Source organism: Lactuca saligna, chromosome 4 (genome assembly GCF_052625555.1).
Source record: "Lactuca saligna cultivar CGN05327 chromosome 4, ASM5262555v1, whole genome shotgun sequence".
In the NCBI taxonomy this organism is placed as follows: Eukaryota; Viridiplantae; Streptophyta; class Magnoliopsida; order Asterales; family Asteraceae; genus Lactuca; species Lactuca saligna.
The window spans coordinates 334,681,314-334,753,402 of NC_136420.1; the positions used below are offsets into that span (position 1 = coordinate 334,681,314).

The 72,089-nt window shown below is 39.9% G+C and overlaps 2 protein-coding genes and 2 long non-coding RNA genes across 5 annotated transcripts; 3 read left to right on the plus strand and 1 right to left on the minus strand.

The window, feature by feature from the left end:
* Nucleotides 1-29,303: 29,303 nt before the first annotated feature.
* LOC145044171 (universal stress protein A-like protein) lies at nucleotides 29,304-31,047 on the plus strand. The gene is made up of 4 exons (XM_078993010.1): nucleotides 29,304-29,578; nucleotides 30,311-30,432; nucleotides 30,520-30,638; nucleotides 30,714-31,047. The coding sequence occupies exons 1-4, from the start codon at nucleotides 29,386-29,388 to the stop codon at nucleotides 30,820-30,822; spliced, it is 543 nt and encodes a 180-aa protein (XP_078849136.1). The 5' UTR covers nucleotides 29,304-29,385; the 3' UTR covers nucleotides 30,823-31,047.
* A 1,603-nt stretch (nucleotides 31,048-32,650) lies between these two features.
* LOC145040170 (uncharacterized) lies at nucleotides 32,651-33,725 on the plus strand. Its single transcript, XR_013679870.1, has 3 exons — nucleotides 32,651-32,863; nucleotides 33,122-33,264; nucleotides 33,566-33,725. It is a non-coding gene; the product is annotated as an uncharacterized LOC145040170 (long non-coding RNA).
* A 9,814-nt stretch (nucleotides 33,726-43,539) lies between these two features.
* On the plus strand, nucleotides 43,540-47,637 carry LOC145040174 (uncharacterized). 2 transcript variants are annotated; one of them, XR_013679873.1, is made up of 6 exons: nucleotides 43,540-43,669; nucleotides 43,772-44,159; nucleotides 45,099-45,238; nucleotides 46,635-46,786; nucleotides 46,929-47,060; nucleotides 47,147-47,637. It is a non-coding gene; the product is annotated as an uncharacterized LOC145040174 (long non-coding RNA). The 2 variants fall into 2 exon arrangements; XR_013679872.1 differs by having other exon boundaries at nucleotides 43,772-43,960.
* A 1,089-nt stretch (nucleotides 47,638-48,726) lies between these two features.
* On the minus strand, nucleotides 48,727-51,707 carry LOC145044172 (uncharacterized). Its single transcript, XM_078993011.1, has 2 exons — nucleotides 51,411-51,707; nucleotides 48,727-51,051 (listed from the first exon to the last, which is right to left on the minus strand). The coding sequence occupies exon 2, from the start codon at nucleotides 51,047-51,049 to the stop codon at nucleotides 48,911-48,913; it is 2,139 nt and encodes a 712-aa protein (XP_078849137.1). The 5' UTR covers nucleotides 51,050-51,051; nucleotides 51,411-51,707; the 3' UTR covers nucleotides 48,727-48,910.
* Between the last annotated feature and the right edge of the window lie 20,382 nt (nucleotides 51,708-72,089).

Genomic DNA, 72,089 nt, shown 5'->3' on the forward strand with positions numbered 1-72,089 from the left:
CAATGAATCTCATCCGAACCTAGGAATTCTCAATACACTTAGGACTAATAGTTTAGGTTTTGTAATGGAGAATTAGTGAATCGTCATTCACTTACCTTCAATTTATTTTCATATTAGATTACGACATCCCTTTTCTAGTATGTAAATGTTATTGTTGGATCCTATCCCTAATTTTTCTTATTGGGTGATAATTAGGGATTCTTATTCTAATCTATCTTTGTCCTTTCTATAGATGTTGAACGCAAACAACGCTGCTGCTAGTTCTTTCACGTTGATGAGCCTTTGCCAAAAGGTCACCTTCGATGGAACGAACTTTAGCGAATGGATAAGATACATTCGCACCATTGCTCGCTATGAGGATAAGGAGTATGTCCTCGATGAAAAGCTTGAGAAGATCATCCCCGTAATCGCTACTCCGACCGAAATCACCGCTTTTGAGACTCATGAGCGAGATGCAATGAAGGTACATTGCATCATGATTGCCACCATGAACTCTGAATTCCAAAAGTCCTACGAGGACATGTACCCATACGAGATGCATCAAGACTTATTGGAGAGATACCACCAAAACGCGAGACAAGAGCGTTATGAGATTTTCACTAACATGATTTCTGCTAAGATGGGTCATGGAGAATCTCTTATTGTGCACCTGCAAAATATGTAAAGGTATGTCGATTTCCTTCGCAAGTTAAATGTTGACTTTGGGGAAGACTTGGCGATCAACATGGTGCTTCACTCTTTGCCTCCGATGTACAACCAATTTAGGATGACCTACCACATGAACAAAGAGGAGGTCACCCTAAGCAAACTCCAAGGTCTTTTGAGGGTCGATGAGAGAAACTTCAAAGACAAGCTTGTTGCACCTACTCCCAATCCATCTGCTGCTCCTGTCTTGGCAATTGGTCAAGGAAAGGGAAAGAAGAGGAAGGCTTCATCGAAGAACTATCGCAAGGTTAAAGCCCGAGATGGTGCCTCTTCTAGTGGGACCAAAGTTGATCCCACTAAGCCCTGTCCTAACCCGAAGGAGGCAGAGTGCCACCACTGCCACAAGATAGGACATTGGAAGAGAAGCTGCCCAGAATACCTGCAAGCAATCAAAGAAGGAAAGATCAAGCCATCTTTCGCAGGTATATACACAATTAAATCTAACGATTCTAATCATGCTATTTCTTGGGTTCTTGACACCAGTTGTGGTTATCACATTTGTTCAAATGTGCAGGGACTAAGAAGAAGTAGGGATGTGGAGCAAGGAAGGATCAATCTAATCATGGGGAACAGAAGATCGTCGCCTGTTACCAAGATTGGAGTGTATTCTTTAGTGCTTAGGAATAATTTATGTTTAGATTTGAACAATTGTTGCTATTCGCCAGAAATGGCTAGAAACATCATTTCATTTCATGGTTTATATAGACAAGGATTTAGATTTTCTTTTAATAATGAGAATGGTTCTATTTTGGCTTATCTAAATAGTGTCTTTTACTTTGAAGCTATACCGTGTAATGGAATATATGAAACTGTTATGATTGTTGATAACTTAGGAAATGATGTTTTGAATATTGATTCTTCCACTAGTATGGATAAAGCATCCTTGTGGCATTGCCGTCTTGGACATGTCAACAAGAAACGCATAGCCCAACTCCAAAAGGATGGAGTGTTGGAGTCATTCGACCTTAGGGAAGATGACACATGCGAGTCTTGTTTACTTGGAAAGATGACTAAGTCACCCTTCACGAATACTTGTGAAAGGGGTAAGGGGCTATTGGAACTAATACATACCGATGTATGTGGACCCTTTAGATCAACCACGAAGGATGGGAACCGCTTCTATGTGACTTTTACCGATGATTATAGTAGATATGGGTATATCTATTTAATCAAGCAAAAGTCAGAAACCTTTGAAAAGTTCAAAGAGTTCAAGAATGAAGTGGAGAATCAATTGGGCAGGAAAATCAAGATGCTTCGATCTGATCAAGGAGGAGAGTACCTAAGTCTTGAATTCCATGATTATCTCAAGGAGTGTGGAATAGTTTCGCAATTGAAGCCTCCTAGGACACCGCAGTTGAATGGTGTGGCAGAAAGGCGAAATCGAACCTTATTGGATATGGTTCGCTCTATGATGAGTCGTGCTTCACTACCTATCTTCTTTTGGGGGTATTCCTTAGAGACTGCCGCCCATATCCTTAACCAAGTCCCTACTAAGAAGGTTGCCAAAACACCTCACGAGATGTGGACGGGGAAAGCTCCTTCGTTGGCACATATCAAGGTTTGGGGTTGCGAGGCTTTCGTAAGACGAGATACTCACGACAAGCTTGAACCTCGAAGTGAGCGATGTATTTTCATCGGCTACCCGCATACATCCTTTGGATATCTCTTCTATAGACCGAAGGACAACGTTGTCTTTGTTGCGAGGAGAGGAGTTTTCCGAGAGCGAGAACTCATAAGCCAAGGAGACAGTGGGAGGCAAATCGAACTTGAAGAGATTCAAGAGTCGATAGATGAAGGAACCTCTACCGCTGGCACTCAACCCGAGGAGGAAACTCCGGTTGAACCGATTGACGAGTCCTTACCTCTTAGACGTTCCAATAGAGTTAGAGTTCATCCCCAGTTTTATGGTTTTCATATTACTACCGAAGGGGACACGTATATTAGTGATGGTACAGTAGTAAATCTTGATGAACCTAATAGCTATAAGGAAGCCATGGCAGGCCCGGAGTCTGCGAAATGGAAAGAGGCAATGGATAGCGAGATCCAATCCATGTACGATAACCAAGTTTGGAATTTGGTTGATTATGTGCCCGGATGTAAGACCGTTGGGTGCAAATGGATCTTCAAGAAGAAGACCGATGTGGATGGGAACGTACACACGTATAAAGCGCAATTGGTTGCAAAGGGCTTTACTCAAACTCCAGGAGTTGACTATGATGAGACCTTCTCACCAGTTGCGAAGATTAAATCTATTAGAGTGATGCTAGCAATTGCCGCATTTCATGATTATGAAATTTGGCAAATGGATGTCAAGACTGCCTTCCTTAACGGAAAGTTGGCTGAGGATGTTTACATGGCTCAGCCAGAGGGGTTTGTGGATCCGAAGCATCCAAATAGAGTGTGTAAGCTTGAGAAGTCCATTTATGGACTTAAGCAAGCGTCTCGCAGATGGAATCTTTGCTTCGATGAGAAAGTCAAAGAGTTTGGATTTGTACGAAGCGAAGACGAATCTTGTGTATATGTCAAAGCCAGTGGGAGTATAGTAAGCTTCCTCGTTCTATATGTCGATGACATATTACTCATAGGAAACGACATCCCGACTCTGTAGGAAGTCAAATCCTGGCTCGGGAAGTGTTTCGCTATGAAGGACCTCGGAGAGGCTTCTTACATTTTGGGAATAAGGATAGTAAGAGAAAGAAGTAAGAGACTAATTGGACTTAGTTAGAATACTTACTTAGAGAAGGTACTAAAACGTTTTAGTATGGAAAACTCAAAGAAGGGAGAACTACCGATACAAGGAAATGCCAAGTTGAGTAAGACTCAAAGTCCGAGTACTGAAGCTGAAATAGCAGAAATGAGCCGAGTACCGTACGCTTCCGCAGTTGGCTCAATCATGTACGCTATGACTTGTACTCGCCCTGATGTAGCCTTCGCTTTAAGCATGGTTAGCAGATATCAAGGGAACCCTGGCAAAGCACATTGGATTGCGGTAAAGAACATCCTTAAGTACCTTCGGAGGACGAAAGAATGGTTCTTAGTCCTTGGAGGGAGTGATGACTTGAAGGTGCAAGGGTATAGTGATGCCAGTTTTCAGACCGATAGGGACAACTACCGTTCGCAGTCGGGCTGGGTCTTTACCCTAAATGGAGGAGCAGTAACTTGGAAGAGTTCCAAGCAAGAAACCGTAGCTGATTCAACGTGCGAATCAGAGTACATCGCAGCGAGCGCAGCGTCGAAGGAGGCAATATGGCTAAAGAACTTCATCGGTGATCTTGGAGTTGTACCTGCCATAAAGGAGCCCATGGAGATTTTCTGTGATAACGAAGGTGCGGTTGCCTTGACCAAGGAACCGAGGGATCATGGTAGATCAAGACATATCGACAGAAAATATCACTTCATTAGACATCGTGTAGAAGAAGGACAACACATAGTTAAGAGGATATCATCAGAAGATAACCCATCAGATCCGCTTACGAAGGGACTGAGTAGGGTTAAGCACTTGCAGCATGCTAGGAGTATTGGGCTGAAGGATGATATTAGTATAGATTAGATAGTATTAGAAACGTATAATAGATAAATGTAAGTAACATTTGGCGATTAAATAAATGAGTTTTATTTATGAGTAATGTTACTGTCTTATGTTAATCGTTTAACTATTGTTTCACTTTGCATGTTTTGACTTCCAGAATAATTGAATTTATTAGGAATAATCGAATTGTTCAAATTGTCCACAATCGTTCATATGTTGGAAGTAGATATGAATGAAGATTGTCATGAATTGGTGTGTAGATTGTCTAAATGGTGTTAGACATAGCAAAGGGTTGCTGCAACGTTCATGAGTGCTTATGAACTGGTTTTGAGCATTGGAACAAACCCGCGCTTGTTGGAATCACTTTATGGAATACGATATAAAAGGTGATCGCAAGACGATAATATCATATAGTCTTAAAACCTAGATATATGGTTTATTATTTGTTAATTGATTGTACATTGATAATGCGAAAACGCATCAGTAACTCGGTGTTATAAAACACATTGTTGTGTATAGTTGGTTAATGGATATGTAAATGCATATAAGTCGAAGTTTATCTGTTACTTTTATCAAAAAGGTAAAAGCGATATCTTGGCCGCTCGATGATTTGATTTGACTTATGTGCCGGGCCCGGTCAGAACTGAATTGATGTGTTTGATTAAGTTCTATGTCGAATAAATCGGAGATCGAGAAATCAAATGCTAGACTAACCATTCCATAGGATTGTCAGCATGATATCTAACAGAGGACTGTACGATCCCTTATCTAAAGGACAAGATTGATTAGATCAGAGTTTGACAGCGTCTTTGAGAGCTACGATTGCAAACCGAATCGTACTTGTATAGTTACTAGACTTATCCAAGTGGGAGACTGTTGGAATAGTGTCTAAGGCTGCAACTATATTAGGCAAGTATTTGACCCGGTTGTGCATGGTCCTTTTGGGTTGCCTTCACCATAGCAACTTGATGGATGATTTGTTAAGAGAGAGTAAATATTATAAGGAATAATATATAGTTATTTGATTAATATAAGTCATAGATTAATTGGAATTAATTTGGTGGCTTAAAGAGATTAATTAAATAAGAGGGTATAAACTGTCAATTGTTTGATAGTTAAACTTGAGACTGTAAATCCATACAGATATGGATTGGACGAATTCTAGGAGCTAAAGGATAGCTCAAAATCGTCCATGACGTTATCTAGGAATGGATTTGGATAGCCTTAAGAGAAGATTATCCAATTAGGGTTTAGACTGTAACCCTTAAGGAGTCTGCAAGTATAAATAGACCCTATGGGTAAGGGAAATCGGCATCTCATCTAAAGTAAGAGAACTCTGGCCGATTTCCTCCCCTCTTCTCTCTCCTAAATCATCTTTCTTGCTATTGGTGTTTGTAAGCCATTAGAGGAGTGACATTTGTGACTCTAGAAGCTCCAAGACAACAAGATCAACAAGGAATTCAAAGGTATGGTTCTAGATCTATTTCAATGTTGTTATTTAACCTAATTAGGCATTAGAAGTCTTGGATTCAAAGCATTTTTAATTAGAAAGCCTAGATCCGAGCATTAAGGTTTTGCATGCGCACATAGGAAAGTTCTTATGGCTAAAACCCATCAAAATCAACATTCGACCCCAATTATTGAAATTTCTGAAAGCATCTGAAGGGTAAAAGTTCTGCAAAGATCTGAAACATCAAGAGCATCAACATGGAAAACAAAATTTAAACAAACTAAAAATAGAAATTAAAAAAACCAAAAAAATAGCAAACCAAAATAACTAAAAAAGATATCACAATCACTCGTCTTCGTCGAAATCAAGCTACAATTGTTGATTAAATCCCATGCGTGCAAGAGGTGGTTTGTGAAAGCAAAAACTTTCGGGACCTGTCAGACTATTTCCTTTGTTCTCTTTGAACCATTAACTAAAAAGTAGAACAAGAGTCGACCCAACTAGTCAAGAGTAGCAAGAGTTCGGTCTTCCACTTAACCACCTCGATACCCTTGCTATACTACGCCTCGTGGATTGAGTTGGATAAATCACCCAAAGTAGTAGACTAAACAAGTCAAGAATTCCCTAATCGCTTGCAATCTCGAAACCCATGCAAAAGGTAAAGCCAATCGATGTGTATGATCACAAATTCCTGCAAATAACAACAAGAACCTTCCCGACAAGCGAAATGATATCAACGAAAATAACACTAAAAAAAATAAAATAAAAAACTAACTAAAAATAAATAAGGAATAATCAAATAAACTAAATTAATTGAAAGCCGTTCCCCGGCAACGGCGCCAAAAACTTGATGTGCTCGAAAGTACCCATTAATTTTAATATTTATAACCTAACAAACTTAGACTAGCTATGCACTTATAGGCAGTGTACCTAGTCAGATTACAGTATAGTTTAGGTAAGTCGGGTGTCGATCACAAGGAACGGTGAATTAATTTAATATATTTGATTATAGGTTACAGGTCATACGAAAAGAATAAAAGAAATAGTTTAATAAATCTCAAACTAATAATTAATTAACAACTCTCGATAAACTAACAGGAAAACAAATCTCTTCAGGTACTTTGGTTTAGACAAGTTACACCTTAAAAACATAGACAATTGCATACACAAAGTCATTTATTCATGTTCACCGATTCCTAAAATGATTAGATTCGTGTTCACTATAACTAATCCTTTAGCAAACAAGTTAATTCAAACAGTGATCAGTTGGTTAAACTAACATGCTTCCTAGTGTTCAGTTCGTATCAAGCAAGACTTGTAATAATAGTTAATCAAATTAGACATTCAATTAACCTCTTGTTGATGGTCATCAAACAAGGCTCACACATTAACTTACTTATTCCCATGTTAATCCTAGTTTCACATTCGTTATTCCTAGACTTATAATCTCGATGGTCATCAAAATCATAAGAGACAAGCAATCAAGCATATGTTCATACAACCCAATTCACTTAACAATTAACAACAAATAATTATCATTAATACGTAAGGATCTTTTAACAAGCTTGGCATGATAAATTAAACACAAACAAACTATTTAATATAGCAATTAGTCTAATAGTCAAAGCTTCATTCAATCACAAACACAAAGTAAAAGGTTTTTACACCCAAGTCAGAAACTAAATACAGAATAGTAACACAATGGAATGCTAAACATGGTCACGTTAACAGCCCATATGATTACCGATACGTATCCGCTCTCCAACCCTTCCGATCTCCGCTCCCGTTAGCTTAACGGCCTTCCGGCCACCTCCTAGACCCTCAAAACGGCAACTATGAAGTTTTCTTGTTGCACAAGTCGAAGTGGAATATCATATATTATTAAAATGGTGGAATGATATGGGGTATTTATAGTTGAAGGGATATGAAATTAATATGGAATATTAGAGTTATATTAGAATAAGGAAACTAATGGTGGCTTAGGGATTAAGCAAATAAAAATAAGGTAAGTGATGCTTGGGGAATAAGTAACTTGGAGGGAATTTCCGTCCAGCTTTTATACTTCATCTTCAAGTCCGATTTTGGATAAGATAAGTGTCGAATTAGCCAAAAGTTCCTCTCACATAAGTCGTAGGAAATTTCGTCTAGTTTTCAGAACATTTTGAATCTCGTCAATTGGACTTACAAGTCATCAGATATACCCGAAACACTGAAGAGGGGTCAATCTGCCAGCAATATCCTTTTTGCATCTTTTCAGCTCCATTCTCTTTCTTTTGCATTCCATCTCCCATTTTAACTGTAATTAAATATTTCAAATAATATTAAGTATATTTTAGTTCTAAATAATAATAATAAATGCTAAAATATTAGATATGTTATACATAAATATATATATATATATATATATATATATATATATATATATATATATATATATATATATATATATACACATATCAATCATCTACACAATCACCATGCCTAACATCCTTTTTGTCTGCCAACTCCCATCGCTTTCCATACGTCCCGAACACTCTCGCTCCGCTAGACCCGAAAACCTGCAATTATGCTCACAAGATTCGAAAGTACCCGAAATAGTTATAAAATAACAAAAAGGAAAATATGCATGGAAATTATCTAAATTATGAATGAAATATGATTAAAATAAACTATAAAAGAAGCAAATAAAACAAACTATCACGCATCTAAACCACACCTTACAGGCAATGAACCTGATCGAGTATAGTATAGCTTTGATAAGCAAGGGTGTTGAACACAAGCGGAACGGTGGTGAATTAATTTGAAATATTTGATTATAGGTTACAAAACATACGAAGGAGTAAAGAAATGTTTATTAAATCTCAAACGAATAACTAATAGCAATTTTCGATAAACTGACAGGAATACAAATTTCTTTAGGTACTTTGGTTTAGATAAATTAGTTCTTAAATTAATGGCTAACTACTGATACAATGGATAATTATTCATTATTCACGGATTCTTAATATGACTAGTGTTTTGGTCATGACTACTAATCCTTTGATTTTAACACAATTATTAACTCATTGATCAAGTGAACAAATAATAATGCAAATCAGTATTTGGTTCGTATTAAGCAATATTTGATCTTATTTAACTCTAATAGTCTTAGAAGTTAAATCATGCAGCGAATGGTCATTCTACTCATGCACACACATTAAAGTTCATTAATTTATTTCCTAACACTAGGTTTTGGTCAAAACTCTAGTCACAATCACCAATGGTCATTGGAAAACTATGATTCAAACTAACACAACCAGATGGTCATCTAAACTTTATTAATTCAGCAATAGGAAGCAAAACAACAATCTTTAACACATATGGATCTTCAATCAAACTTGAAAAAATAAATTAAATAAGAATAAATAATCCAAATAGCAATTAAACCAATAATTCAAAGATTCATTCAGTCATAAGCACAAAGTAAAAGGTTTTAGCACCTAAATCAGAAAGTAAACACATAATGGCATCACAATGGAATGCAAACATGGTCACAATAACAAACCACATGATTACCGACATGAATCCGATCTCCAATCCATTAGATCTTTGCTCCTGTCATCTTAACGGCCTTTCGGCCGCCTTCTAGACCCTCAAAATGGCAGTTATGCAGTTTTCTTGTCGCACAAGTCGAAGTGGAATATCATAGATTATGAAAATGGTGGAATGATATGGGGTATTTATAGTTGGTGGAGATGGAATTTATATGGAATATTAGAGTTGGATTGGAATAAGGAAACTAATAGTGGCTTAGGGATTAAGCAAATAAAAATAAGATAAGTGGTGCTTGGGGAATAAGTAACTTGGAGGGAATTTCCGTCCAGCTTTTTTCTTCATCTTCAAGGTCAATTTTGGATAAGATAAGTGTCGAATTAGCCAAAAGTCGCTCTCACATAAGTCGTAGGAAATTTCGTCTAGTTTTTCAGAACACTTTGAATCTCATCAATTGGACTTATGAGTCATCAGATATACCTGAAACACTGAAGAGGGGTCACTCTGCCAGCAATATCCTTTTTGCATCTTTTCAGCTCCATTCTCTTCCTTTTGCATTCCAGCTCCCATTTTTACTGTAATTGAATATTTCAAAGCATATTAAGTATCTTTTAGTTCTAAATAACATAAAAACATAGTATAAAATAATAAGAAAACATCATAAATATATGCATAAAATAGACGTTATCAATATCTATGAAGCAATACGGTGCCCAAGTGATGTTCATTGCATAAATTTTGTTGATATAATCCAACCTTTGACTGAAAAGTGTTTTGATTTGACTAACCATGATTTGTTGGAGTTAGTTTTGACCAGGAATTTTGATAACAACTCAGTCAAAGAGATTGCATAAAATTTCAAGTTAGATGAAGAGTTGCTGGAAATTATGGAGATCATGGAAGAAAAGAAGAAAATGAGGTATGAAAATAGCAATGTGAAATTGCCCATTTCTAACACAAAACTTCTTCCTTCCATTGTGCAGGCACTTAAGCTAGAATTGAAGACTCTACCAAATCATTTGAAGTATGCATACCTTGGAGAAGAGAACACCTTGCCTGTCATTATCTCCAATAAGTTGTCTATTACAGAAGAAGATGAGTTGGTGACCTTGTTGAAAAAGTATAAGAAAGCTATTGGGTTGACAATTGCTGATATAAAAGGGTTGAGCCTTCCTTGTGCATGCACAGAGAAGATTGAATCCACCCATGATGGAGGTGGTAAAGAAAGAAATCATGAATCTTTTGGATGAAGGTATGATCTACCCTATCTTAGACAGTAAATGGGTGAGCCTCGTTCAGGTAGTCCCGAAAAAATCCGGCGTCACAGTTGTCAAGAATTCCAAGGGAGATTTGGTGCCAACCTATGTGCAAAATGGGTGGAGGGTTTGTATTGACTATAGAAAGTTGAATGCCTCAACGAGAAAAGACCATTTTCCCTTGCCATTTATTAACCAAATGTTAGAGAGATTGGTAGGTAAATCTCATTACTGTTGCTTAGATGGTTTCTCGGGTTTTCATCAAATTATTGTTGCCCCGGAAGACCAAGAGAAAACCACCTTCACTTGTCCCTGTAGCACATTTTCTTATAGGCGTATGCCTTTTGGTCTATGCAATGCACACCCGCAACATTTCAGAGATGCATGGTGAGCATTTTTTCTGAATATGTTGAAAATATCATTGAAGTTTTCATGGATGATTTCACGGTCTATGGAAACTCCTTTGATGAATGTTTAAGCAATCTAACAAATTTTTTGCAAAGGTGCATTGAAACAGACCTTGTGCTTAACTATGAAAAATGTCATTTCATGGTGGACAAAGGATTGATTTTAGGTCACATTGTGTCCCAAAAAGGCTTGGAAGTTAACAAAGCCAAGATAGATGTTATCAAGAGTCTTCTTTACCCGATAAATGTTTGGGAAGTACGTTCGTTTCTTGACCATGCAGGTTTCTATCGGCGGTTCATCAAATATTTTTCAAAGATTATAGTGCCAATGTGTCAACTACTCCAAAAAGATGTTGAATTTGCGTTTACTCAGCCATGCAAGGATGCCTTTGATCGTTTGAAGGATTTACTCACCTCTGCTCCAATCATCCAACCACCTAATTGGAAGGTGTTATGAATCTGACTCAGCTCATCAAGAAGGTCTAGTTGATAAGCAACCCTACCAACTCGGGCAGAAATCCTGAATGGACCAATAAATTGGGGCCCCAACTTGCCCCTCTTCCGAAACCTAATGACACCCTTCCATGGTGACACTTTCAGCAAGACGAAATCTCCTACTTGAAACTCAAGGTCTGATCGGCTTCGGTCAGTATAACTCTTCTGATGGTTCTAGGCGACTCACAGCTTGTCGCGTACCTGCTGAATCATATCGGTGGTCTTGAGAACCACCTCGGTACTTCCCATGACTCGATGCCCTACCTTGCCCCAACATATGGGAGTCCTACACCTCCGACCATACAACATCTCAAACGGGGGTCGGTCAATACTATCATGATAACTATTGTTATATAAAAACTCTGCTAATGGGAGGTATGTATCCTAACTCCTTCTGAAATCCAATATTTATCCCCATAGCATATCCTCGAGCGTCTGGATCGTCCTCTCGCTCTGGCCGTCCGTCTGGGGGTGGTAAGTGGTGCTGAAATGTAATTGGGTGCCCAATTCTTCATGGAATTTCCTCTAAAATCTGGAGGTGAATCGAACAAAGGAATCTGCCCGGATACCGGTACCTACACCCAACCACACTTTGTCAAAAGACCCGACCATCCCGAACAAACAAAGGAATTTGCCCACGAATCCGGTCTATCTTCCAGTTTTCTTTCTTCAAACCCTCCACCTGAGCCTCCTTGATCATATCCAACAAGTGTGAAATCACCGTCATCCTCAAACAAACATAGAACTCGCTGCCTTGCGGCTAAAGGCATCGACCACCACGTTGGTTGTCCCTAGGTGATACAAAATCTCGCAATCGTAGTCTTTCAGTATGTGACAACCCAAACTTTTCTACCCTATACAGTCAAACACTTCATTGAAAGTCAAACTCATTTCTGGTATCTTTTAGCACAAGTTGGAGTCTGTTTGAGCGTTCTGAGCCTTGTACACTTATTGGATAAGTGTTGGGGTTTATCTGCTGAAGCTATAGTACAAAGATCGGGAATAAAACACATTGACCATGAGTTCACGGCCACCACACTGGATTTTACGGCCGTAAACTCCATGTGGGACATAAACTCACACTATATGATCAAGTGTTGGCCATTTGTTTCATTCTTTTCCTTCCTTAACTGATTTTCCTTCAAATCCTCTCAACTATCATCCCGATCTTCACCTTAGATCTTCAAAAGTAGTAAGTATTCTTCCTTGAATTGTTGATACAACTCTTAATCTAGCATTCTCTCATGATTTCATCCATGAAAATCATGTTTTCATAGATCTTCAAGTTTCACCAAGAACACCAAAAACACACACTAGTGTTCTTGGCCAAAACCGACCATTTCAAACCCCTATATCGTATGTACTCTTGTTCTAAATTGTTATTTACTAGATTAAACATGTTCATGCCTTAGAAACATCAAGATTTGAGGGTTGGATGAGATTTCACGGCCAAGGATCTCCCAAGGTCGTAAACTCCATTTAATGGTGCAATGTTGCCCTAGTTTCCTTCCTTATGCTTAGAACTTGGATTAGAACCCTCCACCAATGAGCTAGGGACATTAAACTTTGAATTGGTACTCAATACCATGAGTTTACAGCCGTAAACTCATGGAAGAATGGTCCTTTGGCCGTAAACTCATGTTAAGGTCAATTCTTGGACCTTAAACTCATATAGACCCTTGTTTAACCTTGGAACACTTAAGCACTTGAGACTTCATACCTTTAATCCTATAAAAATGACCATTTAGAGAGTTTATGGCCATGAGTAAACTCTCCTAGGCCGTAAACTCCATTGAGTGTGGTCCTTGGGCCATAAACTCAATAGCAATGCCTAACACTCCTTTGTTGCAACCCAATGTCCTCCTAGCACTTGAACCAAAGTGTTTACCACGTTTTAGGGTGTTTATACTTGTCTAATTAGTGTTATAATCCCTAATTATATATATATATATATATATATATATATATATCTATATATCTTTATATGTTCATAGGATCATTGTGTGTGTTCAAGTCTTCACTTGACACCTAACACTTTGCTCGACACTTCCATACGATCCACTCACTACAGGTGAGTTCATACCCCTTAATTAACCTTTTAAATATTTTTAAATGTTTTTATACCAATCACATGTGATTAATAACTAGTATACAAATGGATTTACTACACTTTTAGCTGTTTTACCAAGCATATTACTTAAAAATGGTTTCTTAAAACGTTTTTTCATACTAAACTCTTTATCAAATTGTCTTACATACTATATCCTTCCTTTCAAACTCTGTTATAACTACATTTCAAACAAAGGTTTTCATGTACTTCAAGTTGTGTTTCAAACAAATGATTCATATACTTTAAACTGTTCTTATCAAACAAACTGCTTTCAAATAATTTTTATAAACTGACATCAAGTCATCAATTCTTATTTATTAAACTTTTCAAAGGTTTTACAAAACTTCTTTTAAACTTTTTTATTGTCAAATGCATGCCTATGTATTATGTATACATACATAGACATACAGGTTCTATCATTCAATTTAGTACCTTTGGGTAGCAAAGGCATACTTTCCATTCCTAGTACAAGGAATCACACAAGAGTCAGTTCATTCATGAGTCTATAATATACACGTACATTACTAGTAACTATAATATGTATAGTTAAGAGATACTACTTACCATTCCTAGTACAAGGAATCACACAAGAGTCAGTTCATTCATGAGTCTATACTAATATATTATATACTATATGAAGAGATATTATTACATACTATATGAAGAGATACTATTACATACTAGATGAAGAGATACTATTACATACTATATGAAGAGATACTATTACATACTATATGAAGAGATATTATTACATACGATACGGGACTGACCATTCTACACCTGTTTGTTAGCTACAGTGGGAAAACGCACATCGACGGATGTCTACGATTGTACTATTCGGCGAGTTACCATGCCGTGTCTATCCTAAGACAAAAGGATAGGATTTCAATAATTATATTATTTTACTTATTACCTTTATTTTGTGACACATTCATGTAATCGATGAGGTAGAGTACATTTTAATAATAATAGTTGTACAAGGGAAAAACCTTCATTTTTGCAGAGGTTCAAACATTCAAAACAGTCAAGTCTTGGTAGAAGACTACTTTTTATACTAGTAGGAAATATGCGATTTTCTAGGATTTTTATACTTATACAAACTTTTTCTCAAACAATTACAAGTCTTTCATTACAGTTTTTACAAATCAATGACACTAAAATACTTATGAATTCACCAGCTTTATGCTCATCTATGCTTTCAAGATAACTTGTATTTTTAGGTCACCAGTAGACAAGTACGATGACCAGGTTTTGAGAAGACGGAGCAGTCAAGACTCTTCTTTTATTTTGATTACTTATTTTCATGTCTTTTCTATGAAAGAACACACATGTATTAAAATCTTACTATTAATGCAATGGATGATGTTGTTGCTTGTTTACTACTTTACACTTTTGTGATACTTTACATGACGTCCTCCGCCCTAGAACGTTTCCGCCGTTCTTGGTTTTGGGGTGTGACACAGTATATCCAACCACCTCCTCTGCCGCATGTTGAGGTTCTACTGATCCATCAAATACTTCACAATTTTGTGGTCACTGGTCTGTAAAGATGATGCACCGAACTCCATACAAGTAATGCCTCCAGATTTTAAGGGCAAACACCATTCCCCCCAATTCCAGGTCGTGAGTGGGGTATTTCACCTCGTGAGGCTTCAACTGCCTCGAGACGTACACGATCGCATGCCCCATCTGCATCAAAACATCCCCTAACCCTGTGATAGACGCATCACAATACACAACCAAATCATCCAATCCCTTGGTAGTGCTAAAATTGGGGCCTCACATAGTCTCTATCTCAAAGTCTCAAAAGCCAACTGCTTATCTGGGCCCCACCGAAATGTCACATTCTTCTTGGTTAAGCGAGTCAAAGATACGGCAATCTTGGAGAAATCCTGGATAAATCTTCGGTAATACCCTGCTACGACAAAGAAGCTACGGATCTCAGATGCATTCTTTGGTATTTCCCATTGCATCACTGCCTCAATCTTGGCTGGGTCAACCTGAATACCCTCTTGGATGATGATGTGCCCCAAAAACTGCACCCCACGCAACTCGAAACCACACTTCGAGAACTTGGCATAAAGCTTTTCTGTCCTCGGTGTCTCTAATACCTCCCTCAAATGTTGCTCGTGTTGCTCCTTGGTCTTAGAATAGACCAAGATATCATCGATAAAAACGATCACAGACCGATCCAACATCGGCCTATACACCCTATTTACGAGGTCTATGAATGTTTCTAGGGCATTGTTGAGCCCAAATGGCATCACCACAAACTCATAGTGATCGTACCGAGTCCTGAAAGATGTCTTCGGTATATCCTCATCCTTAATCCTCATTTGATGGTACCCTGACCGAAGATCAATCTTGGAAAACCAAGATCACCCTGAAGCTGATCGAACAAATCATCGATCCTCAGAAGCGGATAATGTTTTTCACCATTAGCTTGTTCAGCTCTCGATAATCGATGCACATCTTGTGTCTCCCATCCCTATTCATTACAAACATGATCGGTGCTCCCTACAAAGAGCTGCTCAGATGGATAAACCCTCGGTCTAGCAGCTCCTGAAGCTACGTAGATAGCTCTTGCATCTCAAGCGGAGCTAGCCAGTACGGTGCCTTGGCTATCAGAGCAACATTCAACACCAAATCAATGCGAAACTCTACCTGTCTCTCTGGAGGCACCCTAGGAAACTCCTCAGGAAATACATCTCAAAAACCCCATACAACCGATATACTGCCCAAATCTTTTGTGGTCTCAACCCTCGTATCCGAGATGTCTGCCAAAAATTTCGAACAACCGTGATGGAGAAGTCTCCTATCCCTCACAGCTGAACAGAGGGTTGGAACATACGAGGCCCTCTCCCCATGAATAACTAGTTCTCCTCCACTTGGGGTTCGAACCCTCACCATTTGCCACTCGCAGTCTATCATGGCTTTATTGGCCCCAAAATAGTTTATCCCAACAATCACCTTCAGCTCTCGCAATAGTATCGGAACCAAGTCAACACAGAACCTCTCCCCAATCAAATTCAGTACACAGTCCTGATATACGCTTGCATCACTCACGGTGAGGTCATATGCAATCTTAACCTCCAGCGGGGAATCCAAAGTCCCCAGAGCATCCCAGAACTTCTTGCTAAGCGCAAGAGATATGAATGACCAAGTAGCTCCCGAATAAAAAAAGAACACGAGCCAACATACCGTTGACCAAAAAGGTCCATATACAAGCGCACATATATACATATAAGCATAACAAATAATATCAACAAGAAAAATAAATTACGTACCAGCCACAACGTCTGGCGCTGCTCAAGCCTCCTCTGTGCTCAACTAAAATGCACGGCTCTTCACCGCAGGAGTATCCTCCTTGGCAGGGCGGCCATCAGTGATCCTCATTATAGCGGGCGCAGGTGCCACCACCACTCCTCCCCTTCCTTGCAACCTCGGACAATCATCCTTTTTATGGCCAGTCTGGTTGTAGTGGAAACAATTCAAGCCCTTCTTAGGGCAGTCCCTGCTCACGTGGCCTGTCTGACCACAGGTATAACATATCAAGCCCCTCATCCGGCAAACTCCACTATGCGATCTCCCACATTTGGCACACTGGTCACGACCCTGCTGGCCCATACCTGAAGAATAAGAGGTCTTAGGCATTTTATCCTGACCAATAGTTGTCTGAGCCTGCTCTGGCTTCCGCTTGGTGCAGAACTCCAACTCTATCTCCCGCTCTCGGGCCTTCTCCACCATCGCATTCAGGGTTTTGCACCCTAAAAAGCTCACAAAATCACATATATCATCCCTGAACATGGAATGATACCTCTTCCTCCTTATATCCTCATCCGCAAGATACTGCGGGATCAATAGTGCTCGTTCCCAAAACTTAGCGGTGATCTCCTCCACAGTCTCAGTGGTCTGCTATAATTCCTGAAACTCCCTTACTAAACATTGCACCTCAATGGATGGTGCAAACTCCAACTCAAAACGTTTGAAAAACTCCTCCCATGACATCTCAGCCACTCCAGCTGATCCCACCTGATGTATCACATCCTCCCACCAGTTCCTGGCTCGGTCCCTCAACATGCATGAAGCAAATTCCACTTTTTCTGCCTCAGGGCAAGAGCTTGTGCATTGGGCATTCTCCATGTCTGCCACCCAACATGACTAACTATGGGGTCCCAGACCCCAAAGAACTCAGGAACTGTGTACGCCTTGAACTCTCGGAAGGAGGGAGTTTGGGCCCCAACCTGGCCCTCAACAATCTCTGCTCGGAAATACCTGAGCCGCTCCTCCATGATCTCCATCATCTCCTCCTTGATGGTCCCAAAAATCACCGGGGTAGCGTCAAGAATGCCCCTCATAACCTTGGTTGCGATAAGCTTGTGCAGCCTCTCATCAATAGGATCCGTATCGTAGCCCCACCCAGATCTAGATCCTGATCTTGATCCTGGTCCCCCTGCTCCATGACGCGTTACCACCATCCTAATCTGAAATACCATAAAACAGAATGATCAAGATATCCAAAATGGGGATCCTTCCACACTGGTCTCCTTAGAGCTTCCAGATCTAACTTGAGTTCGGGTACAGGACCTGTGCTTTTAGTAGTACGGGCCCAATACTACCTTACACACCTACTTGTACTTCCCCAAGTCTCTACCTGATAACTCTAATTCATCCCAGAACAAAACATATCCCGCAAATTGTCGCATAACTCAAATCCTAGGGTACCCTAAGATTTGCTCCATTCCCATCAAATCCGAACTCAAATCAATCATAAGAGGTTACCTTATACATGAAAATTGTACACAGAATGGGATCAAATAGATTGTCGAATAACAGACTCAACCCTAGGACCACAACCAAACAAGGAACAGGAAATGAGGCCAAATCAATTATTCTAAGGCTATAAGCTTCTAACCATATATAATTTTGAAAGCACACACATAACAAGATCCATTTGATTATCATATTCCAAATATTAATATAGCGTGGTTAACATATTGGGGAAAAATACTTACTTGAGCTCGGCCGATTACACGCATTGAACTCTCCCTTTTTCTTTCAAGAAATCGGGTTTAAGAAGTTTTTAACTTTGAATTTGAAAAACAATTTCACTATTTCCTTAGTTTGAGTTCTGACACATTTGGGAGTATGCCTGAATCCCTCAAACCAAGGCTCTGATACCAAATTGTAACCGAACAAATTTTCGATAAAAAATTTCATTTTTAAGTAACGAAATTATTTCCATAAAATATAAAATTTCGATCACATTTGTTTTCAAAATCCATAACAATCAAACAATTTGTTCCTAATATCAGAGTGTCCCCAATAAAATGCCAGAGAGTGCATGTTGTGCCATCACGTTAGGCTCTTGCCCTTAGATCCTGAAGTACCTGAGACAACCAACAAATTGTAAGCTAACGCTTTGTGAGTTTCCCATAGCATACCCTACACAATCCACATAATCACATAAACCATATCAGCCATATAAGTTACATAAGCCATGCATATAAACATATAAGGATGCCATGGAAACCCTCCAAGGTCTTACACCGGGTGCCACTGGAACCCCCATGTGGTCTTAACCCACTGCAATGGGAACCCCCACATGGTCTTAACTACATGCCATGGGAACCCCGACATGGTCTTAACTACCTGCCGTAGGAACCCCCACATGGTCTTAACTACCTGCCATGGGAACTCATACATGCAAACAACTTGGATGCCATGGAAACCCTCGAAGGTATTACACTGAATGTCATGGGAACCCCGCATGGTCTTACTTAATTGCCACGGGAACCCCCCGGGGTTTTCCATGCGAGTATTACAAGTAGAACTAGCATATAACGTATTACGTAATCAACTAGCATTCCACATAGCACATAATGGGTCGACCTTGGTGCCTTCGACCCATTGGTATGGTGAGGAGACTCACCTTAAATGTGAACTGTTAGTTGAGTAGGTTAACCTCCGAGTATCAGCTCTACCTTAGATACAACTCAACCCTTCAACCCTTAAAAGTTAACTCTGGTCAAGGTCAAAGTAAACGCTCCGAGCTGACCTAATTCGTTGAGTTATCCCGGTAACTCGTCGAGTCCATCCCAAATCCATAATCACGATGTTGCAATCCAACTCATCGAGTTTTCCTGCAACACGTCGAGTTCCTCCGTTTTCTAACAGAATCGGGGTAACGTCAACCCAACTCGTCGAGTTCTTAAGTCTGTCAACTAGCTTAACGCATTAAGCCCTTTTCTCGAATCTAAAGGTTCCAAATTTCAGATCCCTAACCATAGAGACGTCTAGAAGGGTGAAGTTTCCAAATTTACCCCCAAAGATCATCTAATAAGCCTTAGACCCAAACCCTAGTTCCTTTGAGGAGGGTCTTGACCCATTAATCCCTTAAACTCTCATCCTATAATCTCAAAACACAGATATGATGTCCAAAGGTGGAAAAATCACATAAAGTTTCTAACTTTACCTCCATGCATGCTTGAAACACTCTCCAATGTCCATTTTAGGCTTCATAGTGGACATATTACGTGAATGGGATATGGAGGCTATTAAAGTTTGCAACTTTAATCCTATAGAGGTCTTATAAAGGCTTGATCTACATTCACAACCTCTAGAAACCTCTTACCTTTGGACATCCAAACCAAAGTCCCAAACCAAACCCTAAACTACAAAAGATGATATCTAATAAGCTACATGTCAAGGTTGTGAATTTATACCTCCAAGATGCAGCCTTTGATGTAGACTTCCTAGATCCAAGCTCACTCTTCCAAGCCTGATACTTCTCTCTTCAAAACTGATGGGTTTCGAGCAATACATCATTCCTATGGTGTACATGCAAACCCTAATAGTTTTTGGATCTAGTTTGTCAAATGAACATGCAATTGAATATCCAAATCTATAAACCCTAGATCTAGCATACAATTAATCATATTAACATAAAATAGGTTTTAGATCTAACCTTTGATTGTTATGTAGCAATAACAATCAATTCTTTGGCTTCAGAAAGCTTAGTGTGTCAAGTGTTGCACCTCTAATGGAGTCACAAACACCACTAAGCAACAAGATGAAGAAGGGAAGAGAGAGGATGCATCAAAAACAGTTGGAAACCCTAATCCAAGTGTTAGCCACGTTTTTGGTGCCTAAGGGCTCCTTATATACTTAGGCTATTAGGGTTATTAAGCTAGGAAACCCTAATTTGACTGCTTAGGCCCTAAGCAGCCCATGGACTCCTTTAATGATATCCCTTGGATGAATTTCTTATGGGCTTCCCATAGAATTCATCCAACCTATATTATTAGGTAATCCATAGCTCAATTGTAATTATCTTATAATTACAACTCCACTCCCTTAAGTTTAATTAATCTCTTTTAGCCACAAAATTAATTCTTAATTAATTCTTGACTAATATTAATTAAACAATATGATTTCTCCTTTAATATATTATTCTTATAATATATTAATAAATCATAATTAAACCTTTATCTCCTTAATTCGTTCTACATATTGCTATGGTGAAGGCAACCCAAAAGGACCATGCTCATAATCGGGTTAAGTATATACCAAAATAGTTATGGACTTAGACACTAATCCAACAGTCTCCCACTTGGATAAGTCTAATAACTATTCTCCGTATGACTTTGAACCTGATCGGCAATCGTAGCTTTCAAAAGTCGATGTCAACTCTGATCTTATCATATACGCGTTTCCTTTAGATAAGGGATCATATATTCCTCCATTCTCAAGATATCATATAGACATGAGACATGGATTTTAATCATTCTCTCTATATTGTTTCCCGACATCCGATTTATGATGACTGACAACAGAGTACAATTGAACACATCAACTTAGTCGTGGCTTGACCAAGCGCTTAGGGTGTCATCACTAAATCATCAAGGGGCCCAAAAATATCGCTTTTATCCCACTTTGGGTAAAAGGAATGGATAAACTTCGACTCAAATGCTCGCTTGCACTTACTCATCAAATCACACACAACAATAAGTTTTATGACACCAAGTTACCGGTGTGTTTACTTATCATCAATGTGCAACTGACCAGCAAATAACAACTCACACGTCTCAGTTTCTAGAATATACAATATTACCGTCTCACAATCACTCGTGATAAAATCTATTAAGTAATTCATGTAAGCGTGGGTATAATCCAATACTCCAGTCTTATCAAAGTACTCATGAACTCTGCAATAAACTTGTGCTATGTCTAAACACTTCAGACAATCTACAGACAGATTCATGACAGTCTTCTTTCATACCTACTCCCAATGTATGACCGACTGTGGATGTTTGAATAACCAAGTTATTCTGGAAGTCAAAACATGCAAACTGAAACATAACAGTAATATTTAATCCTATATGCACCCAAACTTGTGAGAGTAAATAAAACACTTCTATTTAATCACCATATTGATTACTCATTATTTATCATTTAATGTTTCGGATAATCAACTCATTACTTGAATTACAGCAACAATTGTCCCATGCTCTAAGCATGCACACTTTTTTTCATATGGTCCATGAAATAGATCAATTGAAAACTTTTCCAATGATGCTCATTTCACAATTCCTAATCCTCATCGTTAGTGTAAGAAAACAAGGTTCTTGCCACTACTAGAATATGTTAGATTCTAACATTTTATGCAACGATCCTTTCGTAAAGTCATAACACAAAAGTCACCAAGACTTGGCCAATGAAATTACTAAGTACTCTATTAGAAATTGTTACACAACAATTCTATAGATGTGATGTCTCACACTCAAAGCACATTTCTTTGAACATCATTTTTGCATAAAATTTTATAATCTAAACATAAAAATTCTTAATATCCAACTCCCAATATGGATACATTTCCATATTTGTCATATGACAACTCATTCTAAATAGAATCTTATATATTCATAATAATGTCCATATGGTTCATCCAACACTATACTTCTAACTACTCACAAGCAACAAATCCTTGGCGAACCTTAGATCGTCCTTTGATAGTTTTTTTATATTTTAGTTAAAAACCATTCTAGTCCCTTTTCCCTCTTAATGCGCTAAGCATTTGGAAAAAAATTTGAATGATCAAACATTATAGCATATGCAATCGATCCTATACCTGAAGCGTATGGGACATGATTCATAATGTCTTACATACAGACGTGATACTTTACCAGTCTTTTGCTATAATATTTCTAATTGCCATGTTCTCACAATTTTGATTATGAAAAGGGATGCCGTAATCATAACCAAATTTTGAGAAGCAATTATCATTTCCATATATAGAATTTCCTCATGTTGAACCATTCCAACACAACATTCATATATATTTGACTAAATTTGATTAAAATTACACAATCTAAGCCTTTAGATTTGAAATGAAGTATAATATTCTCTCCCTTAATTATAGCAAAACAACTTTTCAACCCTTGCAACTTTGCAAAGTATAACTCTTATTTTCTATAATTAATACTACTAACTTGAAATACTTACCATAATAATCATGCTCCCACTAACACAATGATTATTTCCTTATTAGCATAACACTTATGCTCCCACTAGCTTTGACATGTATTCAGAAAATAATTGAACTTCCGGAAGACAATGTTTATTGAATTCCTTAAGTTCATATTTCTAATATCCAATGCTTTGATAAGCCTTTATCTAAGCTTCTTAAACTCATACACCTTTGCTTAGAAAGCTTACATGTGTGTCTAAACAAATTCAAAACTTATGTTACTAAGTCTCAAATGTTCAAACTAATTGTCAAATCTCACAATTCGAATTATGAAGAAGGATGCCGTAATCATAATCGAATTAGATAATACAATTTACACAACTGCTATCTCCTTAAAATCTCTCTTAGTGAAAGCTTTTCCTCATAATCATTTTCATGAAGGAGGGAAACCTTATGCCACTTAGATTTTAAAGTGTATGTACCCCTATCCATGTGAATTTGTCATAACAACAATCATAAGACAATGTTTGTGACAAATCCAACTCTTATGGACTGAATTGGTTTAATCTTAATTTCCTGCCTCATGGCAGCACGAGTGCCCACCATTGCTTCCATGTTGTTAAGCAGCTCACCCTTACCTATCAATGTACTTTCCATTGATCAATGCGCTTGCCTTTATGCATTCAAATGAGAACTCATAGAACTCACATACACAATTAACTCAAATGGAATGGCACAGTAATTGTAACAACCCAATTTTCACGTCCAAAATTTTCATTTTTAAATCAATACTTGGGAAAAACATTTGTAAATAAAACATTGTCTGATCAAATCATCTCACAGTCATATATCGTGTTTGAAAACCAAAATACGAAATTAACTGAATATCATAGTACAAATCCCAGAACAATCTCGTAAGACGGAAAATAGTGTATGTGTATGATGTATCGCTACCGTGCCAGCTCATTCCCCTTTGATGAACAGGTACCTGAAACCAAAGTGAAAATTGTAAGCACAAAGCTTAGTGAGTTCCCCCAACATACCACATACCATACAATCATATAACATACAGTACAATCATATAACATACTATACTTATCAGGCATTTCTGGGGTGCCCGACCTACCCGGTACGACCATTCTGGGGTGCCGACCTACCCGTGCGGTCATTCTGGGGTGTCGACCACCCTTCGGTCCTAACAACCGAACTCGGGGACTGTTCCCCTTACTACCCCTAACACATATCTCAGATCATGCTAGCATATAATCATGATATCACATACTGTCAGACGTATCTGGGGTGTCTGACTACCCTTCGGTCCTAGCAACCGAACTCTACTAGTATAACACATCAAGCTAGCATATAACATATCAGGTAGTAGAAAACTAGATGATATCACAAAGACTATCATCTAACACACAACTCCTACTGGTGGGTCGGCATTGTGGTCGTAGACCCACCACTACTGGAAGGTAACTCATCTCGAAGTAGTTGCTGATCTTTGCGGGAACTGTCTGTCTGCTGCTGTTGCTCTGGAAATCTTCCGACTATAATTCCCATGAAACACTCAATCAAACACTGCTAAATGTCCTTAGGGTAAAATAATTTTACCTCTCGCCAAGTCAAAAGTCAAAGTCAAAGTCAACTTCCAATTGACCCGACTCGCTGAGTTGGCTCGTTAACTCGTCGAGTCCTTATCCAGTCAGTTATCCTCACTCTCATCCCTACTCGTCGAGTTAGGCATTGACTCGATGAGTTTTACTTCTAAACAGATATCCAATAGTCCTTCAATCGACTCGTCGAGTTGTATGAACAACTCGTCGAGTTCATCTTCATCCGATGAACACTCTGGTCCGTGACTCGCCGAGCTGTATGAACAACTCGTCGAGTCTGTTCTTGAGGCAAGATGATTGCCTTGAACTCGCCGAGTTAGGGCATTGACTCGCCGAGTCCCTCTATTACTGAGTCTGGCTTTTAACTCACTGAGTCCACTTATAGCTCACTGATCCCACTCAACGTAACTCAAAAGGGGAAAAATGGGGACTCGCGACTCGACTCGCCGAGTCCGAAGAACAACTTGTCGAGTCGCATGCATGAAATTACTATATATTCGATTCTGCTTGAATCCAATGCATTCCATTCATAGATCTGGGTTCTTAGGGTAGGTTTTACAAGTAAAGTTTCCAACTTTATGTGTATTCATGCACCAAAAGGGAAATAAGAGGCTGTAGATCTAGGACTTATACACAAGTTAGGCTCATAAAGGCAATAGATCCGAGCTCCTAGAGCTCAATCATGCCTAGATCTGAAGTCCCTTAACACTATAAGCTCATTACCCAAAGATCAAGACTAAAAGAGGCCTTAAAATGACTATCTTAAGCTCTTAAGGAGATAATAATGAAGGAACAGAGAGGGTTTCAAGTCTAATACCTCTAGAAGCTCTGAAATGGCACAAGATTCTGGATCTTCTTCCTTTCCACTTGATCTACCTTTTTATTTTCTCCAAAACTTCAAGGAAATGCACCAAAAGCACTCAAATTACTAGAAGAAGGGTTAGGGCTTCGTGAAGGAGTGTTCTGGACGTAATGGGTCCGTTATGGGGCACAAAAAGATGTTTAAATAGGGTGCAAACCTTTGAAATTAGGGTTTCATACAGACATGTGGACTTGCTGAGTCTAGGATATGGACTCGCCGAGTTGCCAACTTAAACGTGCTCAATATCTCGTCTCTACTCGGCGAGTCGGGCCTATAACTCGCCGAGTTCCAGCTAAAAATGCCAAAAATACTTAGATTAAAAATACATACTAGGAACCAGGTTCTACAGTAATAAGAGGATGACAGGTTATAAACCTCAAGTCACGTGCTAGTGATGATCAACTAGGTTTATTCTTGATCTATTCTTGAAACCTTTCAAGACCATTAAAGCTCCCACTGACTCCTTGACATATATGATTCTCTTGTCAAGGAACTTTTCTTAACAAACAAATATTCAAGAGTTAGTTTAGCTTTTATCAAGACAAAACACTTCACAAAATTGGTCCTAGTTGGTCTTTTTCTTATCCAAGACATCACAACTTACAAATTTCAAATGTGCAAGAATAAGAAAACTTTTCTAAATTCCACATTTGATGAGTGTTATAAACCTACTAAAGACGTGTACTCAATTCACAATCTTGGAGTATGACTCTAAGACTCGATATTGGAACGAAGTATGATTTACTTCTTGATTTAACCATTTCTACAATTCTCGATTCCTCTTCTTAGACATGCAATTGCACTAAGACTCACTTAGAGGATCAATTGAGACATGGTTCTTAATCATTAAGACCTATCATAAAACACAATGAAAGTTACTCTCCCTTCTTCTTAGACTAGAGAAACTTTTATCTTTCTGCCTACTAGATTCTTTTTATTCGTTTTGTTATTGATTGAAACTCTTTCAATCAACTCATAATTACACTCAATCTTATAAGTATAACTATATTTACTAAACTTTAGTAAATCATGACATATACGATGCTATCCCATAAGATGTAGTCTTGCAATACCCAAGATTGGGCCCTTGAGGAAATAAAATCATATGAGTTAGCCTTTGCTGTGGAGTATAAACCCAAACCACCAAAACTAATGGGTAGAGAATTAATTTGCCACTATATGTCGCCAAAGAAAGGGCCACCAAAAACCACATTGTCCTCAATCGCCTCACGCACCCCATTGTAAAAGAATAATGCATCGCCTTCCATGTGAACAGGTTGGCACGTCCTCATCCCAAAGAAAATTTTTGCAATACTCATACAAGACCAAAGTAGAAGGAGCTCACTTTGGGGGTCAGATAGTTGTAGAAGAAGACACATCAAATTCATTGGGTTTTCAGATCTCTTTATGGCTAAGTTGCTAATGAAACTAACATCTCTACTAACAACTCCCCCCAAAGAAGTTTCACCCCCAAAGGCGGCCTCCAAAAGAGCTTAGTTGTCTTGATATTCAGCTAAAGGCCCAATTTTAGGCCAATCACCTTAATGATGACCAAAAATTTGGCCACCTCCTCCAAATTTCTAATAAGTGTGTCATCATCAAGGTACCATGTATGTAGAAGAATATTGCAATTGTATCTAATATTATGCAAGAGCAGGTGCAACACAAGGGCAAAGAGAAGTGGTCCTAAAGGGTCTCCTTGCTAAACCCCAATATTGGATCAAATATGTGTGTCAGTTAGATACAACCTTGCTGCTTGACCATATAGGAATTCTATCCACAAGGATATAGAAGGACACCTTGATTTGACCTCATGAAGTAATACAGATCCATCGATAAGGTTAAAGGCATTGTAGAAGTCCACGGTAAGCATGGAAAGTGACTCGTCATCGTGAAGCTCACTCAACACCCTATTGGCGCTATGTAATACGACCTCAGTGCCACCGACAGCCCAACCCCGAATTAAAAATCATTGAGATACTGGCCATTTCTTTACCAACACCTTTCATAGCCAACTTGGAAACCAAACGTCTCCATATAGTACCTATTGCAATAGGTCGTATTCCTTGTCAGGTTTTAAGAGCGGCATGAGAGGAGTAGAGGTAACAAATTCTGCCAAACTCGAAGGGCATCTTCCCCTAACCATAGATTAACCACAGTGGTAATAAGATGTAGGAGGTCTTTGGCTATGGTTGAACCTTCTCCATAAAGATCATCCAAAATGTGTTGAGGTCTCAACCCATCTATCCCATATGAGGTATCTTTAGAAAACATTTAATGCCCCCAAGGACATTGTTAACATGCTCTACAAGGGGAGGTTCTTAGATGGTGCTCGACATGGAAGGTGGTGGCTTGCATGGATGCTTATCTTCCAATGCCTTCGTGGTATCAACCCCAAATGGAGCAACCACTGAGGAACATAAAACTTTCATTGTTGTTGTAAATGTCCATCGACAACCTTACGAAGAAATTTTTTGATGTTGGTGCTGCCTAACGTTCTTTCCTCCTAAATGTACTCTTATTTTTTCGCCTTGTTGCTCCAGCATTGCATTGTCAACTAAGTTTTAACTAGCTTGGCGATACCGACTTCAGTCCCCCAAGTAGTTAATGCGCTCAAGATATTACGATGTTACAAATACTTCCTGTTGCCATACCTACTTTCTTGCTTATTCTTGGGCCTGAACACCTAAAGAGTACACCTAGAAAGAATTAACAAATCAACACAAGCCTCAACGGACCTGGGATAAGCAACCACCTTGGAAAGGGATTCTTTCCAAACAGTAGAGAAAGTTATACGACGGTCATGAAGGATGCTTTTAACAGTGGTGATAGGTAGTTTAAAAACAAGATCAAGTAGTTGAGCATCCAACACAAACCCATCATTGTGGTCAATTTCCAGTCCATTGGGTGGCGACTTTGGAATACCAACAATATGCCTACTAATGTCATCAACGTTGTCAATAAACTTAATCAGGCCACCCCGGTAGTGACACGGACGACTCATGACATGAAGACTCATGCAATTCCCACATATCCATTGACCAAACGCCTTCAATGTTACTATACCCAAACCCAAACATATAAATGTCTTGTTGGCAATAACAGAGTCACAATTGACAACCTGACTCATTAGATATTTACACATACGAAAAGGTTAAATAAAAATTGATAACCTAAAATATGGGTTAAACTAAAATCGAGAAAATGAAGAATCCATTGGAGAAGCCTAGTAGAAGAAAGATTTTTTTTTTTTAAAATCTTAAAACCCTAAACGCTTATGTGATTCTTAGTGGCAAACATGTCACTGGATGGGGTTTTTCGGTGGTTCTTCGTGACAAAGGGGTGATTAAAGGTGATTTTCGATAAAGGCGAAATGACTGTATAAGTTTTTTTGTTTGTTCTTGATCTTTCCCGTGACTTGAGTGATTGGTAATACATGGTAATGAAGCTTGCGATTTTCGTTATCAATGGAAATGAGGGAGGTAAACACAATGCTTGTTGGAGAAGAAGGATTGGGATCGGGATGGATAGGGTAGGGGTAAGTGGGTGGGTGCCTGTGTAGCGTGTGACTTTTTTATTTTCTATTTTATTAATTATAAATAAAAAGGAATTAGAAAGGTTATAATAGTCTTTTCCATATGCACTAGGGACCAATAATGTAATTTTTCATATAAGATGGACACGATCTATCAACATTGCTAAGATTGGATAAATATGAGAATCAAAACTATAATTTACTATTTTATTAATGTAATTTTCAGGTAGGGTAAGGAACATCTTGTCAGCATATGACAAATAATCGTGTGACACGTGTTTCTTGGCTCAATTGGCCCGGGACGTGACAAGTATTCACGGGCAGCGACTAGTAAAGTAAGTACTAGTGGCCTCCCGCCTACTCAAGTAGAGAAAAACGGAAGGACATAGAGTTAGAGTGGGAGTTTAGAAGCAGAAGGAAGCTATGGCGTCTGTGGGAGTTGACTCGGAGGTGACTCGGATAATGATCGGTGTGAACGAGTCAAGCATCAAAGGATATCCACATGCTTCAATTAGTAGCAAATCAGCATTTGAATGGACTCTGAACAAGATCATTCGCTCCAATACCTCCGGTTTTAAGCTCCTTTTTCTCCATGTTCAAGTTCCTGATGAAGACGGTATTCCTTTTACCTTTTTCTATGTGTTTTCCTGTTTATAATTGTTTTTTACAATCTAGTTTGTGTGTTTAGCGTGTTATATGGAACCTTGAAGTGATTTTAGGGTTTGCGAAATCAAATTTAGGCGATCGAGGTTTTGCCGTTGTGCAATTCGCTAGTTTACGCCATGTGATTGTTGATAACAAGTTTGATTCGAAATTACTGTTTCTGATTTGAGTTTTATGAATTGGTATTCTGAAATTAGCATTGTTTAATCGTTTATCAAACTTCGATTCTATGTCATATGCAGCTTTTACGTTTTTTCACTGTGTCCGTGTTTACTATAGGTATGGAACCCCTTGAGGTGTTTTTAGGGTTTGTGAGATTAACTTTTTAGACGACTGAAGTTTTTAAGTTGTGTGATTCATAACATGTACGCCATGTGATTGTTTGATAATAATTACGAGTCTTGATTTGGAATTCTATGAATTTCTTTGCTGAATTCATCATATGCAGCCTCAAGTGTTCTTAGGATTTATGGAATCAAATTAGGGCTTCTATTAGGTGGATATTTTATTAAAATGTAATGACTTATTGGACTCAATTTCTTTCCATCCAGTCTTGATTAGATCCTATTCCCTCTGTATTCCTCAACAACTAACACAAACGGGGTTGTAACTTTAATGGTTATCATATTGACATTCATATAATATATCTGATGCCATTTCATTTCTTTCATTTATGTTTTGGTAGGTTTTGATGATGTTGATAGTATATACGCCTCACCACAAGATTTTAGAGATGCAAATCGTAAAGACAAGATTAATGGATCTCATTTGCTGGAGTACTTTGTGAACAGATGTCATGATATAGGGGTCTCTCTCTCTCTCTCTCTCTCACACACACACACACACTTTTAAATAATATTTGAGCATAATTCAGTAAATTGGTAATTGTGATAGGTTGTTTGTGAAGCATGGGTGAAGAGGGGTGATGCCAAAGAAGTAATCTGCCATGAGGTCAAAAGAGTCAAACCAGACCTCCTTGTAGTTGGAAACAGAGGGCTTGGTCCCTTCCAGAGGTATGTTACTTAAGTTATTAATCAAGGGCATTTTAGTAATTTACTGTTTCATTGAATTTCATTATTTTTCAACAGGGTATTTGTGGGAACTGTGAGTGAATTCTGTGTGAAGCACTGTGAATGCCCAGTTGTAACAATCAAACGCAGTGCAGAAGAGACCCCTCATGATCCTGTAGATGATTGATTGTTCCTCTAAAAGCTACTATTAATAATGTAAAATCTTCTCTACAACCCTCGTTCCTGGTTTGTCTTTTTTAATGGAGATTCAGCTGTGTGTATCTGTAAGACCTATGAGTTCCTTTTTTCTAGCCAAGTTGTTATACAACTATGTTTTCAAGGCTGCTTTTGTTATATGTAACCATAATGTACAAGCTTTTTAGGGATGACAATGACATTTATGTCTTTTCTACTCTCTAACATTACATCAAAAAATATATTCCTTATATAGTCTTTTGACAAAATTGCTCCATGTGTTTGTCAAAATCATGTGGTTTTATTCCAAAAAGTTTTGGAGGTGTATCAATGGTTTAGTTTTGGATCTTTTTTGTGTTTTTGGTCTCTATCAGCTTGAAAAGATTATTATGCCCTTATATTTTATTTTTTCTATTTTTTAATCATTATAATCCTTAAATTATTTAAAATTTTAAAAAATAGCCATCCCACCCTCCTGTTCTCTCTTTCCCCTCTCTTGTTGGAAACCACCAACACCAACTCCCCTTCTTGACCGATTTAAACCAAGTGCCAAGAAATAATATGATCCTAAAATCACACTCAGTGCCTAGATAGATGCAAGGGTTGCTTAAACCCACAAGTTAAACCCATATATCATGCGGATATGCCCAAAACAATTTTATCAATTAAAATCAGAAACCAATGATGAAATCAAAACCCTAGAAACAAAAATTCACAAGTACACGAAGATGGAATTAAAACCTGAAACCTAAAGAACCTAAACTAGAACCTACATGTTTTTTATTTGATTCACGTTTCAAAGAGTAGAGAGGTGAAGAAGATGATGGTGATGAACTCACAAGTGGGAGCTGATGAACAAGCATCTGTAGGGCCGTGTTTGTATCGGAGGAGCACAACGATGCTTGCCAGAGCTTGTTAGGTGGGCGGTGTTGGTATCGAAGAAGCTGCGGTGTGTGGTCAATCACATCAATGTAGTTTGCATAGGGGTCTAAAGCTACTGTCATTGGAGTTTGTTAGGGTGGGCGATGATAAACAAGCAGGGAAGTTGGGTTTCTCGTTGTAGCCGAAGGAGCACCACGATTCTTGCCAGAGCTTGTTAGGGTGGGAGATGATTAAAGCCACTGCCACGATCACCATCGAATGCCATTACCGTTCACCACAAACATCCAATCACATCCTCACCCTCATCTCTCCTCCCTCATACCTGTTGAAACTTTCCCACCCATTCGGTGTCGCTCACTATTTCTTGTGTATGATTTGAATCCCCACATTTTTCGGATTTCTCATAGACTTACCACAATTAATCATCGAAACCCCTAAATTGTTTGGTGCAAACCCTAGCTCCGATTGACTCATGCTTTGGCGATAGAGGGGAGTAGTTAATCAGTGAGAACTTTGCGGTGGGAGGTAGGGTTGTTGTCATCGCCAAAGGAAAGGCTAGTTGTGGAGGTTATGATAGAGATTAAAGAAGAAGGAAGATCGACATAGGTGTAGGGTTGGGTATTGGGCATGATGAATTATGTGGGGTTGCTTAGGATTCTTTTTAGTTTATTTAATTAAAAAATAATACGAAATGTTTAGAAAATTGATAAAAAATAAGTTAAAAAACAAACAATTTTAGGCATATTCATCATTTCAGGTTGGGTGTGAACCAAAATCACACAAAAATGTCAGTCACATGGACCAAAACCACATAAAGGGCATGTTTGATAACTTGTTGATCGGGTCCGGTCAGCTTGTTTGATACAAGGTAATTTAGTTTGATCCGGTAACCTATTGACTCGGTCCACTACAAAAAAGAAGTTGACTCGATCCTTTTTCTTGATTTCCCTCGTTTTCCCTTATACCAAAACACACTCGGTCTTCACATCTTTCTTCCTCATCGCCAAATTGATGGATGAACGCAAGCTACAGCTCCATCGATTTCTTCCTCAAACGTCGACCACCCCTTCTCATGCTCCAACAATGACTTCTTTTACCTTCAACCCTCCCTACGACCACCATCTTCATTGCAGTAGGCAGCCCCGTCGCTGGTAATTTTCTAGCCCTCTGATTTCTTTGTTTTTTGTTTTTTGTTTTTTGTTTGTTTTTTCTGAAATCAAATGTATGTTTAGTAAAATTGGGTATATGTTTTCATAAAATCAGATGTCGTCTTCAATCCATTGCTTGTTGTTTTCTTTTGATTCTATCAATTTTGAAAATGTGTTTGTTATATTTTTTTTCACACAAAATCAATTTCTTTTCAATTGCGGGATTGCTGACTCCGGATGATGCTTGTGTTGGATTGGAAGGGCTTGATTGCTGTTTTTTGGAAAAGTACCTCCATTTGGCCATAAAACCAATGGCTTGGTCGAAGAATCGGTTTGAGGTGCAATGTAAACCGGAGAGTACTCATTGGTGGCTTCATCTTCAATCGACCATGTATTAGGAACATGTGAGTTTCTTGATCTTTTTGTTTTCAACAATTCATAAAGTTTGTCTACCATTGGTTGAACCAAACAGGGCCAAAAGGCTAAATGTTACTATAAGTTTTAACATCCTGTTTGGTACTTTCCACAATCCACAAATGCTAATTCCTTACAAACCAGAATTCTTTTTAGCATTTTTAAATAGTCAGTTGTTAATTTGGATTTGGTGTTAAGTTGGATTTGATGTTTAACATAGTTTTGGGTTTGAATTACATGCTAATTTTGATTGTTTTTGTCCCACATGTTTGTTCATCTCAACTTGATCAGGTTCTATTTTAATGGCTCACAACGTGTTGGAATCCGATCTTTCATTTTTATGATCATTGTTGTTTATAGACTTTGTAAATTGTAATTATTATGTTTAATTTAAATTTTATATGATATTTTGTATATTTTGTTATCTAGATTATTTCAAAGAAATTGGTGAAAAAAAACTATAAAAAATGTAATGTACTTTTTTTTTCTTTTTTCATACATGCACTACATAGCAATGTATTTTAGTTTGTTGGTTAGTTTCTTTTAAAACCTACACTAAATGGCAATGGACTTTTTGGGTTCTTTTGTTCTTCAAACATAGTCAGATCTTACTCGATCAGTAACTATCAAACAACCCCAATATCTAAAACTGGAGTACTGATACAACAATCATATAATTTTGACAAAGCATAAGGATCCTTTTTGCAATTTTGTCTATATTCTTCTTCTTCTTTTTTATAACTTATACGGAATGTCTAAAACACATTTTATTAATTAGCTTTTAACAAAGTAAATATCAAATATGTATTGCTTCTTTTTATTACAGTAACTTAAAGAAAAATTATACTATGTGTATTGTAGGATGTATGTATATTACACTTTTATAAAATATGTTATTGTAATCGTAGTTAAATATTTAAACAAATTCGAAATATAAATCTTAAACATTATTAATATTATGGAGGACGGTGAGTGGAAAACCGTCTTCAAAATTTCAACCGTTCAAACTCTTCGGACGTTTAATCCTGACTGCAATAACTCAAGAATCACGGTTATCAGCCAGCCGTTTTCATCTTTCAATCGTTTCTCCTCCACGTTCAATTGGTTTTCAGGTTCGTTGAAGACATGGTAGTTCTCCTTCAATCATCACGATACGGAGGTAGGTTGCTTCATAGTCGGTAACTGTCCTAACCACGACATAGAAATCTGGCCTATATAATGATCAGAATCTTTTTCAATCTGTATCACTTATGGAGAACGGAGAGTCGAAATCGGTAATCAAGAAGGAATTGAAGGGATCTTGCACCTATTTACAGAAGATGAGGAGTCGACTATTAAGCGTTGCCAGTATTCACGCAAAACCCCTACTCAATCGATTGGATGTTCATTATATCTTGTTCATTTTTTTCCAGATAATGACTTCTAGGGTTGAATGTAACCATCTGATCGATTAAAACTGATAGATAATGGAGAACTAAAAAGGTACGTTTGATAAAGTTTAATGTTTGTAATTTTTTTCAGTTATGCTACCCCTCTCCCTTATTCTCTGTACATCTCACAATTTCCCATATCCTTTATTCTCCATATCTATTTTGCTCTTTCATAAAAACATTTGTGCTGAGTTTTAGTTTTGAATTTTTGTAGATTGATAAATGTAACATCCGGATTTTTACCAGGTATAATGTAAGTTTAATTGTGTTGTTTTGTAAGAGGGACTCGGCGAGTCAGGGCTCAGACTCGCCGAGTAGGGACGCGGGTTTGAGCGAAGGTGCGCGCTTGGACTCGGCGAGTCCAGGGCATGGACTCGGCGAGTCTGCGCTGTGTTAAGAAACCCTAAATCCCCGGGTTTGTGGCCTATTTAAGGGGCCTTATGGCCGTCATTTGCGCTCATCCAACCCCCAGAGTGTGTCCCTAGAGTTCTTGAGCGTTTGGTGAAGGATTGAGAGCAAATCTTGACCTTGTGAGTGTTGTTTAGCAAGAAGAAGGAGGCTCTAGGCAAAAGGAGGCAAAGGAGGTTGCCATTTCGTGGATTTGGAGCTTGGATCATCACTTTAGAGGTAATATTTCGGACCATTTCCTGTTTGGTGAACTTGATGCAAGTTAGGGTTAAATATGATCATTTATGGGGTGATTTGGTGCCCTTTTGTTCCCTCTTTGAGTTGAGACCATGGATCTGGATCCATAGAGGTCCAGGGGGCCTCACTCATCAAGCTTTATGGGTAAAAATGGAGTCCTTGGCCTTGTGTTGAAGTAATAGAGTCAAAATCATCATTTGTGATCATGTAGAGGTTATTCATGCATCAAGACTGGAACTTTACGTGCTAAGTAAGCATGGGGGGACTGGATCTATGGATTAGTGGACTGGATCTGGCCTTTAGAGCAAGATTGAGTTAGTGCATGGCATGGACTCGCCGAGTCCGAAGAACAGACTCGGCGAGTAGCTTGAATGTTACACGACCACTCAGCGAGTGGCCTCGCCGAGTTGGGATGAGTGAACCCAGTGGGTCAAGGGGGAGTCAGGATGGACAGGTGGACAGAGTCAAACCGGACTCGCCGAGTCGTTCTGGAGACTCGGCGAGTTGAGTCGTGGTGGCCCCACAACTCGTGCCAGGTGGAGCTCGTCGAGTTGGGAAGGGATGCTCGACGTGTCAAGAGAGAGTTTCAGGGAAATTGGTGATTTCGCTCAGACTCGCCGAGTCGCTATAGTGCACTCGCCGAGTCCGGTCAAGTTGACCGTTGACCAGCGTTGACCTAGATTGTCCTGTTATGGTATGGTTAACCCTAGTTGGGAAAGTGTTAATTAGAGATATATTGTGCTATAGGGGGGACTTCAGCTCGGCAGATCGAGTGTTTAGCAATTTCAGGGTTACGGTTTACCGAGACACACGAGGTGAGTCTTCTCACTATACTTTACCTTGAGTAGGTAACCAGAGTTATGTGATAGAATATTTGTATGCGATGTATGTTATGTGTTGTACTGCATTACTTTTATGTGTTTGATGCTGTGCATGTTTACAGAGCTAGAACCGGAAGGTTCACAGAGTTAGAACCTGAGGGTTCACAGAGTTGGGTGCACGGACCCACAGAGTTATAGCCTCGAGTGGCTAATATGTGTTACATGTAGTATTTTGGGAAACTCACTAAGCCTTGTGCTTACAGTGTTGATGTTATTGTTTCAGGTACTAGTGACGACCGTGGGAAGGCGCCGGCTTGATCCGTACACACACGTTTGGAGCTTGACATTTTGATCTTGGGATTTTGCAATGTATTGTTGAACAATTTAAAAGGGGTGGTTTTTATGAATATTGATGGAACTATGTTTTTATAAAATCGAAAATTTTGTTTGAAAAATTGAGTGTTACAAATTGGTATCAGAGCCTTGGTTTGAGGGATTCGGGTACACCTTCGGGGGTATTTGAACTCAAACTGAGGAAATGAAGAGATATTTTCAAAATAAAAACCAAAATTTTCTAAGAGTAAAGGGTTTCCAGGAAGAGACGTGTGTACGATCAGTCAGCGCCCGAACGGTGAATTCCCAAAATATCTTTTGTTGTGTAATAACTATTATGGTGATGTGTATGCATGCTAGAATAGGCTAGGTATTGCTGATAGGGCTAGAGCGGCCTGTTTTGTGATGCCTTAGCTTAGGGAATGGTGAGCTGCTATGAGACGCTGAGAGTAGTTAGGTAGCAGCTAGGGTTTGTGTGAGATCTGTTCAGAGAGATTTAAGTATAATAGAGTACTTGGGGACTGGGATCCGAAGAGGACGATTTGGAGTGTGTACTGAGACGGTGTGAACAGTAGTATTGGGCCCGTACTACTAAAAGCACCGGAGCGGTACACAGTTCAAATAAGAATCTGGGGATGCCAAGAATCAAGGAGGGGTGGATTGTTGAATGTAAGAGTATTCGAGTAAACTCTAATTATCGCATGTTGTGTTTCAGAGGTTGATCATGGTGAGGACACGACACATGCCGGAGGATGTCGGGTCTAGTGATGAGGACATTCGGCAGATCATTCATGAGGAGGTGGCTGCGGTCATCAGAGCCGAGATACCGGAGATGTTCGGGTCTATTAAGACCGCTTTGATTGAGACATTTGACGAGCGCTATGCCGCTCTTTCCGAGGCTGCGGTCGCAGCAGCTACCGCAGCGATTGCTGCGGCGAGACCCCAGGGAGGTGATGCGACGTTGTTCAGGGAGTTCAGCAACACCAAGCCCCCAGAGTTTGATGGTACGCAGGACCCGGTGGCAGCTATGAGGTGGATATCTGATATGGAGGGATGCTTCTTCACTTGCTCGTCCCCTGAGCATTTGAAGGTTCGGTTCGCATTGAACCAGCTTCGCTTGGGAGCGAAGAACTGGTGGAAGTTTGTGTCTGCGCATTTCACACCGACTGAGCTTTCGGTAGTGACCTGGGAGAGGTTCACTTCCATGTTCCGGGATGAGTATGTTCCTCAGGTGGAGAGGGAACGTCTGGCGCAGGAGTTTCTGACCCTCAAGCAGGGTACCGAGTCGGTTACAGCGATTACGAGGATGTTCCAGGAGAGGGCGATGTTTTGCCCAGAGCACGTGTCCAGCGAGCAGGCACGTATGAGTCGTTATCTGAACATTTTGAGGCGGGATATTCGGGAGTTCGCTGCGAACTCCTCGTACCGGACATTTGCCGAGCTTCAGGCAAATGCTCGGAAGAGGGAGATTGAGCTTGAGACTCAGGCCAGGGAAGAGGCGGAGTCTATGGGGAGAGATCGGCGACCGGCACAGTCCCAGCCGGCAGCCAAGCGGGCCAAGCCCGCTGATCCCAGACCCGGGAGTCAGAAGGGCCGCACTTGTGGGAAGTGCGGAAAGGGTCACGATGGCGCCTGTCGGGCAGGGTCTTGCTACAAATGTGGCAAGGAGGGGCACATGGCTAAGGACTGCCCCAAGGGATTTGCAGTGTGCTTCCACTGCAACCAGACTGGACACCGGAAGGCGGAGTGTCCGCTGCTGCGCGGAGCATCTCAGGGGTCTGCTCCCGCCGCCATCAGAGCTACTGCTGCAGAGAGTCGGCCCGTGAAGGCCGAGGCACCGAGGGCTCGGGGGAGAGCCTTCCAGCTGACTGCGGAAGAGGTCCGCGCCGCGCCCGACGTTGTGGCTGGTATGTTTCCTTTTCATTATTGTTTATGGTGTTGAGATATTATGCTTATATCATGCTATGCTTAGGTACCTTCCTTGTGAATTCTGTACCTGCTTTAGTGTTATTTGACTCGGGTGCGAGTCGATCTTTTGTATCCCTGGCATTTAGTCAGCATATCAGTGTTAGTCGTGGAGTATTGAGTCGGCCTCTGCGGGTTTCCATAGCCGCCGACAGGGTGATTTGTGCTACGGAGGTCTTCCGGGGATGTGTATTGGAGATATTCGGGGTCGAGTTTCCGATCGACCTGATTCCGATTGCGATGGGTGATGTTTGTGTTATAGTGGGCATGGATTGGTTGAGCCGATTCGGTGCGGTTATCGATTGCGAGCGACAGCTGGTAACTATACGAGATCCTAGTGGGGGAGTTCTTTCAGTGTACGACGAGGGTACACGTTCTGGATCAGCCTTTTGTTCGGCTGCTAGGGCGAGGCAGTGTTTACAGCGGGGCTGTAAGGGTTATGTAGCGTATGTGATGGATACGCGAGTGATCTCCGAGAGACCAAGCTCTGTAGGGGAAGTTCCGGTGGTGCGGGAGTTTCCTGATGTATTTCCCGAAGAGTTACCAGGAGTGCCTCCCGCGAGGCAAGTGGAGTTTGGCATCGATTTGGTTCCGGGGGCCGCACCTATTGCTAAGGTGCCGTATCGCCTTGCGCCTCCAGAGATGCAGGAGTTATCCTCGCAACTTCAGGAGTTGCTGGGGAAGGGGTTTATTCGGCCGAGTAGCTCGCCATGGGGAGCACCCATCTTGTTTGTGAAGAAGAAGGATGGCTCGCATCGCATGTGTATTGATTACCGGGAATTGAATAAGCTGACGGTCAAGAACCGTTACCCGCTGCCGAGGATCGACGATTTATTCGATCAGCTACAGGGAGCATCTTGGTTCTCCAAGATTGATTTGAGGTCGGGCTATCATCAGGTGAGAGTGCGGGACGAGGACGTCCAGAAGACAGCATTCAGGACACGTTATGGGCATTATGAGTTTGTGGTGATGCCTTTCGGGCTCACTAATGCCCCGGCTGTGTTCATGGACCTCATGAACAGGGTATGTCGGCCGATGTTGGATCGGTCGGTGATTGTTTTCATTGATGATATTCTGGTATATTCGAGATCTAGTGAGCAGCACGAGGAGCATCTGAGGGAGGTGCTTGGGGTTTTGAGAGCGGAGAAGCTTTACGCAAAGTTCTCCAAGTGCGATTTCTGGTTACGGAAGGTCCAGTTTCTGGGACATCTCGTTAACCAGAAGGGGATATTGGTCGATCCGGCCAAGGTTGACGCAGTGATGAGGTGGGAGGTGCCGAGGTCACCTTCTGAGATACGGAGTTTTCTCGGGTTGGCAGGGTATTATCGGAGATTTATTAAGGATTTCTCCAAGATTGCGGTTCCACTCACTAGATTGACCCGGAAGGGCGTGGCATTTGCATGGGGTCCCGAGCAGCAGACCTCCTTTGAGACGCTTCGCCAAAGGTTGTGTGAAGCTCCAGTATTAGCCCTTCCGGAAGGCATGGAAGGTTTTGTGGTATTCTGTGATGCGTCGATCCTAGGATTGGGAGCGGTATTGATGCAGAAGGGTCATGTGATAGCTTATGCATCAAGGCAGTTGAAGCCTCACGAGACGAGGTACCCCACTCATGATTTGGAATTGGGGGCAGTGGTGTTCGCCCTCAAGATTTGGCGGCACTACTTGTATGGGGTTCGATGTACGATTTACACGGACCATAAGAGTTTGAAGTACTTGATGGATCAGCCTAACCTAAATATGCGGCAGAGGAGATGGTTAGATGTGGTCAAGGACTATGATTGTGAGATCTTGTACCACCCGGGCAAGGCTAATGTGGTAGCCGACGCGTTGAGCCGCAGGGCGGAGAGCACTCCCCTGCGAGATGTATGTTTGAGATTGACCGTGATAGCTCCAGTTCTGGACGCCATTCGTGGGGCTCAGGCCGAGGCCGTGCGTCCGGAGATGCAGAAGAGAGAGCGGGTTGCTGGGTTGGTTTCTGAGTTTGTATCGGATGGTCGAGGCCTTATGACTTATCAGGGCAGGATCTGGGTACCGTTTGTGGGCGGTACACGTGCTACATTGATGGAGGAGGCTCATAGATCGAAATTTTCGATCCACCCCGGGGCCACGAAGATGTATTTGGACCTAAGGAAGGAGTATTGGTGGCCCTGTATGAAGAGGGATGTAGCATGGTTTGTCGAGAGGTGTTTGACCTGTCGAAGGGTAAAGGCCGAACACCAGAGACCGCATGGCAAGTTGCAGCCATTGGAGGTTCCCGAGTGGAAGTGGGAACAGATCACTATGGACTTTATCACCAAATTGCCGAGGACTTCCAGAGGAGTTGATGCAATTTGGGTGATCGTGGATAGGTTGACAAAGAGCGCTCACTTTCTTGCCATCAGTGAGAGTTCTTCAGCGGAGAAGTTGGCGGAGGTTTGCGTGAGGGAGGTTGTATCTCGGCATGGGGTGCCGATCTCGATTGTTTCAGACCGCGATGTGCGGTTCACTTCCCGTTTTTGGAAGAAATTTCATGAGGAGTTGGGTACTAAGCTGCATTTTAGTACCGCATACCACCCCCAGACCGACGGTCAGAGTGAGCGGACGATACAGACACTCGAGGACATGCTTCGAGCTTGTGTTCTGGACTTTGGGGGTAGTTGGGACACGTATTTGCCTTTGGCGGAGTTTTCCTACAATAACAGCTATCATTCGAGCATTGGTATGCCACCTTTTGAGCTGTTATATGATAGGAGGTGTCGGACTCCCATATGTTGGGGAGAGGTTGGGCAAAGGGTAATGGGCAGTACAGAGATCGTGAATCAGACGTCAGAGCAGATACAGCTGGTCAGGCAGAGGTTATTGACCGCTCAGAGCCGACAGAAGAGTTACGCGGATAGACGCCAGTCCAAGCTGGAATTTCAGGTCGGCGACTTTGTTCTCCTGAAGGTCTCTCCTTGGAAAGGAGTGATCCGGTTCAGGAAGAGGGGCAAATTGGGGCCCCGGTTTATAGGCCCGTTTCGTGTGATTGCCAGGGTAGGCCGGGTAGCCTATCGACTGGAGTTGCCAGCAGAGTTGGGGCAGATTCACAACACTTTTCATGTATCGCAGTTGAGGAAATGTATAGCCGATGAGTCGGCAGTGGTTCCACTTGAGGATATTCAGGTTGATGCGAGCCTGAATTATGCGGAGAGACTAGTGGCTATTAGGGATCGGAAGATCAAGGTTTTGAGGAACAAGGAGGTACCTCTGGTACTGGTTCAGTGGCAACATCGGAAGGGATCAGAGATGACCTGGGAGCCGGAGGATATGATGCGGGAGCAGCATCCGGAGCTGTTTTAGAGCGAGACTTCGAGGGCGAAGTCCAGTTCTAGTGGGGGAGAATTGTAACATCCGGATTTTTACCAGGTATAATGTAAGTTTAATTGTGTTGTTTTGTAAGAGGGACTCGGCGAGTCAGGGCTCAGACTCGCCGAGTAGGGATGCGGGTTTGAGCGAAGGTGCGCGCTTGGACTCGGCGAGTCCAGGGCATGGACTCGGCGAGTCTGCGCTGTGTTAAGAAACCCTAAATCCCCGGGTTTGTGGCCTATTTAAGGGGCCTTATGGCCGTCATTTGCGCTCATCCAACCCCCAGAGTGTGTCCCTAGAGTTCTTGAGCGTTTGGTGAAGGATTGAGAGCAAATCTTGACCTTGTGAGTGTTGTTTAGCAAGAAGAAGGAGGCTCTAGGCAAAAGGAGGCAAAGGAGGTTGCCATTTCGTGGATTTGGAGCTTAGATCATCACTTTAGAGGTAATATTTCGGACCATTTCCTGTTTGGTGAACTTGATGCAAGTTAGGGTTAAATATGATCATTTATGGGGTGATTTGGTGCCCTTTTGTTCCCTCTTTGAGTTGAGACCATGGATCTGGATCCATAGAGGTCCATGGGGCCTCACTCATCAAGCTTTATGGGTAAAAATGGAGTCCTTGGCCTTGTGTTGAAGTAATAGAGTCAAAATCATCATTTGTGATCATGTAGAGGTTATTCATGCATCAAGACTGGAACTTTACGTGCTAAGTAAGCATGGGGGGACTGGATCTATGGATTAGTGGACTGGATCTGGCCTTTAGAGCAAGATTGAGTTAGTGCATGGCATGGACTCGCCGAGTCCGAAGAACAGACTCGGCGAGTAGCTTGAATGTTACACGACCACTCAGCGAGTGGCCTTGCCGAGTTGGGATGAGTGAACCCAGTGGGTCAAGGGGGAGTCAGGATGGACAGGTGGATAGAGTCAAACCGGACTCGCCGAGTCGTTCTGGAGACTCGGCGAGTTGAGTCGTGGTGGCCCCACAACTCGTGCTAGGTGGAGCTCGTCGAGTTGGGAAGGGATGCTCGACGTCTCAAGAGAGAGTTTCAGGGAAATTGGTGATTTCGCTCAGACTCGCCGAGTCGCTATAGTGCACTCGCCGAGTCCGGTCAAGTTGACCGTTGACCAGCGTTGACCTAGATTGTCCTGTTATGGTATGGTTAACCCTAGTTGGGAAAGTGTTAATTAGAGATATATTGTGCTATAGGGGGGACTTCAGCTCGGCAGATCGAGTGTTTAGCAATTTCAGGGTTACGGTTTACCGAGACACACGAGGTGAGTCTTCTCACTATACTTTACCTTGAGTAGGTAACCAGAGTTATGTGATAGAATATTTGTATGCGATGTATGTTATGTGTTGTACTGCATTACTTTTATGTGTTTGATGCTGTGCATGTTTACAGAGCTAGAACCGGAAGGTTCACAGAGTTAGAACCTGAGGGTTCACAGAGTTGGGTGCACGGACCCACAGAGTTATAGCCTCGAGTGGCTAATATGTGTTACATGTAGTATTTTGGGAAACTCACTAAGCCTTGTGCTTACAGTGTTGATGTTATTGTTTCAGGTACTAGTGACGACCGTGGGAAGGCGCCGGCTTGATCCGTACACACACGTTTGGAGCTTGACATTTTGATCTTGGGATTTTGCAATGTATTGTTGAACAATTTAAAAGGGGTGGTTTTTATGAATATTGATGGAACTATGTTTTTATAAAATCGAAAATTTTGTTTGAAAAATTGAGTGTTACAATAAACATGTAAAGAGGGAAATCTAGACTGTAAACGGAAATGACAGTGGTTTGGGTGTAAAAAGTTGGAATATTTTATCGGATAACGATTCAATATACCTTCTTAATAGTTCATGCATTGTACTTCACCTGTAAGTACGGAAAGATCAATTTCCTTTATATATGTTTTATGTTGTTCACATATATGAATTGATGTTTAGAATTGAACTGATTTCACTTGATTTTCTATGCAGGAAGTATAATGGTCTTTGATTAGTGGGTTTGGATAGTTATTTTGTTCATCTGCTCATTGTTTGAATTGCTAATTTTGTTTTCATGGATCTGGACACCACCATCATCTGTTTTTGAAAGACAGTTATTTCATACCTATATATGAATGGCATCAAAGGAAAAAGGAGAAACATGAGCAAATGACTATAAAAGTGAGTAATAAAGCCGTTTGATGCTAATTGTTATGACTTGGTATATTTACATGGGTGTAGTAACACTAATTTTCATCTTGATATTGATGTCACATACCACAAGCACCATATATAGGTATGAATCATTACATGACTACAAAGCATGACAAAGAAGGAGAATCTCCCATTAAGCAACTTCTTACTCAGATTAGCAAAAATTGTATGAATTAAGGTTCTTTTTTTTGGTCTGAAAGAATGGTCTTATATTAAGCAAGAGAGAACATTTGTATATATCTATCCCCATTAAGTAAAAAAGAACCAAGTACCAAGGGGTTCTGTCTTTTTGACTTAATCTACACATAATGACATAACGGGTTAAACCTAAAAATTTGGTTTAATGTATTAATAAGCTAGCCCTAATAACTATTTGTTCCTTTCTTAGTTTTTCCTACCAACTAAAAGTTAAAACTGATGAATATTGTGAAAACTGATTTTGGAATATAAGGGTTAAATGGTCATTTAATACATTCCAAAAAAGAAAGAGACCTTGATGCATTAGGTTATCCAAAAATCATCATTACCCCTTCAACCATTATACCCCTACATGGATTAATTGGGAGAAAAGAAAAAAAAAAAAAAAAAAGAAACAAACCCCAATTTATTAGTCCAGCCATTACAAATCGAATTATTGGAAGGTTCTTCACAACTTTTAGTCCAAGAACTTGAAAGTTATTAGCTCATTCATATTGCTTTTCAATATGCATGTTAAGTAATGAAGTATAGAGGTGTAAAGACTAATAAAGAAAAGGGGTCAGAATCAGATGGGAAGGTTTTAGCAACAACTTAGTTAATCTTCATTTGTTCAGATTTCAAACCATAAAAAAGATTTTAAAAAAATTGATTTGGATTGTCACGATTAAAGATTGGAACATCGAACCATATGTACTTTATAGAATTCTTAATGTTTCATCTTGATTTATTGGCCTCTAACTGCATGTTGATGTTCCCTCTTGCTTTTTACTATTATGACCTCAAAAATCTACAAAAATGTTATTATTAAGTTTATAGAGGATGATTAAGGAATAGAATTAGTGTGTCATTGTTTTGGATTTCTTTGATTGAAACTTACATTTTATCATTTTATTATCTTTTTTTGTAGAGTTATTCTCAAGACACTCATTCTTTGAAAGCTATGGTTTATAATGGATCGCTGGAAAGAATGCAGTCAATGCAAGAAATACCCATACATTTGATGGTCCATCCAAAAAGCATACCAACATCCGTCAACCCGACCAACGGGTGGGTATGACACTAGTTATATTTATGACTAATTTATATCAGTTAATATATAATTTTTTATTTACATTTAAATTGTAACTAGTTATTTAAAACAAACCAAAAATGTAGATCTAAAATAAAAGACACAAAATATAATTGAAATTTTGCTTCAATTTTAGTGTAAATAAATAATATAACATCTAGTGTTCATGTGTTATACAATTTATTTATACCTACCGCGGTGATAAAAATGGAAATAAGTTGGAATGGATGATAGTAGTACCAAAATAAGGTAAAAAACAAAGGTGCTAAACAAGATTCTATCATACATTGGGATAATTATACCCTTTATTTTACATTGGGATTTATCATATACAACAATTTTTTAAGGATAGACAATTATACCCTTAACCCTTTCTTTATTTTACATTGGGATTTTCTAATATACGTCCATTAAGACACATATAAGAAACATTAATTACGAAAAATATTATCATAATTAAAAATAAAATCTATTTATTATGAAAATTATTAATGTATCTCACATTTAATTATGATAATAATCTTTATAATTAATATATTTCATATTTAATTATGATAATATTTGTTAGAGAAAGATGACAAAAATAGCCATTTACACTAATGACATTACAAAAATAGCCAAAAAAATCGAAATTACAAAATTAGCTAATGATTTCACAGATGGAGATGCCTCATCTGTGAAATGAGCATCTCATCTGCGAATGTACAAGCACCTAAATCACAGCTGTGCTTTAGGTGCTTGTACATTCGCAGGTGCTTTTAATTTTTTTTTTAATTTTTTTCTGTATATATAGGGGTAAAATCGCAGATGGAATAGGTCCCTCTGCGATTTACTCTCACTCTATCTGCGAAATTGTGGTTTTTTTTTTTGTATTTTTTTTTAGTTTGACTATGAAATGAATTGGTTTGACTACGAAATCATGTTGGTATATAAAAAGTTTTGTAGATTGTTTTACTTTCTCAGTCAAACTAATTCATTTAGTAGTCAAACTAAAAAAAATATATACAAAAAAAAAACCACAATTTCGCAGATAGAGTGAGACTAAATCGCAGATGGACCTATTCCATCTGCGATTTTACCCCTATATATACAGAAAAAAAAAATTAAAAGCACCTGCGAATGTACAAGCATCTAAAGCACAACTGTGCTTTAGGTGCTTGTACATTCTCAGATGAGATGCTCATTTCACAGATGGGACATCTCTATCTGTGAAATCTTTGGCTAATTTTGTAATTTCGATTTTTTTTAACTATTTTTGTAATGCCATTAATATAAATGGCTATTTTTATCATTTTCTCTGTTTGTTATAATTAATCTGTTTTACATTTTATATTCTGCTTTCTAAAACCCTTCTCCACTTGTCATCACAATCAGTTAGGAACCTTCGCCCAAAAAAAAAGATACGGCCGTCGCTTCCACCATCGCCCACTGCGCTTGCTTTACTCTAGTCGCCGCCTCCGGCTTCTCCACCACCGTCGCCACCTCTGGCTGACTCCACCGCCGTCGCCCACCACGCATCATTACAGGTACACGCTAATGTCTTGTACAATTTCAATTTTGTTTCTAGTTTTTGATTGTTTCCTGTACAAACATGTATCAATGTGTGTATTAACCGGTTTGCAAAATCACTGAATTGGAATTGTGTGTATTATTGATCATAATCGTTAGGTATCAATGGAGAAATTTGGGGTTTTCAATGAAGACTGAAAGTGGCTGCTATTGGAGAGCCTTAGGTGCTCTGTTGCAGCGAAGAAGACAGCTTCTGGTTTCAGTTTATTTATCAGACGACATTGGCCTCATGTTTGTTATTACGAACTTTCCCCAACAAAAATTCAAAATTCTTCATTCATTGCCCTGAAAGTCGCAAATCGTTTTCCTTTTTTCAGGTAACTGCTGTTTCTTCTGTTCGTTATCTAGGTTACGCTCCTGGTCTATTAATGGTAGGACTCTTCACCATTTTAATCCTATGGATGTATGCTAACTTTTGGATAGCTGGCCCTTTGTGATGCATTGAAATTTATGCTCCAATGGTGTGATGATTTGGGTGAAAAGAGTGAAAGGACACAGTTTGAAGAACCAAAGGTTCCAGAGTCGTTTCATGAAGATGACAATTACAGAGAGCAACTTCTGTGGTCATGGTGTGGAAGATGAACAGGTCAGAACCCATGAAAATGAAGTCAATGAAATGGAAAGAGTTATTGTGAAGTAGAATATGTCACATGTTTGATATTTTTTTAAGTTTATAACATGACAAAAAATATAGAGGTAAAAATATATTTTTTTAGTGATATGTAAAGTTTGGTAAAATAGGAAAAAGGGTAATATTGTCTAATCATTAGAAATTGTTACGAATGAATGGCAAAATTTTGTTGTGCAAGGCCCAAACCATGTGTGCCATAATTTAATATTTATTTATTTATTTTGTATGTTTCCATTAAATTTTGAGATAAGTTAGGTAAGATTTTTTTGTGTTTTTTTTTTTGTCTTTTTCTATATTTTTTTTTATTATCTTATATGTATATAAATATATAATATGATCTGGAATTTTTATAAAATAGCAATCTAAGTGTGTTTAAACTAAAACAAGATTGTGAACTATTATAAACAAAACATAGTTCGGGATTTGCTTAATATCTTACAACATCATTGATCCTTAAGATCTAATCAGGATTGAAAGATAGGAAAAAGATGAACTAGTCTTTAAATTTATCATCAAGATCTTGTTTATCTAGTACTCATTATAACTTAATGTTTTTAGCAGATAAAGAAACAAGATAAGTATGATCATATATAACTAAAAGACATAAAATCAAAAAACGAATAATATGAGTGCATGATGATCTATTTAATTAGGGATGAATGGATCAAGTGATGAATGTTTGAATTCAACTGAAGCGGACAATTTTTTTTTAGATTCGCTTATATAATAAATACTAAACATGTTGCATCATATTACGATCTTAAAATCCTAATTGAAATACTAATATCCGATTACAGATTTTGCTTAAGATAGTCATTACCACTAACGTAATCTGGATTGTTTTTCGTTGGGAGGACCTTTAGATCAAAATCTTAACAATTATATATATTAAACTCATTTATTTTCTGTACTTATTTGTAATTTATAAAAGTTTACAATAAAACAATGTGGTCTTTCATTTTATTTTATTTTCAACATAAATACTCTGAAAAATTCAAAGTAATAACGCAATCAACAAACAAACCAAAATTTGATCGAATACATTTAAAGCTCAAACTCAACTCGGGTTTGTTTGTCGACTGTTGTCAAACTCAGGTACAAAAAGCAAGCTCCAAACCTACAACTACAGCTTATAAAGAATTCAACTGAATTCTCATTGTATGTTTCAACATTTTCTTGATCGAGAATCCGAATCACATTTGCTTTATAATAAAACATAGATCTTTTCAGCCCATTTGCAACCCTTGTTAAAACCAGAAAAACATGTAAAAGTAAAACTCCTACATAAATAAGTGACAGAAAAAACCATTAAGTGCTTATGAGATTCAGATTCAGTACTACTTACTAAATACTAAATACTAAAATACTAATTCAACCAAAAGAAAAACAGATAATCAATCTATTTCCACCCTTGAAATTTCTAAAAACAAAACACCAAACCAAAACCTAATTACTTCTTCACCCTCTCAAGAACCTCCATTATCACCCCTTCCAATCTCCCCTTCACTTCTCCACTCATTTCATCATCTTCACACCCATTCACCATCTCCCTCATCTCCTCAATCTTCCTCTTCACAAACCCAACATCCGATTCCTCCACCTCCGGGTCGGGTTTAACTTCAGATCTGTTTTCAAAAATGGAGCTCCGGAAGGACGAAACGAACCGGGTCACAGCCCCAAGCTTTTTCTTCTCCACAGAACCCGAAGGATCAAGCGCTGCAAGTAACAACCCATTCAAAACCTTGTCGACATTCACATTACCATCAATTACGATTTTACCCTCCTGATCATCAGATCCTTCACGCACACGTCTCTTCTGACGAGGCTTCCTTCTAGAAGAAGAAGACTCCTCAACCTGCTTATCAGTAGCTTCAGAATCTTTTTCTTTTTCTTTTTCCTTTTCTTTTTCCTTTTCCTTTTCCTTTTCCTTTTCCTTTTCAGGTTCGGGTTTTGGTTCTTTGAAAGAACCAGAACCAGAACCAGAACCCGAACCTGACAGCTTCCCACTCCAAACCGGACTCAAATACGGCGGCGACAAATACTTGCTTTTCTTCCTCTGGCGCGGCGAACACATCGAGTCCTCCTCCCCACCGCCGCCACCACCGCCGCCGTCACTTTCCGGCGACTCCGGCACCACCACTACCAGCGCCGCCTTGCGTTTCCTCCCGGAACCACCACTGTCTTTCACCGGTTTCGCTTTCTTCATCTTTGGCGGCTCATCTTCGACGCTCAAAAGCTCCGCCACGCTTTTCTGTTTCCTTTTTTGATACAATTTATCATCACCATTCTCTCCACATTCCGACGGCCCGTTTACTTCGGAATCGTTGATTCCGATCCTCGACTTGTCTTCAAGCCCTTCAATACACATCGGATCATGGTATTCTGGAAGCAAGTAACCACCCTTTTGTAAATAAAACGCACCCAACCAGCTTTTAACCACGGTTAGTTCGAGTTCAAGCTCAATCATTTTCAAACCAGGGTCAATAGTTGCATACGTTTCCAACTTCAAAAGAAGCTCAATCGGGTTCATTCGATCGATCAAAACCCTAATTGTGTTCCCTTTTGGGACCTCCACACCGGGCTTGATCCCACTGTTCGCCATGTCAGCACTGGGAACCCGGGCAGCACGGTCAACAGTTTGACATTTACTGGTCAGTTCCGATTCGACAAGATGGTTAACCACTTTGAGAGCGGTTCGAACCGCATGTACAAACTTCTTGGAGTCGCTTTGATTTGACATTTCTTCAAAGTGATCGATGAATGGTTTTAATTGAGAAGGTGAACACCATGAAAATGATCCATCACCAAAATAAGCAACTAAGAGATGACCTTTTCTTTTTATAGAGTTTGCATAATCTGATGCGTTTGATGGGTCGTATATTTGACCCGGCCACCATGGGTGAGACTTGATTTTGCCCCATACAAAATCACCCACCACAAAATCATGTTCTTCTTCTTCACTTTCATTGTTTTCTGCTAATTTGGTTCCATTTTCAAGATTTCCTTCATTGTTCTTGTCTTCGTTCATATCATCTGTGAATTCAAAGACAGCTGCAATGTTTTCGGGTTTTTTCTTTTTCTGATCGGGTAAACAGACATCCATCAGATCTTCACCAGCAACCAACTTCTCATCAGTGAAATTTACGTTTATACCCTCGTTACCATCAAACAAATTATCAAAAACACCTTCTTTCTCCTTTTCTTTAGCCTCATTGTTGTAATCTATGTTCATACCTTCATCACCATCAAACAAATGATCAAAAGCCCCTTCTTTCTCACTCTCTTTAACCTCGTTGTTGTTCTCTGTTTTCTCTGTAACAGAGTGGCTGAAAGATTCTCCTTCTTGAAACATGACGATGTCATCTTTATTTTCTTGAACTACCTTGACGATAGTCACCTCAGTCTTTTCAACGACCGTCGTAACAACGACCTCACCGCCGCTGCTGCCGTTTTTCGACCCCAAGTCGCCACCGAATATTTCCTCCGGAGTTGGTTTCGAGGTTTTATGAGGTGGGGCGGGTGGCTGAGAAGATGAAGAAAGCCCACCTAGGGTTTCAGTTGTTAAGTTGTTACCTTCCATGGTTTCCATTTCTAGAAACAAAATAAACAAAACCCGTCAAGAGTTAGTGATTTACCCTACAGCTTCGGAGAAGAAACCAATTACAAACAAGCTAAAGAAGAAAAACAGACAAAACTCGAAAGTATAGGAAATGATTCCATATTTCCATCAGTCGAAAAAGGAAAACCCACTTTTAGGGTTTTGAAAACCGCCATTGACAACAAAAGCTTGCTATTAGTTAAAACTCCTCAAACCCCACTGACAAACCCACTAAAAATTAACGAAACCGACACAAAATCCATACGGGTTTTGCACAATTTTCATGGAAACATACACAGAACCCTAAATCTACACACACAAATCGAATCAAAATATCAGAGAAAAGGAATACCTGTAGGAAAGCAGAATCTTTAGACCATGAAAGAAGCTGTATCGAGTTTGAGTGATATTTTTTTTGAATTAATCGCTATCAAAGTAGGTGGGGTTTTATTACCCTGTTGAAACTTTGATTAAAACTGAAAAAACAAACAAACAGATACTGATTTTAAGAAATTGGGGAAAAATGAAGAGGATAATCGTGTTATAGCAAAGGTGAAGGGGGAAGCTGTCTGTGAAAAGATGAGGGATTTGTTAGAGTCACAAAGCGGTGAGATTTGTAATGGCACAGCACGTTGTGGTAAAGGGTTACTGGTAAGGCCTGAAGAGGGCAGACTAGGGTTTATGCCACCCTTCATATCGCTACACGTATGTATTGTCTTGAATTAAAAAAAAAAAACATACGGATGGCATTCGTTTGTTAACCATCAATTTCATAAATCTTTTTTAACAGGGTTAACTAGGAATTTTATAAAAAAGTTTTTAATTTTGTTCGGTTTTTTAGGGTTTTTTTATATATATTAGGTGTAACATCTATGTATTACATGAATTTATTTAAAATAAAAATTAAATATAAAATTTTAAACATTTAAGAAGTTTGAATTTATAAGAAAAAAATATATATTGAATTATAAGAATTAAAATGTTTTTTTCTCTTTTAAATTCAAACAAATAATTTAGATAAGTAAATAAAATAAATTAATAAAACTTTAACTTGGTAATTTTGAAATTAAAAGGAAAGTTCATTAATAAAATTGATATGCATTTATTAGTACATTTTATATTATATGAATTTTAATAAAATAGAAAAAACCATAAAATAACATGTAGAATAAAAATTAATTTAAAATTACCACAAAATTATATGTAGCAAAATGAATAAGAATATAAAATGTGGTAAAAATATCTTTATTTATTAAAGTAGATTATATCAATGTAAATATTATAATCGTTTAAAGATTGTAATAAAGTTTTAATTTTATTCACGTTAAGTCTCTAACATATTTTTTATATATATCAAACTAACATGGTTATTATAACCATTTAAATAGGGTAATAAGATTTTAATTTTGTCCACATTAGGTCTTTATTTTTAATATTTTCATCATTTTATTTAATTCTTTTACAATTTATATTAGTATTTATTTAAATGACTTTATCATTTCGTCTTCTCATTTTAGTCATTCATTCACCACAACCAACGGTTTCAAATGAAAGGTTACATAACAATATTTTTTTTGTCATTTTTACCAAAAAAAAAAAAAAAAAAAAAAAAAAAAAAAAAAAAACTAATAATAATCAAAGTCTTAATGATTAAGGTTATGTTTGGCGTGCCACAGTTAGCTGATAAGCTAGCTTATTTTTCGATCTTTTTTAAGTTGTCATGTTTGGCAAACCAAAAAGTAACTTATAAACTAACATTTTAAAAGGCTACTTAGACTAGATTTTTAAAAGTTTTTTTTTTTTTTAATTTTCCAAATATACCTCTTAATTAATTATTAAAAAAAAAAAATTAATGTCCTTTTATGTCATTATATATATTTCAGATATCTTATCAATTAGTGGCAGAGTCAGGGTCAAAGTAAAGGAGTATCGCCAACAAGTAATGGGGTATCCCCGATAAGTAAATAGGCATCCCCAAGCCATTCTGGGGTGCTGACCTACCCATGTCAAGCCATTCTGGGGTGCTGACTTACCTATGTCAGGTCGTTCTAGGGTGCCAAATACCCTCCAGTCTATCTCAACCGGCAACGAGGATTATTTCACCTATACCTCTATCATACAATAACAAATATAATCATACGGTCAGGCATATCTGGGGTACTAACCTACCCTTCGGTCCTAACGACCGAGTCAGGAAAAAACTATTCCCTGCTACTACCACTTACTTATATAGCACATCACATAAGCATATCTCATAAGCATACCACGTAAGCATATTTCATAAGCATATCACATAAGCATATCTCATAAGCATATCACATAAGCATACCAAGATAATTGTTACAAAGACAATTATCTATCAATTACTTTTGTTGGTGGACCGACATTGTGGCCTTAGATCCACCCCTACTGGAAGGTAACTCACCTCGATGTCGTGTAGTGTCTGAATGATCCTCAACGTACAACTCAACTCTTATTGACTCCTTAATCTCTACACTACAACCCTCCTAAGTTATTAATTTGAATATGCAACCCTAACCAGTGTCAACTCAATTAAATCAAAGTCAACTTTGGTCAAAGTCAACATCCAGTTGACTTGACTCGCCGAGTTGGTCTACCAACTCATCGAGTCCATATCCCACTAACACGGATCAATCCTCGACTCCACTCGTCGAGTTTAGCAAGAACTCGACGGGTTCTCCTTCAATCATACCATCGGGACCATCTTCATCCGACTCGCCGAGTTCATCCTTGAACTTATCGAGTTCATCTCCCTCATAAGAATTCATCCAGTCCATGACTTTTCGAGTCGTAAGAACAACTCGTCGAGTCCATCTTCAAAGATTGGGAGATTGCCTTGGACTCGTTGAGTCTGTTCATAGACTCATCGAGTCCTATGATTTCCAGGTCCAAAACAAGTCCTTAGCAGGCTGAGTGTTCCTTCCACTCAACCAAACCATTTCCAGAAGATGATTTTTGGGGAAAAAGTGTCCCGACTCGCCAAGTCACCCAAGTGACTCGTCGAGTTCCTCTTTGTCCACCACTATACAATCGATTATAATGGGTCTTAACACATCAAAACTATAGATCTGGCCTCCTAGGGCCCTTTTTTCACGTAAAGGTAAAAACTTGATGTCCATGGATGGGTATTTAATCTCAAAAGACCCAAAAATAAGGTCTACAAGGTGCATGGGCCTCTCATGGCCATAAAGTTTGCACCTTTATGCCACGAGGACCCTTCAAGACCCAAGATCTGAAGCCTTTACCCCTCACTAAGCTCTGGAACCCGAAATAGCTTAGAAATGTCCCAATGTCACACCCCAAAACCAGAACGGTGGAAATGTTCTGGGGTGGAGAACGTCATGTCAAGTATCACAACATATGCAGTATAGTAATCAAAGTACAACAACCATTGCATTAATAGTAATAGTTTTACATAGGTTACATTTCATAGCAACATCAAAGTAAATACATAACATAACATAGATGTAGCTTGGTACTAGGTTGTCTTCGCAAAATCTCCCGAGATGTACCTCTCTATTGATGACCTGAGAATACAAGTTATTTTGAAAGCGAGTATCAGCATTTGTATAATGATGGCGAGTCCATAAGTATTTAGTGTCAGTTGCAGAAAGCGTGTGTTCTTGTATAACCCATCGACTAACACCTAGACTGGTGTCGAGTCTAAAATCTCTCCGGGATCTGGGTTATAAGGCTTAACGCAACCTACTTTCGTACTTTATTCAAGTATTCATGGCTGCGGAGGTTATCATGTGGTTCTTGGCATTCTAGTATTCACTTCGGAGAATGCATTCTATCGTCTACAGGGCGATGGTGACTTCTTCCACGTGAGGATGTGGAGTGTCCCATGCACTACTCGTTAGTAATGAGGTGGACGAAGTGCCTGAGTAGTGCGATCATTTTCTGCGACTACTCTTCTGGTGGTTCTGAGTTTCCTCAATTTAGATTAAGTCTAGAAGTATAGGGTTCTGTCACTCGGAACTTCTAATTTCCTCATCCACTTTTCTCAGAGTTTAACTTATTGTGGCTTCCAGGTTTCCGGGATATCTGCTGAGATGCTTAATTCGTGGTATTAAGCGTGGATGGATGGTCGTAGTCAATGTTTTGACTCCTTCGACTCGGGTTTCTTTACTAACTGAGGGTGTTAGCTACTGTGTTGGCTTAACTGGGATGACAACAATTTTTGGATTTGTGGTCATTCTAGTAGTTCAACCCACAGCGGTTATCTTGACTCCAACTCATATTCTATGGGATAGGATGAAGGATTTTATCACAAGGTTCGTGGTAGAGCTCATACTTGGCTTAATCGCTAATACTTGGTGTACGCAAGCCGTATATAATTGAGATCGACGGAACGTTCAACTGTGTGGCCCCACCCCAGACCCACAACCCAACGAGGCACAGGAAGTAGGGAGGAAGCACACATCTTAAATCGTATTGATCTAAATTATGTATCAGTCTAATGCATGTACTTAGTAGTAGCAAGTTAATCCCATGAGTTTCTTTCCTTGATTCTCGAATCTGATTGTGAGGTGATAAGGGTCGTTCTGGGGGATCTACGGAGTAGGTTTCGAGTGGTTATCGTCTTCTGGAATACCTGCAGTGTCTTTCGCTTCGGGTTCTATTTGTCTAAGGAGGGGTTGGTTAACAGTGCACGGTACCCTTCTCCTGGGTATTTCGGAAGGTTTTAGATAAGAGAGACAACTGACGGATCGCATTAGGTTTTATTATTAGGTTCGGAAGAACCTTTATTTGTCGAAATGGCTACGGTGAAAGTTTTTTTACACAGCACTAGGAATTTACATATAGTTACACGAAATCGAACCATGATTGATAGAGGCGTCGAAGTTGGCATACATCGACATGATATAGAATGAGGGTCGATATGGCCATGTGCTGAACGGGCACACAAGCTCTTAGCGTCTCGAGTTTCGTCCCGTGTATCACTGTCGTAGATACTTAGACTGATAGAGTTGACACGGAACTATAGAGGGTCCTGAGGTTTCGGAATAATGTACTTTTCATGAATGGATTTCTCACGAGGCCTTTCTATAATCTCCTAACATACACTAGTCATGTATAATTAAGGTGGGAAGGATTGTTGAGTGAGCGACTCTGCCCTAAATCCACAACCAAATGAGAAACAGGAAATAAGGCAGCAACACTCACTTGAGTTTTACCCATCTTAATTATACATGGCTTTAACGTATATATCGAGCCATTATAGCTTTACATGATGAAATTTTAAATTTTACAACAGTGTTGCGACTTTCGGCTTAACGGGAGAGTATTTACATTTAGAATTAGCCTTTTAGTGTTTCCAGTTAGTTATCTAGGATTGAGAGACGTACCAAAATTTCTACCAGCTTCTTTGATGCTTCTCCCTAGGTATTAGAGTTAGACTCCTCCTGTGCCTTTGCCGTTCCTTTCAGTTGGACAGTCCCGCTTGAAGTGCCCAAGCTCACCACATAAATGGCATACTGGATTGGTCACCACATTGGTGGTTGATGTAATGAACTTAACCGGGGTTCTGCAGGTACGAGCGGTATGCCCCTTATTGTTGCACCTAGTGCAAAAGAATTCTCGACAAATACCATGATGATGGTAGCTACACTTGCTGCAGCGGGGAAGGCTTCCTAGGTTTGGCCTTCTAGGTGTCACGATGGAAGGGTTGACAGGGGTATTGACTGCCTCAGCTCGTTGCCCTTCAGAAGGTCCTTGAGCCGAGGTACTTTCCTCCTCGTTCTTGAACTTTCTCTTCAGTGGAGTTGGATGATGTTCTTGGGTGGTTGGATGCGCAGGTGTTGGTTTCTGTTGTCCATTGCTAGGATCGGGGATCTCGAAAGGGCTCCTGCTAACATTGGCGTTGTTAGCATTCAGATGAGCCATGACAGCTGCTACGGCTGCCAAGACTGCAGCTTGGAACGTAGCTTCATCGAATAGGAGAATCGCTTTCTTGCCAGCAGATTGGTTACGTTTCTTCGGAGGCATGGTTTTTCCTACACGAAAAGGAACACAAGCTGATGAGAGACGATGGTTAACCCTGGACGTATCTATCCTTACTGTAATAGGTATAAATTTTCCCGCGCTTCGGATATTGGTTATCTGAGTGTCGACCTACATCCCTATGATGTAGTCCGGGTATTCAAGGTAGGAGTAAGAGTATCGGAAATCCATAAGATAGGGGTCGTTCCTAGTAATTTATCTTTATGTTGGAGATATTTGCTCTTTGGATATGGAAAGATCTGAGGACAGTTCGGAACGAAGACCGGGGAAGGAAAAGCTCATAAAGACTTATGGCTAAACACTCTAAATCGAAGTTTTGGGATCCTATCTAATCGTATTACTTGCGACGGGAAAAGGCGGTTTACCTAACACATAGTGTGAGTAGTGTAATCACTAACTCACTAAATTGTATTATTTTATGGGTGTATTAGCACGACAATAATGAGGAAAAGACAGTTCTCGGGTTCCATGTATTGGCTCCCTCTGTCTACCTCTTATCCTTGACTAGGACCGGTGTTGGTTTTCTGCGGGTAGTTACCTAGGGTTCCCTTCTCATGTAGACATATTGAATTTCTACTCCATCTTACTTCCGATTCTGACTCTGAGTGTCATCACTTCATGATGGATGACTGGAAATCTCGGAAGTGCACGAGAATTTCCCACCGTTGTCCTTAAAAGGTATAGGCACTTGGTGGTTTCAGTAGTCTCATCATAGTTCATTTATTTCCGAACTGAAAATCTTCTCAAAGAACTTCTTCTGGGTCTGAATCAACTCTACTGTCGAACACTGAAGTGGATAAGGTTTTCTACAGGGTTCGTGCGAGAATGGAAATGTCTAAAGAATCCTAAGAGATTATTAAAACATTTCACTGGGTGATCCATATTGAGTCCTGCTACAATTGCATAGCGTACACAAATCATATATAACTTAGATCCGATAGACCTTCGAATATGTGATACTACTCTACATCCACATCCCAACGAGGAAAAGGAAGTAGAGCGAAACCACACATTCTTAGTCTATGGGATCCTTATTATATATAACCTTGGAAGTATACCCGCTGTAATCATAGGTATATCATTAAGGATCTTTTTAGTTTTTCACACAAGGTTATCTATGGATCCTAAAATACCCATATGGTATTTTAATTACTTGTTTGATTCTTAACTTCTGAATACGATTCTGGGATTAACGTGAGTCTTTTAGTATTCCAAAATACTCCCATAGTATTTTTAAACTTTATGTTTGGCTCTAGCATTCCTATTTGGTAAGTTTCAGATTCGTTGCACACCACCATCACTCCCAAGCACACGTTGGTCGCATCTCAAATAAATGTAGTTGATCAGGTTACATTTATTCCAGCTTACGATTACATAACTGCCCAGGTTTGACGGTAATGGTCAACATCCAAAGACTTTTATTTTGTTCTTCTTGTGATACTTTTGTTCGAGTGTTTAGATTATGGATGTTCTTATACTTTGGTAAAATACGGTTATATTTTAAAGTATAATTCTTGGTCAGAGTGTTTTATCCCTATGTATTTATAGACTATATATATTTTATGAATTGATATACTGAGTACACTATAAACAATGCTCTGATACCAATCTGTCACACCCCAAAACTGGAACGATGGAAACGTTCTGGGGTGGAGGACGTCATGTCAAGTATCACAACATATGCAGTATAGTAATCAAAGTAGAACAATCATTGCATTAATAGTAATAGTTTTACATAAGTTACATTTCATAGCAACATCAAAGTAAATACATAACATAACATAGATGCAACTTGATACTAGGTTCTCTTCGCAAAAGCTCCCGGGATGTACCTGTCTATCGATGACCTGAGAATACAAGTTATTTTGAAAGCGAGTATCAACATTTTTATAATGTTGGTGAGTCCATAAGTATTTAGTGTCATTTGTATAAATACACATTTTATTCAAAATAACTTTATGAAAGATAGTAGTCTAGAATCTACGGTGTATTAGCGTTCTTTCCAGAAAATCCTATATTTTCTAAATAAAAGCAGTCTTCTACCAAGACCCGATAGATTTATGTTTTAAGGAGTAATTTTCCCCAAAATACTATCATTACCAAAATACATTATTGACTTTAGAGGAATTATGAGAAAATCACAAGTAAAAATACTAGGGGAAAGTAACATATACCTCAGCAATAATACTGCTGACTAAAGCAAATGAAAACATAGACTCCAGGAGAGTATCAAATGAATGATACGCCTGGCTCAGTCTAACACAAGGAAGCACAGACTCTAGACAATATCAATTGAACGATACGACTAGTAAAGTCTAAAACAGGGAAATATAGACTCCACACAGTATCAAATGAACGACACAGCTAGCAAAGTCTAAAACAAGGAAATACAAACTCCAGATAGTATCGAATGAACGACACAACTAGTAAAGTCTAAAATAAGGGGGTGAATGTGAACTTGTATGTAACCATGCTGATCGACGATAGAGTATCCGATGACCCTCCAGGTCACGTGTAGAGTTAGTGGAATTATGTCACCATGGGCCTTACCGGCGCAGATTGTAACTAGCAGTCAGGATGCGGGAGTTTCAGTCCCGTATAGATCTATACACATGATGTTCACTCTCCTTCCCGGAGACTCTAGTTACACGCCGATGGCACTATGAGGCATCGTAGAGGGAAATAGTGTGTCACATTCTAAAGTATTATAGTAATAGTATAGACTCGCAAATGAACTGACTCTTGAGTAAATCTTCGTACTAGAGAAAGAATGATAGAGAGAGAGAGATAGAGAGAGATATATGGTGAGATAGAATCTCCTAGCTATTCCTATAATAGTTACTAGGGTTCTAGAAACATGAATAATAGAAGGATGCCTGTACTACTCAAGGAAATGAACTGGTTGATGGAACCTTTATGTCTATACATGTATACATGATATATAACTAATATTTAAATGACCTTCGGACGGATAACCGATACCCACCAGACCACATCCCGACGAGGAAAAGGAAATAGGGCGAACTAGCTGTTCTAAGTCCTTTAAACATTATTTATATAACTATACAAATATAGGCATGCATTTAACGAAATAAAAGCATAGAAGAAAACTTTTGTAAAACCTTTGGAAAATCTTTACAAATTAGAATTTACGAGTTGATGTCATTTTGTAAAACAAGCTTTGAAAACCTTCGGAAAACCTTTCATAAACAAGCTTTGAAGGTGATTTGGTAAAACAGTTTAAGTGAAGAAAACCTTTGTTTAAAACACTGTTGTAACTGGTTTTGAAGGAAAACATACAGCACGAAGGATAGTTTGAGAGAGATCTAAACAAGTAATAACGTTTTGAAAAAAAAATATTTGAAGTAATATACTTTGTAAAACAGATGAAAGTTTAGTAAATCCTTTTGCATGCGGGTTATTAATCACCTATGATTGATATGATAACTAGCGTGTCTCAACTTGTATTCCCCCCCCCCCCCATAAAAGCATTTAAAAACACTTAAAAGGTTAATTTAGAGGTATGAACTCACCTGCAACGAGTGGATCGGATGGAAGTGTCGGTTGAGTGCTCGGTGTCAAGTGAAGACTTGAACACACTTAATGACCTAGTAACATATGAATACATATGGTTAGTTATATTTAGTGATTATAACACTAATTAAACACATATAAGCACCCTAATGCGAAGAAAAACACTTTAGTTAAGTGTTAGGAGGCTATTAGGTTGCAATAAAGGAGTGTATGGATTTATACGGAAGTGTATGGTCAAATGACCATGCTTGTTGGAGTTTACGGCCTAGGGGAGTTTACCCCTGGTTGTAAACTCTCAGTTGGGTCTCCAAACAAGTCTTAAAACTACTATAACTTAAATGGTTAAGTGCTCCAAGGCCTAAACAAGGGATTGGGTGAGTTTAAGGTCCAAAAATGGTCTTGTGTGGAGTTTACGGCCTGGAGACCACTTCCCCATGATTTTACAGCCGTAAACTCATGGAATGAAGTGCCAAATCATTGATTCAAGTCCCTAATTCATTGAGGTATAATTCTATGTTAAAGTCCAAGGCTAGGTGAGGTGATTAGGGCACATTTTGCACCATTTGAGGGAGTTTACGGCCTAAGAAGATCATGGGCCGTAAACACTCATTCAACCCTCCAAAACCTAATGTTTAAGGTCCATAACAATTCAAGGGTATGATCTAAGCTATTCTCTAAACACTAGGAAGGAGTTAGGGGCATTTTGGCACTCTTTTTAAGGGTTTACGGCCTAAGAAGTTCTTCGGCCGTAAACACATTGTTCATGTCATTTTTGGGCAATTTCAATGGTATATGGATATGTAATATGCTTTAACACAACCTAGGGTAAGAGAACTTACAGTTTGGGGATGAAAACTTTAAGATTTTTGGGGAATTCGGGTCTTGAAGAGAGAGGGTAGAGAGAGAGAGAGAGAGAGTGGAAAGAGTATGAATGAGGTGCACTCAACCCTTATATAGGGTGAGTTTGCTACCCCGTAGTTTACCACCCGAAAACTACATCTTATGAGGTTTATGGAATGCTTTTTGGTGTTACGACTTTAGTGGTTACTTTCCAAGACTTGATCGTTAAGTGTGAAAAGCTCGGAATACTAAATTGGATTTTTAAATTGCTAGAAGATGGCGGAACTGAATTTGACTTCCAAATGAAGTGTTTGACTGTAGAAATTATATATATGAAATATTCGGGTTGTCACACCCAAAGATGACAAGTTCCAAGCCTTAGATGGATCTATCAAATGTAAAACTAAGGCTGGAGCTTTTTTCCTTTTATGAACTGAAAATGGAACACAACCTCTGGATCTGCTAGCCTAAACTCGATCTCTCAAGCTTCTTCCTTCTTCTCAAGCTTCATAACCACCAAATGCACAAGAAAATGGCTTAATAATACTCCAACGCAGCTAGGGTTTCGATTTAGGACCTTCTGGAAGTAAGAGGGACGATGGAGGATGGTTGGGGAGAAGGTAAGTTGTTTAAATAGGGTACAAACCCTAAATATTAGGGTTTTGTCCAGACAAATCCTACTCATCGAGTCGGTCTTCCAACTTGTCGAGAAGGTCACTAAACCCCTACGTCCAAAATTGATTCCACTCGATGAGTTAGGCCTCAAACTCGCCGAGTCCCAGGCCAAAATGTGATAATTACATGAATAAAACGCGCATCACGAACCGGGTGCTACAAATCTCCCCTACTTATTTTAGATTTCATCCTCAAAGTCTGCTGCTGGATCCAGAAACAGCTCAGGGTAGTTCTCCCTTATTTTATCCACCGGCTCCCCCGTCCATTTCAAGCCTTTTCGGTTCTACCATTGCACCTTAACCAGCTCGAACCTCTTGTTCCTCATACCCTTCGACTTTCAGTCGAGGATCGCCACAGGACACTTGATGTAGTTAAGGCTATCATCTACCTGAATATCTTCCAAGGGCACCACTACCGAGTCATCGACCAGGCACTTCCGCAACTGTAAGAGATGGAACGTACTATGAATATGACTGAGTTCGGCTGGTAGGTCCAGGCGATATTCCACCTTGCCTACCCGGGCTATAACCCTGAAAGGTCCAATGTATCTGGGGCCCAGATTGCCTTGCTTCCTAAATCGGATGACACCTTTCTAAGGTGACACCTTTAAAAGTACCTTGTCCCCAACCTGGAATTCCAGGTCCGATCAACACTTGTCAACATAACTCTTCTTCCGACTCGATGCCTGCTCCGAAGCTGTTACATCCTCTCCGTCGTATTGAGTACCACCTCAGTACTCCCCATGATCCTTTGACCAACCTCGCCCCAGCATATCGGGGTCCTGCACTTCCTCCCGTACAACATCTCGAAAGGAGGACGATCGATACTCGCATGATAACTATTATTATAGGAAAATTCCGCCAATGGAAGGTAAGTATCCCAACTACCTTCGATGTCTAGAACGCACGCCCTCAGCGTATCCTACAGAGTCTGGATGGTCCGCTCGTTCTACATATCCGTCTGCGGGTGAAAGGTAGTGCTAAAATGCTGGCGAGTACCCAGCTCGTCATGAAACTTCTTCCAAAACTTGGAAGTGAACCGCACATCCCTACCGAAAATCACTGAAACTGGCTCCCTGTGTCGCGCCTCTATCTCCCTGATATAGATGTCGGCCAACTTTTCGGCCGAAATTCTCTCCTGAATCGGAATAAAATGGGCGCTCTTGGTCAACCGATCAACGATGACCTTGAAGGGTTTTGAGCATTCTAACACTCCTATGGTGTACTTGAAACCCTAGAAACCTTGGATCTATGTTTTATTAAGATACATGCAAATTTGATTTTCCAAGATTCTCAAACTAACTAGCATGACATGGGGAACTTTTATACATAAAAGCTAGTAAGAGAACATACCTTTTGTTGCTTGGATTCCTTGAAAACCTTATGAGCCTAGCACCTCAAGTGTGATGCCTCAAATGTCTCACACAACATCAAATACACTTGGAATAACCTTGAGAGAATTAGAAAACTTCTTGAAATCGGATATGCCCTCTTGTTTTCACTTAGTGGCCGATTTTCATAGCCTAGAGGTTACTTTATAGTGTTTGTCAAATGTAGGTTACAAAGTGTAAACCCTAAATTACATGGACTTTCATATTCCATGATACATGGGTTTATAACTTCCATGAACTATCCATGTAGCACCCTATTGGGTTTAGCCCAATCTAATAAACCATGGATCATTAGCCCATTATTTTAAGAATAGACGATTTACATAATCAACCCCATATATTTAATTAGTCTCCTTTTGATCACATAATTAATTCTAAATTAATTCTTGACCAATACTAATTAAATATTATTATTAATATATTAGAACTCATAATATATTAATAAACCATAAGTGTCTTTTTTTCTCTCATTTAGTTTATCCAAGTGCATTATGCTATGCAACCCAAATGGATCATGTCGGGTCGGGTCAAGTACATACCAAATATAGTTATGGACTTAGACACTATATCTAACAGTCTCCCACTTGGATAAGCTAACAACTATAGTTGCAAGTATGACTTCAGGAACCGATCAACAATCTTAGCTCTTTCAAGGTCTCTCAGAACTGAGACGATGATGATTTGCCATTTTAGACAAGTGACCATATAATCCTCTGTTCTAGATATTAGTTGGACAAATACATGGAACAATGTCTTACTTTTTGTCTTGCAATTGTTTCCCGATTTCCGATTTGTTTGACAAAGAACTTAATTGAACACATTAATTTAGTTCTGACCGGGCCCGGTACATAGATCAAAACACGATCATCGAGGGCCCCACATATCGCTTCTATTCCAAGAAGGAAGAGATAAACTTTGACTCATATGCTTGTTCTACTACTTGTTGAATTATACACAACTGCACATTTTATAACATCGAGTTACCAATGTATTTCCGTACAATCAATGCATAACCAACTCATAGGCAACAATACATATCTCTAGGTTTTTAGTCTTATATGATATTACCATCCCACGATCACTCGAGATAAATTCCATGAAGTGATACCAGTGAGCATGGGTTGAATCCAATACTCAGAACTTATGAGCACGCATGAGTGTTGTAGCACCACTTTGCTATGTCCAACAACTTAGACATCTACAAAATAACTCATGACAACCTTGATTCATATCTATTTCCAACATACGAATGACTGTGGAGAATTTGAATAATATGATATACCATAACATAATTATTCTGGAAGTCAAAACATGCAAAATAAAGTTATAGTAAACGATCGAAAAAAGATAGCAACACTTTACTCATAAATAAACAACAACTTTTATTCATCGTCAAATGTCATATACACTTTACAAATTTCAAAGCTATCTAACTACTAAAACTAATGTCATCCTTCAGCCCTATGCGCCTCACATGCTGGAGATGCTTAACCCTACCCAGTCCCTTCGTGATGGGATCTACTGGGTTCTCATCCGATGATACCCTCTTTGCCACAAGGAGTCCTTCTTCTATACGATGTCTGATGAAATGATATTTTCTGTCGATGTGTCTGGATCTCCTGTGATCCCTTGGTTCCTTGGCTAAGGCAACTGCACTTTCACTACCATAGAAAATTTCCATAGGCTTCTTTATAGTTGGCACAATTCCAAGGTCTCCAATGAAGTTATTTAGCCATATAGCCTCCTTTTCTGCCTCGCTTTCCGCTATATACTTTGATTCACAAGTTGAATCAGCCACTGTCTCCTGCTTGGAACTTTTCCAAGTTATTGTTCCTCTACTTAAGGTAAAGACCCAGCCTGACTGAGAGCGGAAATTATCCCTATCAGTCTAGATGCTAGTATCACTATACCCTACTACTCTCAAGTCATCACTCCCACCAAGGGTAAGGACCCAATCCTTAGTCCTCCGAAGGTACTTGAGAGTGTTCTTTACCGCAGTCCAGTGAGCCTTACTAGGATTCCCCTAATATCTGCTAACCATGCTCAAGGTGAAGGCCACATCAGGACGAGTACAAGTCATAGCATACATGATCTAGCCTACAGCAGAAGCATACAAAACTTGACTCATCTCAGCTATCTCATCCTTTGTACTCGGACTCTGAGTCTTACTCAGTCTGGAATTACTCTGGATCGGTAACTCTCCTTTCTTGGAATTCTGCATGTTGAACCTATTCAGTACCTTATCCAAGTAGGTACTCTGACTAAGTTCAATTAGTCTTTTACTCCTGTCTCTCAAAATTCTTATCCCTAGGATATAAGCAGCTTCTCCAAGGTCCTTCATAGCGAAACACTTCCCAAGCCAGGACTTAACCTCCTGCAAAGTTGGGATGTCATTTCCCATGAGTAGTATGTCATCCACATATAGTACAAAAAGCTAACTATACTCCCACTAGCTTTAACATATACACAAGATTCATCTTCACTTCTCGAAAATCCAAACTCTTTGACTTTCTCATCGAAACAAAGATTCCATCTGCGAGGTGCTTGTTTCAATCCATAGATGGATTTCTCAAGCGTACACGGTCTATTGGGTTACTCTGTACTGACAAAACCCTCTGGCTGACTCATGTAAACATCCTCAACCAACTTTCCATTAAGTAAAGTGGTTTTGACATCCATTTTCCATATTTCATAATCATGAAATGCGGCAATGGCTAACATAACCCTAATAGACTTAATATTTGCTACTGGTGGAAAGGTCTCATCATAATCAACTCCCGGAGTTTGAGAAAATCCCTTTGTAACCAGTCGTGACTTATAAGTGTGTACATTACCATCCATGCTGGTCTTCTTCTTGACGATCCATTTGCACCCAACTGTCTTACGACCTGGTACATTGTCAACCAAGTTCCAAAGTTGATTATCATACATGGACTGTATCTCGCTGTCCATAGCCTCTTTCCATTTAGCAGCCTTAGGGCCTTCTATGGCTTCCGTGTAGCTGTTAGGTTCATCCAGATCTATCAGTGTGTTATCACTGATAAGTGTATCACCTTCCACGGTAATATGGAAACCATATTAATGCTCAGGTGCATTCCTAACTCTCGTGGAACGCCTCAAAGGTACAGACTCATCTGTCAAATCAATTGGAGTTTCCTCCTCAAGTTCATTGCTTGGGTTTGAGGTTCCTTCACCACTTGACTCTTAAATTTCTTCAAGGTCAATTTCCCTCCCACTCGCCGAGTTCCAGGCCAAAATGTGATAATTACATACCAGGAACCAGGTGCTACAAATCTCCCCCACTTATTTTAGACTTCGTCCTTGAAGTCTGATGCGAGATCCAAAAACAGCTCACGATAGTGCTCCCTTATTTCGTCCTCCGGCTCCCACGTCCATTTCGAGCCCTTTCGGTGCTACCATTTCACCTTAACCAGCTCGAACCTCTTGTTCCTCAGATCCTTTGACTTTCGGTCGAGGATTACCACAGGCCACTTGATGTAGTTCAGGCTATCATCTACCTGAATATCTTCCAAGGTCATCACTGTCGAGTCATCCACCAGGCACTTCCACAACTGGGAGAGATGGAACATACTATGAATATGACTGAGTTCGGCTGGTAGGTCCAAGAAATATTCCACCTTGCCCACCCGAGCTATAACCCTGAAAGGTCCAATGTATCTGGGGCCCAACTTGACCACTTCCTAAATTGGATGACGCCATTCCAAGGTGATACCTTTAAAAGTACCTTGTCCCCGACCTGGAATTCCAGGTTCGATCGACACTTGTCGACATAACTCTTCTACCGTCTCTGAGCAGTTTGAAGCCTGCTCCGAACCTGTTAGATCCTCTCCGTCATATTGATTACCACCTTGGTACTCCCCATGACCCTTTGACCAACCTCGCCCCAGCATATCGGGGTCCTGCACTTCCTCTCGTACAACATCTCGAAAGGAGGACTATCGATACTCGCATGATAACTATTATTATAGGAACATTCCGCCAACGGAAGGTAAGTATCTCAACTACCTCCGATGTCTAGAACCCACACCCTCAGCATATCCTCCAGATTCTGGATGGTCCGCTCGTTCTAACCATCCGTCTTAAGGTGAAAGGCAGTGCTAAAATGTTGGCGAGTAGCCAGCTCGTCATGAAACTTCTTCCAAAACTTGGAAGTGAACCGCACATCCTTGTCGGAAATCAGTGAAACTAGCTCCCTGTGTCGCGCCTCTACCTCCCTTATATAGATGTCGGCAAACTTTTCGGCCGAAATTCTCTCCTGAATCGGAATAAAATGGGCGCTCTTGGTCAACCGATCAACGATGACCCTAAAGGGTTTTGAGCATTCTAACACTCCTACGTGTACATGCAACCCTAGAAACCTTGGATCAATGTTTTTCTAAGATACATGCAAATTTGATTTTCCAAGGTTGTCAACCTAACTAGCATGGAATGGGGAACTTTGATACATAAAAGCTAGTAAGAGAACATACCTTTTGTTGCTTGGATTCCTTGGAAACCTTGTGAGCCTAGCACCTCAAGTGTGATGCCTCAAATGTCTCACACAACACCAAATACACTTAGAATAACCTTGAGAGAATTAGAACACTTCTTGAAATCGGCTGTGCCCTCTTGTTTTGACTTAGTGGTCGATTTTCATAGCCTAGGGGTTCCTTTTATAGTGATTGTCAAATGTAGGTTACAAAGTGTAAACCGTAAATGACATGGCCTTTCATATTCCATGATCCATAGGTTTATAACCTCCATGGACTATCCATAGAGCACCCTATTGGGTTTAGCCTAATCTAACAAACCATGGATTATTAGCCCACTATTTTAAGAATAGATGATTTACATAATCAACCCCATATATTTAATTAGTCTCCTTTTGATCACATAATTAATTCTAAATTAATTCTTGACCAATACTAATTAAATATTATTATTAATATATTAGAACTCATAATATATTAATAAACATAAGTGTCTTTTTTCTCTCATTTAGTGTATCCAAGTGCATAATGCCATGCAACCTAAATGGACCATGTCAGGTCGAGTCAAGTACATACCAAATATAGTTATGGACTTAGACACTATATCCAATAGACCCAAATCGAATCTACTCTACGCGTGGTCCTGGGAAGCTTTGTAATAAAATCCATAGTAACTCCCACTTCCACAGCGGGATATCCAACGGTTGGACCTTGCCGTGAGGTCTCTAGTACTCATCCTTAACCTTCCTGCAGTTTAGGCACCTCTCCACAAACCAAGCTACGTCTCTCTTCATACAGTGCCACCAATAATAAAGACGAGGATCTCTGTACATCTTCATCACCCCGGGATGGATAGAGAACCTAGATTTGTGCGCCTCCTCCATCAATACTTGGCTCACCCCTCCATGATATGGGACCCACACCCTACAGTGAAGGGTCAACAATCCACGACTGTCATAGTCGAAGGAGGAAACCTGACCCACAATACGCTCACTCTTGTCGGGTCAACCCAAATCCCATTCTGGTAGTCTGCTATTCCCAGAAAGCTCCGAATCTCAGATGGAGACCATGGAACCTCCCACCTCATCATGACCTCCACCTTGGCCTGGTTAACCGAAATCCCATTTTGGCTGACAAGGTGCCCAAGAAACTGCACCTCGCACAACCAGAACTCACACTTGGAGAACTTAGCATACAAGCTCTCCCTCCTCAGAGTATCCAGAACCTCTTGCAAGTGATCTGCATGCTGCTCTCGCATCTTGGAATAAAACAAGATTTCGTCAATGAAAACTATCACAGACTGATCCAACATCAGTCTGCACACGCGGTTCATGAGATCCATGAACGCGGCAGGAGCATTGGTACCACAAACTCATAGTGACCATAACGCGTCCGTAAGGCAGTCTTCTACACATCCTCCTCTTTGACCCTCATCTGATGATAACCCGAATGCAAATTGATTTTGGAGAACCAAGATGCTCCTTGTAGCTGGTGAAAGAGGTCATCAATCCTCGGGAGCGGGTAACAATTCTTCACTGTTACCTTATTCAGCTTCTGATAATCTATACACATCCGATGCGAACCTTCCTTCTTCACAAATAAATTGGGGATCCCCAGGGTGAACTGCTTGGTCTAACGAATCCCTTGTCTAACAGCTCCTGCAGCTGTATGGACAACTCCTGCATCTCAGGAGGAGCCAACCGATATGGTGCCTTGGCTATCAGAGCCTCACCACGGACTAGGTCAATTCTGAACTCTACCTGTCTCTCCGGAGGTATCCCAGGCAACTCTTCGGGGTATACATCCGTGAACTCTCATACTATTGGCACATCGCCCACCGTCGCCTTACCCGCCTCCCGGGTATCTATAGCGACATATCCTGCGCAACCCTACTGAAGGTATCACCTAGCCCTCGCTACTGCACATAAATTTGGTCCTTGTTATGGCCTCTCGCCCTGTATCATCAGCTCTCCCCCACTTGGGGTCCTGACCCGCACCAACTACTGCGTGCAGTCTATCATCGCCCCATTAGGGCTTAGCCAATCCATACCTATAATAACCTTGTTCCCCGCAAAGGTATGGGAACTAAGTCTACCAAGTAACACCCCTTGAACAATCTCAAAACACAATCCTTGAAAACCTCTGATACTCGTACTGACCGGTCATCCGCAATCTTGACCTCTAGAGGGCAGTCCAACATGCCCGAGGACTCATGAAACTTCTTGCTAAGCACAAGAGAGACAAACGATCGGGTAGCACCCGAATCAAACAACACCTAAAATGGGATGTCGTTCACATTGAATGATCCTAAACAGAGCATACACATATTATATCAAAATCATAGCGAAATAACATAAAAGACAAAAGAGAAGAAATCATACCCGTCACCACATCGAGTGTTGCGCGTGCCTCTTCAGCTGTCAACTGAAATGCTCGGCTCCGCACCACTAGAGCCTCTGCTTTGACCTTCTGGCCATCCGCCACTCATGTTGTTGCTGGAGTCAGTGCCGCCACTGATGCTGTTGCTGATGCCGCTAACAATCTAGGGCAGTTGGCCTTCATATGGCCCTTCTGATTGCAATGGAAGCAAATCAGATTTGTCATCTGAACCGTGGGGGAGGGGGAAGTACAATCCCTACCAAAGTGCCCTGTCTTTCCTCCCTTGTAGCCGCCCGAAGTTCATGCTCTACAAGCTCCCTTATGTGGCATGCCGCATTTCCGGTAGCACCTCTGGTCCGGCTGGCCCTTCGACCTAATGTAGGATCCTTTGGGTTTCTTTCCTGAAACCCCTGTAAGTTGCTTAGTCTCTGCCTTCCTCTTCCTGAGGTGCTCCAAATCAATCTCCCTCTCTCGCGCCCTGGAAATCACAGACTCCAGGGCCGGGCAAGCAGAATCACTTACATGCTCCCAGATATTAGCCCTCAACATATCTTGGTAGCGGGTCTTCCACATCTCCTCGTCCCCCGCATACTGAGGTGTAACACCCAAAGTCAGGAAGGCCAAGAAAGGAAAGAAAACCCTAAGTTTAAGGGATGACTCGACGAGTCCAAGGAGGAACTCGGCGAGTCCGAGCAGGATCCGGGTCAAGGAGTAAGTGACTGACTCGGTGAGTCGGCCAAGGAGACTCAGCGAGTCTGGTCTGAACGAGGAAAACCCTAAATCCGGGACTTGGAGCCTATTTAAACGTCTCATTCCCTCCCCTAGGGTTCCTTCACTGCCTCTTTCACCTAGAACACTGAATCCTAAGCCCCATTGTTGCTCATTCAAGCTTCCAAGCCATTTTTGGGTGTTTTGAAGGAAGAAGAAAGAGGGGAATCATTGAAGCTTCAAGGATTAGCCTGAGATCTGGAGTTTGTGGAACCTTTCTGAGTTATTGAAGGTACTAAGTAGTTTCCTTCATGTAGATCTATTCTAGTTTTGGGGTTTTTTTTAGCCATGATTAGTTATCTATTTGAGTTGGAAGCCAGATCTAAAGTTGCTACTTCGGATCTAAGCATACTTTGGCCTTGTGCAACATAAAGTATCTGTCCTTGAGTTGATTATAGAGCCTCCTTGCCTTAAACCCTAGTTTATGGTGTGTTTAGCCTAGATCTCCCTCTCTACACGTAAAGTTTGCAACTTTACGTGAGGAATAGGATTGGGAAGGGCAGATCTATAGTTTGGAGTCCATGCATGACTCAAAAGCCCTCTGCATGTTGATGATCTGAGTGGACTCGGCGAGTCCTTTTAGTGGACTCGGCGAGTAGCATGAAGATTAGGAGAAACTCGACGAGTGGGATGAACAACTCGTCGAGTCAGATGAAGATTGCCTTGTACTCGGCGAGTTTGCTCTTGGACTCGGCGAGTTAGGTTGCGAAACCCCAAAACCTTCGAGTTGAGACTCGAATCAGTGAGTCGAGTGGAGACTCGGTGAGTCGGACACGTCAGGACTCGGAAATTGGTAGACTCGGCGAGCCATGGACTGACTCAGCGAGTCAAGTCGCGAAAGGAAGGACTCTGAGCATATGAACTCGGTGAGTCAGTAGGTTGCCTCGGCGAGTAGGGTAGACCTGGGAGGTTGAACTTGACCAGGACT

Coding starts and splice junctions, on each gene's coding strand:
- LOC145044171 (XM_078993010.1), top strand. CDS start 29,386: ATGGCGTCTGTGGGAGTTGACTCGGAGGTGACTCGGATAATGATCGGT. Junction 29,579..30,310: donor TCAAGTTCCTGATGAAGACG/GTATTCCTTTTA, acceptor ATGTTTTGGTAG/GTTTTGATGATGTTGATAGT. Junction 30,433..30,519: donor ACAGATGTCATGATATAGGG/GTCTCTCTCTCT, acceptor TAATTGTGATAG/GTTGTTTGTGAAGCATGGGT.
- LOC145044172 (XM_078993011.1), bottom strand. CDS start 51,049: ATGGAAACCATGGAAGGTAACAACTTAACAACTGAAACCCTAGGTGGG.